Source organism: Vulpes lagopus, chromosome 4 (assembly GCF_018345385.1).
Source record: "Vulpes lagopus strain Blue_001 chromosome 4, ASM1834538v1, whole genome shotgun sequence".
Taxonomy (NCBI): domain Eukaryota; kingdom Metazoa; phylum Chordata; class Mammalia; order Carnivora; family Canidae; genus Vulpes; species Vulpes lagopus.
This window is the reverse complement of record NC_054827.1, coordinates 1,192,244-1,262,909: the sequence shown is the minus strand read 5'-3', so window position 1 is coordinate 1,262,909 and position 70,666 is coordinate 1,192,244. Positions and strand designations below refer to the sequence as shown.

Here is a 70,666-nt window from a genome sequence, read left to right as displayed (position 1 = left end):
AATTCACGTTTTTCATAGGAAAAGGAATAACATCTTTGTTGGAGTTAACCAAATTCATCATTAATGCTCACCTGATAAGGTAGAAATAAGACTGAACATTAATTTGATCATAAAGACATCCCTGAGTGCTGCAGACCATCTTTTTCAGTAAGTTGGGAAATCTGTATTTCTAACACCATTTTATAGCCCTCAATCTATTCTATTTTGTTTTTTTAAAATAAAAATTATATATATTTAAGGTATACAAAATGATTCGATATGTATCCATAGTGACATGGTTACTACAGCCAAGCTAATTAACAAATCTCCTCACATAGTTACCGTCTCTTGGTTGTATGGCGAGAGCACCTGAAATCTATATTCTTAGCAAATTTCTGGGGTTCAACACTGTATTACTAACCCCGGTCATATGCTATACACAGGATCACTAGACTTTCTCATCTTACATAACTACTACTCTGTACCCTTTGGCCAATATCTCCGTTTCTCTCAGGACCCCCCCCCCCCCCCCCAGTAACCACCATCTGACTCTCTGCTTCTAGTATCCAGCTCTTAGATTCCATGTGTCCGTAACAACAGGCAATAATTTTTCCTTTCTGTGTCTGTCTTATTCCACTTAGCATAATGCCCCCAATGCTGTCCACATGGTTGCAAATGACAGGATTTCCTTCCTTCTGTGTGTGGCTGAATAATATTCCATTGTATGTATAGCACACTTCTTCACCCATCCATCCACTGATGGATGCGTAGGCTGTTCTCATATCTTAGCTATTGTAAATACTGCTGCAATGAGCATGGGAGCACAGATAGCTCTTCAAGATTCTGGTTTTGTTTCCTTGAGTCTATACTCAGAAGTGGGATCGCTAAATCACCTGGTACATCTTTTTCTTGAGGAATCTGCTTACTGTTTTCCACTATGGCCATATCATTGTGGTCATATCAATTGACATTCCTATCAATAGTGTACCACAGAGGCCCATGGTGGCTCAGTTGGTTGGGCATCTGCCTTCAGCATGGGGTCATCATCCTGAGGTCCTAGGATCGAGCCTCGCATTGGCTCCCAGGGAGCCTGCTTCTCCCTCTGCCGCTCTCCTTCTTGTGCCCTCTCAAATAAATAAATAAATAAAAATCTTAAAAAAAATAGCATACCAAAGTTCCTTTTTTTTTTCTACACCCTTACCAACATCTGTTTTATTTTTATTTTATATTTTATGCTGGCCATCCCAGCAGATGTGAGGTGATAGGTGGTTTTGATTTGCATTTCCCTGATGATTAGTGATGTTGAGCATCTTTTTATGTGTTTGTTGACCACTCAGAGCAAAGGAAACAACAAAATGAAAAGACAACATACAGATTGGCAGAAAATGTTTGTGAATCATATATCTGATAAGGGCTTAATACCCAAAATATGTAAGGAAAACATACAACTCATTAGTAAAACAACATACAAGCTGATTTTAAAATGGACTGAGGACCTGAATAGACATTTTCCAAAGAAGAAATACAAAGGGAGTTTGTATTGGAGTTTTGATATTGATTCCATTGAATGTGTAGTTGCTTTGGAAGCACGTCTTAAACTTAAGAGAAAAAAGGGGGACGTGACATGCCCTTGCAGGAGGTAATGGTGAGGGTGTGAATTACCATCACCTGGTGGCAACTCTTTGTCTAACTCACCCCAAGATGCATACATGTTTTCGTTTTCCTGCCTGCTTAAAGGGAGTGTGTATATCCAAGGCATCTTATGAGTTCCCCCCCTTTTTTTTTCTTTTTCCCTCTTAATAAACTAACAATGTCATGGCCCTCTCAAAGATTACCAGGTGTCCATTTTCTTTTTATTCACTTTTATCCTCTTTACTTTGGGTTACTTCCCTTTGTCCTAGCTCTTTAGGGTAGACATTTATGTGGTTGATTTGTGAGATTTACTCCCGTTTACCTTAAAAGCATTTGGTATTATAAATTTTTCTCTAAGCACCACTTAAGCTGCATTCCCACAAATTTTGGCATACTGTTTTCATTTTTAATGAGTTTAAAATATTTTCTGACTTCCTGTGTGATTTCTTCTTGTACCCATTAGAAGTATGTTGATTAATTTCCATATATTTGGGGATTTTTCAAGATATCTTTATAAATTCCACTGTGGACACACACAGTGTATATCTGTGTAACACTGAATAATGTTAAATTGTTTTCATTTTTGAGACTTGTTTTACAGCCCAGTATGAGCTGTATTGCATAACATTTTAATGGATTCTGTGATTATTGAGTAGAGTGTCCTATAAATTTCAATTAGGTCACACTGAATGGTAACGTTGTTCATGTCTTCTGTATTATTGCTTATGTTTTGTCTGCTTTTTCTTTTCATTACAAGTGAAATAGTGGCAATATCTAATTGTATTTATGTATTGGCTTTTCCTCTCATTTCTATCAATTTTCCCTTAAGACTTTTGGGACCTTGTTATTCAGAGCGTTCTAATTTAGTATTAATATATGTTCTTGGGGAATTAACCACCTTATCACTGGGGAAAGTATCTCTTTTTATCTCTGGTAATGCTCCTTCTAAAATGAACTCTGATTTATAGGCAATTCGCCAACATGGCCAATTCCATTTTCTTTAGATAAATAGTTTCCTTAGCATACCTGTTTCCTGTCTTTTATTTTTAATCTTTGTCTTTCCATTTGATATCTCAAGTGGGTTTCTTATAGACAGTACGTATCTTTTTTTTAAGGTTTTATTTATTGATTTGAGAAAGGGAGAACGAGTGATGGGAAGGGGCAGAGGGAGAGAGAGAAGCTGACTCCCCACTGATCGGGGCACCCCAACGCGGAGCTCAATCCCAGGACCCTGAGATCACAACCTGAGCTGAAGGCAGACATGTAACCAATTGAGCCACCCCGGCACCTCTGTATCTTATTTTTTAAGAAGTTGGCAATCTCTTCCTTTGAGATAGAATTTTAGCCACACTCTCTTGTGCAACCTATAGAGCCAAGTTTCCAACTGTCGTTATTTTTCTTCTGCCTGAAGAATTATTATTATTTTTGATAGTTGAGGTTGTCTGGTGAGGAATTTTCTTAGCTTTTTGTTATTGTTTAAAAAGTTTTACCTTGGGCAGCCTGGGTGGCTCAGCAGTTTAAGCACCACCTTCAGCCCAGGGCGTGATCCTGGAGACCCAGAATTGAGTCCCATGTTGGGGCTCCCTGTATGGAGTCTGCTTCTTGCTCTGCCTGTGTCTTTGCCTCTCTCTCTCTTTCTCTCTCTCTCTCTCTGTGTGTGTGTGTGTGTGTGTGTGTGTCTCGTGAATAAATAAATAAAATCTTAAGAAAAAAAAAGTTTTACCTTTGGGCACCTGAGTGGCTCAGTCAGTTAAGCCATTGCCTTCAGCTCAACTCTTGATCCTGGGGTCCCCATATCGAGCCCCACATCAGGCTCCCTGCTCAGCAGAGAGTTGGCTTCTCCGTCTTTTTCAGCTCATACTCCCTCTCTTGCTCACTGCCTTTCTCAAAAAGATAAATAAAATCTTTAAAAAATAAAAGTTTTACCTTATTTTTTTTAACAGATTTTATTTTTCAGGGCAGCCCGGGTGGCTCAGCAATTTAGCGCCGCCTTCAGCCCAGGGCATGATCCTGGAGACCCGGGATCGAGTCTCACATCAGGTTCTCTGCATGGAGCCTGCTTCTCCTTCTGCCTGCGTCTCTGCCTCTCTCTCTCTCTCTCTCTCTCTCTCTGTGTGTGTGTGTGTGTGTGTGTCTCATGAATAAATAAATAAAATCTTGAAAAAAAATAACTCTCAGATTTTATTTTTCAGAGCAGTTTTAGGTGCACCACAAAACTGAGCAGAAAGTACAGCTATTTCCTGTCTACCCCCTGTCTGGACACATGTACCGCCTCCCTCAAGATCCATATCCTCCCAGAGAATCTATTACTTAGAACTGATAAACCTATATTGCCACATCATTATTCCTGGGAGTAGTTCCAGACTGGTTCCCTTTAGAGCTCAACAGCGCTACTACAAAGGCAATCCCTTTCTGAGGACTCTCATCATGTTGCTGTGGGAACGCACAAGTTCCAGCCTGGTATGTGTTCCTTGAACTGTCCATCCAATCCCTTTCAGGTGTTTTTGTTTCCCTGTGGGTTTGCCAAGTTTTACCCCAGACGTGCTCAGACCAGCACTCAGGCCAAGATTCAAAGGAGCCCTTTGCTGCACTTGGGAGCTCCACCCCCATCTAGATGCCCCCTTCTGCTTTTCTGCCCCGGGAGTGGGGGTATTATGCTGCCTGAACTTTGATTGCATCTCTTGGACTCAGAAGGATTGCTGGTCTGCTTGGGTTTTCCTTCCCTGTGCTTTGCCCTGGAGTCTGCTTCCTGCAGGAGACTGGAGACAATGGATCTCACTCTTGTGGCCCCCCTTCCCGCAGCCACAGTCCCATGCTGCTGGTCGGCCAGTGTCTAGAAGGCTTGTCTCACATCTCTACTTCCCTAGTTGCATCCTGTTGGAGGGCAGTTTCCACAGAAGTGCCTGCTTTTTTGATAAAAAGTGGTATCTAAGTTCTTTTTGGGAATCTGCTCACTCCCCTCTTCCTGAGAGCTTGGTTCTCTTGTCTTTCCATAGGGCTGATGTGGGGCAAGTTGGGCCTTCCATGGCATCTCCTGTAGTCCTTCCATATCCACATGGAGAGGACACGGAAGAGTTAAATTGCAGAGCCTCAAACCACTGGAATGTACTTCATTAAACACTTTCTGGACAGCTTTTATGCTCAAGACACTTTCCTAGGCAGTCCAGCAATGATTAAGACAAGGTCCTTGCCCTTAAAAAATGATGCAACTGAATATAGAGATTGGAAATATGCAAATATATACACCGCAGAGGTCAAACAGAGTCATAGAAGGAACACTCAGTCAGAACCCTGCAGTGAATCAGGGGAAAGCGGCTCTCTTTGTAAGGAGGAGGTAGATTTGTGGTGGTCCCCGGGGGATGGGTGAGAGTTGGAAGGGCTACTATATGCCAGGTATGAGGTCAGCAGGAGCAGAGGCATGGGTGGTAGGAAAGCAAGGGGAATATTTCGGGAGGAATAGGGAGTCCAAACTCACTGGGGCACATAATTTGCAAAAGAGGAGTCAAATCTGATAACGCTTGTAAAATGAGTTTAGGCCCCTTTGGAGATTCCTCCAGAGATTATCCTGTGTTTGAATGAAAGATGAGTCAGTGAACACTTTCTAAATTATCACGTGGTAACAACTGCCACAATAACCAGACTTTAAAAAGAGCGATCAAGCTTCCAACAACTGCCACAGTAACCAGACTTTAAAAAGAACCATCAAGCTTCTAATTCTTTTGAAAAAAAATATTTAATTCAGTTTTTCTTCTATAAACTTCCAGGAGACATTTTCACACTTTACAACGCTCCCATCCCATTTCTGTTTTTTTTTATTTCTTTCTTCGGCAGCATTTTCGGCCAGTGGAAGAACAGCGGCCTATCTGCTCCTCCTTTGGCAGGCAGCTCAGCAAGGCGCACCGACCGCTCCTTATTCTGCAATAATACCTCTGCAGGGTATTTATAATTCCCCCATTTCCTGCAAAGAAAAAAAAAAAAACAATGTATTGGAAAGCTTTAGGAAGGCTTTGGTCTGAGTACAAGGCTTTTGGAATTCCCCAGATAACTGATGTCTTCCCTTTCTCTTACTCTTCCCCTGAGCCCCAGTACACACTTCTCCTTAGGGTCAGGTAGGGAGTTCAGTTATAATCCTCATTGTATACCTCACAGGGATGAAGACATACATCCATTTCTTTAAATTAAGAAATGAGGAAACACATGGTATAAAGATACTGGTTAGGATTTGGTAGATACCAGTTTGTAATTTCCTTTACACATAAAATATTATTCTGATCACTATTAATCCTTCAAGGGAATTGTTTGTTTTTCTTTTATCTTAGGGTTTTCTTTCTTTTTTAAAAAAATTACTTTTTCTTTTTTCTGTAAAATGAGAAAGTAGAGAAAGGACTATGCAACCAAGTGTGCTTCTATAGGCTTTTATAGGCCACAGCTCAGCCCCAAAGGGGCAGTGGGGGAGGGGCATGGCCACCCCGGGGCCCAAGCCTTGGAGCCTACAGGTGCAGGGGCTGGTCACAGTGGTCCCCTAGGGGCTTGCCAAAGACTCTACTTGCAGTCACTAAGCTAGTAAGTGGAAGTCTGTGCTTCTGATCTCAGATTAAATCCATCTCTCCTGTTTGGTGTTAAAGTTTTTGTATCACTTTCTTTATGTCTCATGAATAGGTAAAATGGTCTTTCCATAAAGGGGTGGTCATTGTGAGCTATTTAGTCTCTGGGAAGATTGGAAAAACAGCTTCAAGATCCTTGATGAGTCTCACCAGGAAAAAAGAAGATGGTGATATCTGTTCCCATACAACAGATATACCTGGTCTACAGTTCCCTGAAGAATGGAGAAAGGCAGACTCTGAATGACATATTTGCGATTCCTTCACCCCTCTGGCCTCCCCACCCCATCTTACCTGGAACAGGCATCAAGAACAGCAAGGGCAACAGGAGGAGAAGGTAATAGATCCTCATGACCAACAGGCTTCGTGACAGGCTGAGACTGGATGGCAAGGTGCGTGCACTAGTCCACTTTATAAGGTTGCAGGACACACAGCCATAGGTACAAGTAAGCAGCGGCTGCAATTCCTGTAATAGTACAATGATGACAATATGACGTGTTTCCTGATGCTTCATGCCAGTGTCTCTTACCCCACAGACCACACCCACTCACCTCGAGTTAATTGCAAACCAAAAGGGTGAAGCAAACCTGATGTGAGCTCACAGCTATCCTGATGCCCTCTAGGCTCCAGGAGTGCATCCAGGTCTGGCTCAGAGCTCGCTATAGGTGTAGGTGGGAAAACCCCCTTCCTCTTGGGAGCAATCCTAGGGCATGTAGTTGAGAGCTCCTTGCCCCCACTGTGGCACTTCTAAGCTATCTTCTGAAAGTCCTGGGACCATAGCAGTCCAGCTTTGGACATATTCAGAATCCAGCTGTAAACTCAGGCTAGGTCACACCTCAGGTGTGCCTGAAATGGAAATTAGATGGGATCAGCTTCTAGGTAGTAGGAAAGGGAGGAAAAATGGGCTACTTTCCAGAGTCCCTGACCCTATGCTCCTTGGCGTGTGATGTGGGCTATAACATGGGTGAAACATGGCTTACATTTCATCATTATCTGAAAACTGTCAGATTCATGAGTCAAGGTGTCTCATTTTCCTTCATCAGAGGAGGAGAATGCTAGGATGATGTATTTGGTGGACTGGTACCTCCTCCTTGTTGATGACACTCCTTATACAAATAAGGGGCTTAGGAAGGTACGTTCAATACTTCTGGTTACTTACTCATGGCTTGGGAGCATTCAAGGAAGTCCAGAAATCAGGTGATTTCCACTGGATATAGATTCAGTGTTTAAAGTTTCAATGTTGAAAAAAAATTATTGGATTTAAATGTTAAGGAATCCATTAGTGGTTTGTATTTGTTGAAAGACAATTTAATTGGGAGCTGAAGTCACCATGACGTTGCCTGGCTGTGAATGCAGTTATAGCGGATCCACTGAGGTTCCAGGTATATTAGTTCTAGGAGTGTGTATCCAGGACTACGGTACCCATGGAGTTCTGTAAGCAATCTGAGCACACCTCCTACAGATAGACAAGTGCCGTGTGCTTGGGGTCAGTGGGATGCAAGAGGGTGAGATGCAAAGAGGGACCAGATTGGTTTCTTTCTCTCAGAAAGCACCTGTGATATGCATGCAATAAAATAAGCTATAGAAGGGGCATTTTGACAAGTGTCATAGTAAGGGTTCTAGCACAGGGCTATGGAAACGTAGAAGAAAGGTAATTCACAGTGAATGGCAGGTTTAGATGATTTAAGAAAAGTCTGGAGTTGTAAACACTTCATCTTTTCAAAAGCAAAACTTCCTCAGAAGTTCAGAATTTAAGACAAAGCAGATATTTTTAATCATTATTAGAGAGAGGCGGGAGGAAGGGCAGAGGGAGAGAAAGAATCTTAAGCTCATGCGGGGCTCCGTCTAATGACCCAGAGATCATGACCTGAGCCGAAATCAAGAGTTGAATGCTTAACTAATGAGCCGCCCAGGTGCCCCCAAAGTAGGTATTTTTAAATGAGGGAGGAAGCGAGTGTGGGGCAGGATGGGTGTTGGCTGTGCAGACAGCCTTGCTCAGTCTTACTTCCATAGGATAAAAGAGAGGGCGGGGTGGGTGTTGTAGAGAAAGACAACCTGGTCTCAGCCCGGGTGCTCGGAGTCATCTGAGCATCAGCTCACTGGAGATGATTTACTTTTCCACATGGAAAACAGATCTCCACGGTGAACTCTTGGTCTAACTGGTTCTTTCAAAGACTGGAAGGCATTTTAAAGGCAATGCCACTATTTTATGAAGTTCTTTAGAAGCCCTTTACCTCATCAGCTAATTTGGAAGCTGGCGCTTGGGGATGGGGCTCTGGCAGTGGCTCCCCACACCTCCCCAGCCACACAATGAAAAATTCATTGAGGAGCATTTTGAGAATGTTTACAAAAGTCATGAATGTTTGTGGTAAAAATTCAAATAGAAGAGTTAGACAATGTTCTTCACTTTTCCTCTACTGGGGGAGCCACTGGTAACTATGGTGTGCCTTCTTTTTGGCTTATCATACCATTTTTTTTTTTTTTTTAATGTTAAACATAACTTCTAGCTTCTCCAGTCCTGGCAGTTACAGATCTCCCAGCTGATAATGAATTCGGGCCTGTGGTGTCTGACACATGAGAGAGAGTTGGTGCCACTGCCTGGCCCTGGAACCTCGAGTCACAGAGCTTAGAACTGCAGGCCGCACACACTGAGGTGCCGGGCGTGCTCGATTTTTTCTCAGCTCTGACGGCAGTTTCCCGATGTTGATAAGGTTGACGAGGAGAGATGTCAGTTATTTAACATTTTTTTTTTTTTAATTTTTTTTTTTTTTAATTTTTTTTTTTTTTTTTTTTTTTTTATTTATGATAGTCACAGAGAGAGAGAGAGAGAGGCAGAGACACAGGCGGAGGGAGAAGCAGGCTCCATGCACCGGGAGCCTGATGTGGGATTCGATCCCGGGTCTCCAGGATCGCGCCCTGGGCCAAAGGCAGGCGCCAAACCGCTGCGCCACCCAGGGATCCCTATTTAACATTTTTTGTGTTAGACTTTGTGCTAGCCTTTTTTTTTTTTTAATTGTGTTTTGAAAGTATGAAGCAGAGATTTGGTTGATGCAAGTTTGGGGTCCAGGAGCAGCACGAGGTGGAGGGCAGAGTGCTGGAACAGGGTTTGGAGAGAGGAGTTAGCAATTGAACTGTCAGCCCGGTACACTTCTTATTTGGGTTTCCCCGAGTAAGTGCCTTAGTCCTCTGAGCATCTGCACCTCAGCAGTAAGCCCGGAGAGGAGCGGTGGCGCTGGCCGACGGTGGAAGCCCTGGGAGTGAAGGCTGTGGAATTGACTAGAAACTGCAAATTACCAGGTGACCCAAGGATCACCCTTGTGGCCCTCAGGAAGCGTAACCAATGAGGGGATGGTGAGTGATGTTCGGGCAGCTTAAAGATGATGGCCTGGGCTCCCAGCAGGGGAATCCAGATATCCACTTCTTTCTTTATCTTATCATAGTTGAAGGGTGGCCCAGCCACTGTCCTTTATGGCCATTTTAGTCTTGTCATGACCACTGCTGGGGGAGTCACCCAGGCAAAGAGACACATTATCCCAGTCTTACAGTTGAGGAACCTGAGGCATTGGTTGAGTGACTTGCCCTAGGCCACCCAGCTAGTCAAGGCCATGCTGTGAACTACAGGGAACTGTGTACATTCTCCAGTAACCCCTGCTCTCAAGGTACCATATACATTGGCCAAAGAGATGCCTCGGCATAATAAGGGAAGGCAGGAGGTGGTGAGAAGCTAGGATATTCCTCTACCTCTATGTTAGGAGGCATCTCCTCTGTGCCTCCAAAACCTACCAGAAAGCTGCTTCATCCATGGTCCTAACTTCCACCAAACAGGTCTGCCATGACCTGTTGGGTGCTCCATATCCTAAGGTTTGGAGACATTATCTCCATCCTCCTTCAGCCCCTCTGGTCCTAGGGAAGAGTAAGGAGCAGGTGGGGCTAGTTAGGGAGAGATAAGTAGGTGGCTATGGGATCAGGCTTACAAAAGTCCCAAAAATATGGAGGTGAAAGTAAACCAGAGATAAATAAACCAGATCATCTTGTCCCAGGTGTCAGAGGTGGGATCTTTTTAGAACAGCTACTTGTGACCGACAGAAAATCACCAGACCCTAAAAGGGAAACGGGCCATTAAAGATGTTATCACCAGTCCTTACTCAGTGGTGATATCAATAGAGACATTAAAAGGTTTTAGGTTCCCTGGTTGGCTTTCAATAAAAGACCAGTCCTACAAGACCCCATTGGCAACCCTGTTCGGACCCCTCTCCCTCCTGAGAGCTCTCTCTGTACCCTTGGTTACTAAATTTCTATCACTTCACCCACTCTCCTTTGTCCAGGAGATTCGTTCTTCGACTCCGTGAGACAAGAACCTTGCTCATCCTGCTTCAGGGACAGTAGTGCCTTTCTGCTGTTGCAAATTCTAAGGTGACTCACCATACATTTGGCTTCTTAGCTCTCTTAAATAACTGTCTATATTAAGTTCTCCCCATTTGAGGTTCTTAAATTTATTACAGTTTCTCTGGTTGGACCTTGATTATACTCAAAGTCCATGCTCTACATTCACAATATTCAAGTCCTGTTAATTCTTCTGCTTATGATATTACGGTATTGTCACCAGCTAGAACAATGCTTTGCTCTACAGTGTCCTCCTGTATACCTCATCAACATCCCAAAATGTAGCATAAAGTAGGATCCTTGAGACAGTAGTGGGGGGTTGCATGTCGATGCCAGCTTGTCATGGTCTCTTGTTGACCTGTTCTCATAACCCTGTATGTTTCCACTGTAGGTGTATGGTTTTTTTTTTGTTCCTTATACTTTTTATTTAAAATATCTTTACAATTGACATATGTATTATTTGTAAAGGGGAGAATCCAGTGTTTTCAAGGGAGAGAGAAAATAATCTGGATTAGTAAAATAGAAACTTCTCACTCAAACTCTATTTCAGGCTGAGATGGACCAACATCATGAAAATTATTCTGTTATGTTTAATTGTGAGCCAGTTTGCTTTAAACTCAGGAAAACCTGTAACTTCATCCACAGGGGAGAACGGACGACAGCAGTTAACTACTTTACAGGTTGGACTTTGTGCTTACATACACCTACAGTGTATCTCGCAGTCCGATTTATCACCGCTATTTTAGATTAATTTTTCTACAAAATAATGTAAGCAAGAAAACAGGAAAAAGAAAACCTGTCTCCAGCTATGTAACCATAGATTATCTTTACTTCCAGAAAGGCAGCAAACTGGAGGCCTCTAGTTGGGGACCATCCATGGGGGTACTTTGTTTTGCAGGTGAATTAGGCCTCCAGGGAGGTATTAAAGCACAGCTGAGCATGTAGTCCCACCTGCCCTGCTTTGTGCCTTGATAACGTTTGCAGGGTTCCTATGGGCATCTGAGCTATGCCTTCCTGCTTTAGGAGATACTGTCTTCCCTCCAAACCCAAATCAGAGAGCTACTTCTCTCTGGGCTAGGAGAAGCAGAAGCTTAATTTCACACAGGCTAACTGGGTTGTCTATTTTCACCAAATCATCCAGTGTGGACAAATATCACCTTTGCTAGCCAACTCTTGTATCATCTTTGCTAGCCAACTCTTGTCCCTTCTTTGCACGCTTCCCCTTGCCTTTCTGTTGATATTTTCCCCCTCTTTTTTTGGTACAGCAGATAGAGCACAACAGAAAAGTGCTCACAATACAGTGAGAGGGGTCCCAATAGGGTTGCCAATGGGGATTTGTAGGGCTGGTCTCTTATTGATACAGTAATACCATAAGCAGAAGAATTAACAGGACTTACATATTTTGAGTGTAGAGCATGGCTTTGCTAGCCAAAGATGACACAAAGTATTTGTCCTTCTTGGCATTTTTATATCTAGCAGACATGAACAAAGATCGTCCTTCCTTCAGCTTCTGGTAAATGTATTGTGAACACTTTATTTTCTGTTGTGCTCTATCCACTGTACCAAAAAAAGGGAGGGGGGGATATCAACAGAAAGGCAAGGGGAGGTGTGCAAAGAAGGGACAGGAGTTGGGCCTGAGTGTCTCACCAGGAGTCACAGGATGAGGTTGGGTTGATGGGGTGGGACAGAGAGTCAGAGCCACCACCTAGATGGTGAAGCATAGAGCCAGTTAGGGAGCAGTGAATAGTCTAGTTTGGCCAAAGTCAAGCAGACGAGCCTGTGGACAGGTTTGCATTTGATTGGAGAGATATGCCATGGATTATGAGAAACTAGATCTAGGATTTAATTTCTCAAGCATGCTGACCACCCACTGACAGCTCCTTCAAGAAAGGCTGAGGGGAAGGGTTGAGAATGCTGTGCACATACAATCCGGCCAATGAGCCTGGTGGTAACTCTTTCCCAAATTCTTGTGTCGTAAAGGGATTTACATCATCTTTCTGCAAATAGTGTCAATAATGGCTCTGGGAGCTCAGCCACTGTGAGGTGGATACTGATGCCCAGGCACCTTCACTGGGTCCCCTGCTCCTCTACACCACAGCAGGACTGTGGTTCTCCAGCAGCGAGACACAGTCTGGAGGAAGAAGGTCTCGGAGAGGCACTGCCAATTTTCTCTGCCCAGAGGCTGTGATGTGGGGAACAAAGGCAGGAGGGAATGTGGTAAAATTAACTTTCCTGACTACCTGCAGCCCATCGACAACTCCCTGAGACAGGCAAAGTGTGACATTCCTCCAGGAATACCAACTGTCTTCAAATGAATGCCTTGCTGGAGGGAAAGACAACCTTAGCTTGAGGATAGCCAGACCTCAGGATCCTGTGAGTCTTCTTTAACAAATGGAAGTCCTTTTGGAAACTTCCACTTGTCTTTACCTTCCCTGATTCCAAAGAGCCACTGCTCACAACCCCAGGGCAGCTCTTTCTGCCCAGGGGTCCTGTTCTTTTTTGCACTAAAGACTATCTCAGGAATTCTTTCTTGGCCGAGTCTCCAAATCCCAACATTTCCACATCAGCTGTGCCAAAATTCTGACTCAGAGCCTGTTGTGGAGGCCAACTGAGCATACCACCTCTGCCGTGGTCTCACACTGAGACTCACTGAGGCTCTGGATATCACCCACAAATTAAAATTGAAGCAGGAGAGTGAGGTTCTTGTCTCATGGAGTCAAAGAATGAATCTCACAGACAAAGGAGAGCGAGTAAAATGATAGAAGCTCAGGAAGCAAGGATCCAGAGAGAGCTCTCAGGAGTGAGAGGGGACCCACAGGGCTGCCCACGGGGGCCTCCAAGGACAGTCTTGTATTTAGGACTGACCAGGGAGCTTGTGGCCTTATCATTCTTGTGATGTCTTGGTTTGCATAAGGACTGGTGATAACATGTTTAATGGTTTCCTGCTTTTTAGGGCCTGGTTATTCTTTCTTGGTCACAGGAGATTGTCATAATAGAAGACCCCCCCTCCCCCGTTTAAAAAAGAAAGACCCCCCTCAACCCCCTTCCCCACCTAGGGCAGGGTGGTCTGGAGTGTTTCCTTATCTCTGGTTTCCTTACACTCTGCATTTTAGAGATTTCTGTGAGCCTGATCCCGTAGCCCCCACCTTTCTCTCCCTCCCTAGCCCTGCCTGTCCCTTACTCAAAATCGTCCTGCACTGCCATTTCTAATTGTCATTTCTTTAGATGCAGAATAAATTGCTTTGAAGAGACGGTGCTGCTTTTCTACTTTCCCCACACCCAAGGTTTTACCTTCACACAGCCATGGCCATATACTTATTCTTCCCAAACTGGACCACTCTAGTCCAGCCAGGATCCCAGGCTCCCCATCATTGCCCATGCTGAGGGACCATCCCTCAGGATGTTACTCATGGGTCTAGCAGACCCAGGGAGATGCTTAGCTCTGGGGAAGGGAGAATAAAATAAAGTGAGTCCATATCCACATTCTGCACCAACTCTCCTCTGAGAGACCCTGTCATTGCTTCCTAGGGTCGTAAGTCCAAATCCCCCCAAATTACCCTCCTTGACTGTCCTTTGAGTGGGTGCCAGGTTCACCTGATGCCATCTGAGAGTGTTCTGAGAACAAGAAGAAATGAGAGACCTTGTGTGGTAAAATGGAACCTCTCAGGAGACTAGAGTTAGAAGATTGTGTTTTGTCCAAAGGGAAGCCCTTAACCAGTGCCTGCTGTGTGCTGTGCTGGAAGCGCCTTGTGGCCAAGTTCCTGGGCCCACCGCCTTCACGTTATATTCAGGGAGGGACTTGAAGGGTGGGCTTTTCCACTTGTGCACACCACACCCAGGTCAACTCCTGCAGAAAAGAGAAGAAAATGTCTTCTTAATGAATACAGCTTTTTTTTGGGGGGGGGTGGGAGGAGGGTTGGGATGGCTCTTCCTAGCTTACATAACTTGATGATACCCTTTCAGAGAAAGAAAACGCCCAGATGGTCCAGAAGGCACAATTTTAGTCAAAGATATAAAAGATTGTACAGGGCTTTAAAAATTAATTCTTCCCAGCTAAAGGGGATAGAAGGAAAGAGGAACAAATCCTCTCCCTAGTGGGTCACCATGTTCCAGACTCTCCCTTGAATTTTTCTTTTTTTCACTTATTCTTATTTCTCCCTCTTGGTTAAGAGGAAGTTTTTCTCCTTTCTTGGCTCTTCTCTCCATGCTCTTTGAACCCACTGCTTTTAACCACACACCATTACGTAAACCCTTCTTTCGCCACTCTCTTACTCTTGGCTCCTTCACTGTAGTCCACACTCACACTCAATTCTCTATTTAAAAATAACCTGTAATTGACCCTTCTTCTCTCCTTAAACCATTATGTCACCCTCTTCTTTCATTTGTTACCAAATTTCTCAAGAGTGGTCTGTGCTCATGTGGCCTCCTGTGCCCTCCACCCAGTGCTCTCCAGTTGATTGCTTCCTGGTATCTGTCTCAAGAAATTCATTCCAAATAGAATGAAATGGGATTGGTACTAGCATTTACCCAAATAATGAGTGGAAAGAATTAAGGTGGTGATACCCCCAGGCACTGAAGGGAGACGTGCTCTGGAGAGAGAGCCAAGCTGAAGAGAGGACACCTTTTAGCAGGCTCAAACTAGTTCAGGAATTTGAAGCCTTAGCAGTGATGTGGTGCTGTGTGCCTTTCCCAGAGCCTAAAATCACACCTAACAAGGTGGGGGATGAATCTCCTGACTCCTGAGGGCAAAATCAAGAAGGGATTAAGTACATAAAGATTCATATAAAAGGCTACCCAACCATCCTCCTACCTGTCAGCAATTTTTTATTTCCAAATGGAATGATGTGTGTATGATGCATTACTTTGTTTATATTTTTTACACTCTAATCAGATTCTTTGACTGCATTTCATGCTCAGCCCCAGTGAAAACTCATCACATAGCAACTCTTGTGACAAGCTTACACGGTCTGCTGGCTGCTTCTTTGGGAAGGACTTTTAGGGTATAGGTGGCTCTTAGAACTCATCAGTGGGCTGCGGGCTGGGATGGAGGAAGAGCTGTACCCAAAGGCAAGAGGTGGTACCGCAGGGGAAAAAAAAATTAAAAACTTAGGACTCCTGCCACTATTAGGTAATCAGAACCAATGTTTTGAAATAAATCTATCAGCTACAGTTGCCATAGGTAATGGGAAACCATCAGACGTTTCATATATAACGAGCGGCATCTACGGAACTGTCATTATGTCCCTAGTGGATGTACATGTTTGTAATTGGCACTTTAGTGCATTTTTGTGACAAAAAGGTGTGTGGTCATTATTATAATTTATATTTTTATATTATAATCTATAAATCTATTTTTATATAATCTACATTATAATCTATAAGGAAATTGAGGCTAAGAGGAATGAAGTAACTTAGTACAGTTCAAGTTTGGAGTCTTGATCCGTCAGGTTCACAGATTATGTTGAATTACGGTCATGCCACTCTACCACTTGAGGTCATTATAACTATGGGCTTTTGGTTTGTTTGTTTGCTTGTTTGTTTTTTAGTTTTTATTTAAGTTCCAGTTAGTTAACATACGGTGTAATACTAGTTTCAGGAGTACAATTTAGTGAACCACCACTTACATATAACTCTCCGTTTTTGTTTTTTTTTCCCAAAGGTTTCATGAGTGGGGTTTCCAGTAGAAAAGTGTATGATGCTATGAGGTAGAAAAGAATGCAACAGGACTGAGGGAAGTGAAGCCATGCCTCACCTACTTGACCCAGACTACAGATCCGCTTCTGCTTTGATAATTCCCAGATAAGTGTCTATGGAAGTGTTCATCATGGCATTTATGATGCCAGAGCATCGAGTGAAATGCAAGCAAATGATGAATTTGGCATCTCTATTTCAATTTCCTCTTTCGTATTAAAAAAGAGGGGGGGGGTTGGTTGCATAGATAAGGAAGCAACAAACTGTTTTCTGTAAAGGGCTATGCAGTAGAAAAATATGAGGTTTTGCTGATCATAGTTTCTGTTGTAACTACTCAGGTCTGCAGGTGTGGTGCAAAAGCAGTCACAAGCAATATGCAAACAGATGGGAGCATGGCTTTGTTTTAATAAAACTTTATTTCTAAGAACAGGTAGTAGCTGGCTTCAGCCAGTGCACCATGGCTGGTGGACCCCTGGCTTGCATTTGTGAGACCATGAGAGCTGAGATGGCCTCTGGTGATTCCTAGCTTCTAGTATTCATGTTCTTGTGTCATCCCCTCTTTTTCCTTGTGGACCAGCCTTATTGACTCATTTCTAACACATGGAGTAAGGCAGTAGTGATGGATGCCACTTCTGGGCTTAGGTTATAAAGAGACAATAGATTCAATTTTGGGTGCCCTCTTCTCTCTGACTTGCTGACTTTGAGGGAAGCTAGATGCCATATGTACGGCTGTCCTATGGAGAGGCCCATCTTGCAAGGAACAAAAGGAAACTTTTGGCCAACCCAGCAAGGAACTTAAGAGACCCTTAATCTAACAGCTTTCAAGGAATCTACTTCTGCCAACGACTGCTTGAGTGAGCGTCACAAAACGGATCCTTCTCTGCTGAGCTTTCAGATGAACTATAGCTGTGGCTAACAGCTTGACCAGAACTTCATGAGTCCCTGGATCCAGAAACGCCAGGCCAAGCTGTGCACAGTTCCCACAACCCACAGAAACCCAAATACTCAACATTTGCTGTTGTGCAATGGGTAACTACTACAGTGAAGTCGAGGAGAAACATTACAAGACATTCAGAGGCCTGTGTTCTGGGGCCAGGGTTTGTGTGAATCGAATTTAGCTGCTTACCCATCTGGGCAACATTTAAAGGAGTAAAGATGGGGCACCTGGGTGGCTCAGTCGGTGAAGCATCTGCCTTTGGCTCAGGTCATGATCCCAGGGTCCTGGGATCCAGCCTCACATCAGGCTCCCTGCTCAGTGGGGAGTCTGCTTCTCCCTCTGCCTCTGCCTGCAGCTCCCCCTCCTTGTGCTCTCTTTTTCTGTCAAATACATAAATAAAATCTTTTAAAATATAAAAAGAATAAAGGAGTATTCTATATAAAAATCCATATCTCTGGCTTCGTTAGAAAAACTTAGTGATTTTCACCACTAGGGCCCACATTCCTACATGGGAACATCAAGGTGTATCCAAAGATCTCTTGCCCCTTCCCGTAGAACAAAAGCCCAAGTCAGAGCCCCCACTTGTTATCTTTCACTGGTTTGTCGCACTTCTTCGAAATGCCTGGCTCTGATGAGTCTGATCTTGCTTTGAGATCTTTCCTATAATAGAACAAAGGTGTTCTCTTACCTCCCGGTCATGTCTTGAGTCTGGGACATTGGCCCTTTGTGCGATGCTGGCTGTGTCACACTGCCCACGCCCACAAGTTCTGCTGCACGGGCCTCAGGGAAGGCCCAGCTCAGAGCCTGGGCATGAGGTACGAGTGGTTTGCCTCTGAGCCTGTCCTTCGCTCTCCCTTCCCTTCCACATCTGGAAGACCTCTCTCCCTCCCACAGCCTTTAAGGAAAAACACTCTTCGGCACTCAGGTGTGTGCACACACGCGCCTACACACAATTGTAGAATTCACTGCCACTCAGAAGCTACGTTTCCCTATATTCCCTGTTCTTGACATAGAAGAGCTAGAACAACTTTTCCTTCTTCCACCTCATGCAGAACCTCGCCGCCCCTCTTACCTGATGTCATTTATCTCTGACACAATCTCTGTGAACCCTTGAGACTCTTCCCTTTTCTCCACCTGCCTCCTCCCCTTCACCTTCTTACAATCGCATGGTTTCTATTTTTCCGTGTTGCCTGTGTTTGGATTCTCACTCTTTTGAGTGCCAGGTACTATCAGCTCATTAAAAGCACAGTCTGCCTCAGAAATGGATATATGTACCTACTGATTTACTACCATGACTCAAAATTTATCTTGTGTGGAGGACATATTTGTGTTTGTGTTATAAGAATTTCACAAGATGCATGTTTTAGGAAACACTCTGGCCTTGGGCCAGATCTTGGCTTTAGCACGCTACTTAGGTACACATAGCTCAGGACACCTGCTCAGACCTGCCTACCCAGCTACGGAACTTGTCCACCCAACGACAATGTATCAAAACTGGGGGGTGAGGAGGGGAGGACTAACAAAAATATCTAGCTGTTGTCACACGTAGTACATATTTGAGAAAAATAACTTAGATAATGGCCTGGATTTTATTTCTCCTGGAGACTGACATTTGGCGACCACCCACCCTTGTGTTCATAGCGCTGTGAACATCATGGCTCACTGGACAAGGGAGACTGGGTGGCCAGGACGGGGTGCGCAGCTTTCCAAAGGGCTAGCGTTGCTTCCGTCAGTTCCCTGTAGCTTCTTGGGAACTAGATTTTCTTCTAGAGAATTGGTGCCGAGAGTCACAGTTTGCCTTGTTCAGTTCCCCGACATTTTTTTTGCTTTTTTAAGATTTTATTTTGTTTGGGAGAGATAGAGAGAGAGCGTGAGAAGTAGAAGGAGCAGAGGGAGAGGGAGAAGCAGGATCTCCCTGAGCAGGGAGCCCAAGGAGAGGCTCCATCCCAGGACCCTGGGATCATGACCTGAGCAGAAGGCAGACGTTTAACCAATGGAGTCACCCAGGTGCCCCCTCTACTGACTTAATATTTGCCTCTTCCTTGGACAGATATGGAAGCTCCAAGTATGAGCCTGCAGACCCACAACAAAGCTGTACCCACTTTTTCAACAAACAAAAACGATGTATTTCTTCATCCTTTGGAGATAGTTTCTTACAAGGAGGAAAGCCCTTTCCTCTAGTGGGAGAGATCTATTTCTATTTTTCTTTCTACCTGGGCAAGTAAACAAGACGGCTATTCATTCTCCTCCCCCCTTATTTTATTTGCTCTTCTTTGAAGTTCCCAATGTTCCCAACGTGCCCCCCTCACCTTCTCCAGGAGGACAGACCCGCTGAGTTGGATCCTGATTGGAAGAATCCAGCTTCACTTCCTGGGACAGGAAGGGAGGGGAGGTGCTCTTCCCCCATCCCGGGGAGCCTCGAGGTGGAGCAGGGCAGAAATCAAATGCTGCTTTGTTGAACAATGAGCTCCTGACTCGCCGGAAGTGAGAAACATCTTAGCAATTAGGGAACTGTGTCCTTCCTCCCTCTGAGTTAAGCCTGTGTCGTCCTGAAACGCTGATGTCTGGCCTGGGGAGCCGCGTGTCTAACAGGGTCAGGAGCTGGACACTAGCTGTGTGCACTTCCCCTACAGGCACCCACGAGCCAAGCCTGAGGTGTGCGGCCACCCACACCCTCCTCGGGAAGCCCAGCCCCTCCCAGCTTAATGTTCTCTGGAGCACGAGTGTCCCCAGTCTCCCTGGTTGTCCTGTTGCCGCCCAAGGGGCCCGTCCAGCATGTTCCGGGGAATGGGAAGAGGTGATGGGTGGAAAGAGTGACACCCTTCACTGTAGGACTGGGGGAGAGCTTGAGGGTGGGCGGGAGGACGACTGGCTGGGTGCGGGAGACTGAGGCTGGAGTGGGAAGAGCACAGTGGAGTAAGACTCCCTTTTTAGTTGTTTATTTTTTTATTATTTTTTAAGATTTTATTTACTTATTCATGAGAGACACAGAGAGAAGGAGAGACACAGGCAGAGGGAGAAGACTGGATCCCCGGGACACTGGGGTCATGACTTGAGCCACCCAGCCCCAAGACCTGCTTTTTAAAGGATCTAAGTGAAGGGACTTTCCTTCTGGAATGTGGAGAAAACATTAATTTGCCAGATTTTAATTTTTTGCCTTTCTCTGGTAAGAATTCTAGAAACATGAGTAAAATATTCTATTGGTACCTGAAAGGTCCATTGCAAGAGCCTAAGGGGGTCAGCAGGAACGTCGGTGAAGGGGAGGGCCTGGAGGCCCACGACCCCCCCAGCTGTGTGCTTGTGCTTGTGTGCATCCCCCGGGGCGTGGAGGGAACGGCACCAGGGACCATGGCCAAGGGGCGCTGCGTGCCCCTCACACGGACACCCTGGGTCTCAGCCCTGAATGCACAGCAACGTCACCCAGGACCTTCACAGAAGCAGCGAAGGACCAGCCGGATCCCTGCGGGTGGTGCCTGGGGCGTGATGAGTAACTCGGAAACGCTGCCCACACGGCACCAGGAACCACTGCTCTAGAGGAAGACGGTTCCCAAGGGGAGGCCACTCCCCTGGCTTAGGGACACACCTCACCTGTGGCTGCTCACCACCTGCACGCCTCCACGTCCCTCCCTGTGGCGCCACAGGGACAACGATCAAGTGAAATGTGCAGCTTTTCCAGTTCCTTCGGTCATGTTCACCTGTGACGGGCACCGCACCCAGCAGGGAGCATCACCCAACACCCAGCTCTGTGAGTCACTGCGACTCTGGCTCCTCCGGGAGGCAGGTGTGAACCAGGGCGCTCCTGGCTGCTGCCCGCATGGCCCGTCCACTGGGCCTCTGCTCCCTCCCTCCGGGGTGTGAAGCTGCATCCCTGGTGCCTCAGGTGGACGCCCTCCTGCCCTTCCTCCCGGTCATCCTGCCATCTGCAGGCTTTGTGCACATGGAGGGAGCTGTGTAGACAGCCAGCTCCTCCTCCAGAGGCAGAGTCAGTCTGGAAGGCTGGTCTGATCACCCTTCCAGATGTCATCGAGTGGGTTCATCCTTAACTTCCTTCATTTCTTCCTCTACCCTTCCTCCCCCTGCTCCTCAGACACACTCACTCTATCACTGGTCATTTCCCATCACTGTGTTCCATCTTCTGTGGGATCCAGTTCCGCTGTAGAGGGCCCCATTCCTTCCGGGGACCCAGAGCCGTCACCCCCAGCTCCACCAACTTCGAGTCTGTCCTCTTCCCCATCTGTGCACCTGCTGTGCAGCGCGCCCCCCCCCCCCATGCCCTGAGAGCTGCTTCCCTGCCTTGGCTGCCCTGGCAGGTGGCTCTGGTGCTTGCACCCCCCCGCCCCCTCCCACCCACTGTCGGAGCTGCAGAAGGAACACCTGCTCCTGAGGACTCCCAGGATAACAGGGCCGCACTCAATCCCTGTGGTTGGCTCAAGCCAGAGTGTCTGCGTCTCTAGTTCCTTTCAGGTTCCCAAGAAGAGAAATGCAAACAAGATTCAAGTGTGTCCTTGGATGCTCAGGGGGAAGCATGAAGCATGCTCATGCTGAGATGGGACAGGGAGATGGAGATGGTTCAGCGTAAAGCCTATAACTCACTTCCTACCTTGCCCACATTTAGGGATACGGGAGCCTTGGCAGTACCCCAGGCTCCTTTCACATAGTCACCCAACGGGCAGGAGAAGAAAGTGTGGCCAAAAGCCCCTTCCTGCCCCTTCGTTAGCTCTGTGGTCTGGGAACTGTCTCTTCACTAGGTAAGTTTTAGTTTCTTCCTCTCTAAAATCTGAGTAATGACACACACCTCAGTGCAGATCGAGGGTGTAATATAAAAGGCCATTCATAACAGGTGGTCTTCTACTATCACTGCTATGACCACACTGATCCTCACATCATTATTTATTAAGTTAGGGAGACATTGGGCTAGAAGGGACATTGTGGTGGATACTGCTTCCTCTGTATTTTCTAGGATGAGGGAATGGGGGTTAAGGGAAAGGCCCATCATCAATCTTTCATCAACTCGCTACGTGACCTCAGGCAAGCATTTGAAACCTCAAAATAATATACCCTAGTCTGCTGGCTCCCTGGCAGATCCCAACAGAACTTCCTCCCTTAGAGCTGTGTGGCTCTGGGTAAGCAGCTTCACAACTCTGAGTCTTGGGCATCCCCTCTGTTTTATGAGCACACTCACATCTGCTCCCTAGATGAACCAAGAGAGGTGCATGTGGAGCCCCTAGCATGGGAGGTGGCACCAAGGAAGCAATTAGTAAGCACCAAGTAGCTGCTGAGAGGTGTGCTGCCGAGCCAGAGAGCAAGGTTCTTGTCTCATGGAGTCAAAGAATGAATCTTGTGGACAAGGAAAGTGAGCAAAGTGATAGAAGTTCAGCAAGCAAGGGTACAGAGAGAGCTCTCTGGAGTGAGAGGGGTCCCCACAGGGCCACTGGGGGCTTGTAGGGCTGGTCTTTTACTGAAAGCCAAGCAGGGAACTTAATCCTTTTAACACCTCTATTGATATCACCATTGACGAAGGACTAGTGATGACATCTTCAATGGCTTACTTCATTTTAGGGTCTGGTTATGTTCTGTGGGCCGCAGAGACCATTATAAATAAGACCCCCCTCCCATCACCTAGGGCAGGGTGGTCTGGAGTGCTCCCTTATCTCTGGTTCCCTTACACCTTTGCATTTGGGGGATTTCTGTGGGCCTGATCCCATAGCCCTACTTTCTCCCTACCTAGCTTTGTCTGTCCCTTACTCATTCCTCCCCCTGGAATAGTAACCCTAACTCCTGTTAGGGAATGGGACGATGACCGCTCTGGCTGTTTCCTGCTGAAATGGGGCTGTGGGCTGTGCAATAATTAGAATCTATCCAGGGACTAGTCCAGGGCTTGTGGTATGGCTCCAGGGGCTCATGATGGACAGCAAATGGTGCATGCATTAGCATTAACACATGCAAAAAGATAAACATATGTAAGTATGAGGCCCAAAATTATGATTACATCCCTTAGATAAGATCCCCAATTACCAATTCTGTCAAAGAGATTAGTGGATATCTTGATCTTATTTAATTGATCATGAATGTCCCCTCTTAATTGGGACACATTGTGGGAATTAACTGTAATGTCAAAACAACACATGCGAGGAAACTCCTCACACCCCAAATGGTGTAGCAATAGTAGACAGTCAATAGTGGCGCGGTTCCTGAGAAGTCCTTCTCTGACTTCACTAAATTCTTGGCTGAGTGTATCTAGTACCTGGGAAGTATCATTCAGAGTCCTACTCAGCAAGCATACTGTTCTGTTTATTTTATGTTGCAGTCCTATCATAAGTTCTGGAAGTCCCATAGCAAGCATTGAGTCTCTGCTTACCAGGAGGGTTGTTAGATGCTTGGCTAAAGCCTTTATAGAGGTAGCTTCTAGAATAAATATGACTAAGGGATAAAGCCATCAAGAAGCCCTCTTTGTTTGATGTCTAGCCTTAACAATATCTTTTTTTTTTAAGATTTTATTTATTTATTCATGAGAGACAGAGAGAGAGAGAGAGAGAGAGAGAGAGAGAGAGAGAGAGAGAGGCAGAGACACAGGCAGAGGGAAAACCAGGCTCAAGCAGGGAGCCTGATGTGGGACTCAATCCTGGGTCTCCAGGATCACTCTCTGGGCAGAAGACAGGCACTAAAGCACTGAGCCACAAGGCATCCCTAGCCTTAACAATATTTTAATTATGAGGAATCACTATCAAGTAGAAGAAAACTTGTCTCAAGACATAAGGGCACCCATCCCCAAGTTCATCATCCAATCCAATAATAAAGAAAGCGGGGCCATCCATTATCTGCATATGTCCATAGTGAACTACATGCAGTGGGGTACACTCTGGCTTTAAAGGAATGGTTTTGTCATCCCAGCCACACAGAATTGATCAAGGCTAGTTGAGTCATACAATTATTGAGTAATTAATCCGATTTTCTAGTTGTTTAAATAATCACATGCCCATGGGGATCTGTTACAATCCCCACAGAATAAGAAGCAAGAAGACTGCCTGTATATGAGCTATTGTGGCCTTTTCTCTGCAGTTTACCTCAAGCTGTCGAGCTTAGGCAAACAACAAACATTTGAAGACAATCAGAACTAGAATTTAACATCTGCCAAGATATTTTATTGAAACATATTTTTTCTCTCTAAAATCATCCTCATTGGGCAGCCCATGTGGCTCAGCGGTTTAGCGCTGCCTTCAGCCCAGGTTGTGATCCTGAAGACCCAGGATCGAGTCTCACATCGGGCTCCTTGCATGGAGCCTGCTTCTCCCTCTGCCTGTCTCTCTCTCTCTCTCTCTCTCTCTCAGTCTGTGTCTCTCATGAATAAATAAATAAAATCTTTAAAAAAAAAGTCTAAAAAAATAAATCATCCTCATTTTTAATCAGAGATAGCCAAATAAACACTATTTCATTTGTAAAACAAGTCCAATTTTAACAAACTTGGCCTATTTACATAAGCTGAGCAAGAATAATTGTTGACCATATAGATCTTTTAGAATCTCCTTTGCTGGAACTTTTTATAAGGGATCTCTAGGTTGAACTTTCAGTAGTCTCCTTAGGCCAGAAGCCAAGCCAAGTACTTACCGTCAGACATGCCTGCAATACCTATAGATGTGGGCGGATTCCTCTTTTCGAGGTTCCCAATATATCTTGAGGTTCCCACACCTGCCAGGAAGTGACATTCTTTACCCACCTGGTGAGGCTGCTGGGAACTCTATAAGCAAGGTATCAGGCCAACATTTTCAAGGGGCTTTATGGCTCCATGTTTCATAAGGTCAACCTTAGTTCCTTAAAGCTGTCTGGTCATATCTGAGCCTACACGTGTCTCTCAAATACGACATTTCAGTCAAAGTCTTGGTAAAAGGACCAATGTTTCCAATGGTGTCCTGCTATGAGGACAGATTCTTACTGAACTTAAGCAAATGACTATGCTTGCCATGGAAGAAAGAATACTTACTGAGACCTTCAGAATTTCAGAGGGTTCAGGTAGAGAGAAAAGTTAAATGACATAATTTGTTCACAAATGAATACTTTATCACATTTCTGTGAGTCATAGATATCTCAAGAGAAAGTTTCCTTAGTCTGGGAGAGCAAACATTAGAGAATTAGCAGTGTTGCAAACAAGAGTCACCATTCAATTAATCCCATGGAACTATTCTTCTTTAATTTGAATGCAACTTTAGTTAATTTTGGACATTCTTACCCATTTCAGTTTTTATCTTAATGATCTCAAAAGCCTGTATTTGTCCTAAAGTCCTTTTTATGAACCCCCTTGAAGACGAAACTCATTTGGCAAGACAGTAAGAACAATTATACATGGCAAAGACTCAGAAATGGACATTGTTCATGACTTGATGAGAATTTACAATACAGTTGGCAAATAACCTGATTAGGTTATTTCTGTGACACATAACACTTCAATAATCAAAATACCAAGTGATGGCTTTATATTGAAATATATTAAAACTTTAGGAATTGCATATCATCTCTAGAGTAGTTGTAGCATTGACCCAAAGGTAAGGCTTACTATTTGTTTAATAGTGCTTCCGGAGTAACTTAACACATCAAATAAAAAGGCCTAATGAGCCAAAGAGATTTCACTTACAATTTAAATCTTGGGAAGTTTGTTAAAATCTTAGGTTTAAAGCACATGCCTAAATAAAATTATAAGCCATTTACAAAACAATTTATTTAACCAAGGTGACAGGGAGAGATTCCAAAGGCAAATATGGAGGCTTATAAAGTTGTTAGCAAAACTCATTTGCTTTAACATTGAGAAGTTTTAACTCAGTGACCAAACAGCTGATAAAACATAGAAACTAGTTTTCTGGGCAGACAATGAGAAAATGTAAACAATTTTCTTATCAAGAGCAGACTAACAATCCAAAAAGAACTTGTCTTTTGAACAGAGAGAAAAGCATAATTTCAATCTTCCAACTGTGTACTTTTAAAATCCCTTCATTTTAACCTTAGTCTGTCCTGACCACACGTAAAATTCCAAAGATTTCCCTACAACAAACCTTCTACAGTTTTCCTTTACATTAAGATTTTGTCCTAAGCCATTCTCTCCAAGCAATCAGTCTTATTTAGGGTAAAATTACCTTCTTTTACCTTCAACAAAAATGTATTTCCATTCCTTGAATCTTTCTTGCATATAGCGTTGTTTCCCTTATTTCCAGCAGTTTTCATTACATTTAGCAGAATTTTAACTCTTAGAAGCCTTAGTCTCCAGTGAAGACTACGCAGTTGTGAACTGTCACACCAGAGTCCTTTAGATGGACTTTATGAATCAATTAAGCACAAAACATGTTTACAAACAGATTTAAATATCCTTAGTTTCTCTGCAATAAGAAGTCAAAAGCACAAACCTACATCCAGTAATCAATACTTTAGCACTTTATCCTATTTGGGAAAGACCTAGATGTCCAATGAATTTAATCCCATTTATCATCCAAGCAACATTTTTAAAGTTTCAGGTTAGTAAAGATGGTCACGACTTATTTTACCTTGCCTTGAAGAACCTGCCATTTTTAACCCGTGGAAAACACTAGAGGAGTTTTACAAGGGAAGATTACCCCATTTTGCAGTCCCCGATCCAGAGGAATCCCCTCACAGGATGGTCTGTTTCCCATCTCTCGATTCTGCTGGGAGTCTGTTACCCCACACCTGTTACAGAGAGGTGACTAGGAAGGCATCTTGCTGCTCAGCTCTCCCCTGTGAACCCAGGCATCCCTGGTTTGCCTATCCAAGGTCAAAGAGTGGTCTGACATCTTGGGTTGGGAGGTATCAGGCCAAGGGGAGTAGCCACTCTTACCCATCCGTCATCTGATCCTCCTGGTCTCCTCTGGGTTTTCCAAAAAAAAAAAAAAAAAAAAAAAAAAAAAGTCTGGCCTAATTATAGGATTTAGCAGAGGTTAACAGTTTAACTTTGATATTCTCTTTAGAAAGCTAAGAATGGGAGCAAAACAGCCAGAGTCCCTCAATGGGAGGTGTGTGCTGCCTATGGATAAGGCTTCCCGGGGTGTGAACCCCAGGGCCAGCCTCCATCTTTTACGTGTTTCAGAGACTAATGGTAACCAAAGGGCAGGTTCAGAGCTCTGGATTGTCTGTCCTTCTGTGCACTCCCAGATGAACCTTAAACAAAGCAGGGAACCCTTTCAAAGACCTCATTCTTGGGAGCTCCCCTGAAAGAGTTCTCAGTGTTTGGTCATGTAAATTCACTCGCATTCCTGGCCCCCAAGGGGCCGGATTAGACAGGCCAATTACAAATCAACTTCAGTTGTGCTTCCTTGCCTTCCCCCTGGGCACTTCTTCTGTCCACATACCTGAGGTCCTATTTGCAAGCATAGCTCCATTGAGGGATGTGGACCCCAAGATTTAGCATCACCATATTTTCATATTTTTGTTGTTGGAACAAGAAAGCCTCAACTAATGACCCATGGAAGTCTTGGCCGCTAATGCAACCAGTCAAAGACTTGGCTGGGGGTTTGTAATTCCCTCCTTGATGCCCGAAGTATTCCAAGGGGGAGAAAATGCCCAGGAAACATTGGGCTTCCTCCAACGTCATTAAAGAGATAGCTCTAATCCTTCTTGCCGATTAATTGGGTTTTAATTCCTGTCTGTGATTAAACCTAAATTATATCTAACAGAAAAAAAAAAGTATGTCTTAATCGGTTAATACATTAATCTGCAAAATGAAGAGAAGACTTTCCTCCTGAACTAAATTCTCACGAAAAACACTTTTAAATGAAAAAAGCCTTATATCTACATAGGCAACAATCAACATTCCTGAAATGAATCCCTGACTAAAAGGGCACACGGATCATCCGGGATTGCAAGGTCCCTACTACAGGCAAAGTCCCCGAGGTGGGAGAAAGTCGTTCAAGAAAAGCCAGAAGAGGGTGACGGGCACTGAGGCAGACACTTGACGGGATGAGCACTGGGTGTTTTTCTGTATGTTGGTAAATTGAACACCAATAAAAATTAATTAAAAAAAAAAAAAAAGAAAGAAAAGCCAGAGGACAGAAAGCAGAACCAGGTAGGGTTAGGCCAACATTCTCTTCTTTTGAGGAAGGAGGACTGACCAAATCTTTCTCCGGAAGCCTGTCACCTGAGACTCAAGACCAGCGACTGCTCTAGTCACCAGTGACTGGCCTCACCCTTCTGGGGGAGTGATCACGGGTTTTGGCACCAAAAGGAAGCTGGAGAGCGAGGTTCTTGTCTCACAGAGTCAAAGAATGAATCTTGCGGGACAAAGGAGAGTGAGCAAAGCCATAGAAGTTCAGTAAGCACGGATACAGAGAGAGCTCTCTGGGGCGAGAGGGGTCCCCACAGGCCTGCCCCTGAGGGCTTGTAGGGCTGGTCTTTTACTGAAAAGCCAACCAGGGAACTTAATCCTTTAACATCTCTATTGATACCACCATTGACAAGGACTAGTGATGACATCTTCAATGGCTTACTTCTTTTCAGGGTCTGGTTATTTTCTGTGGACCACCGGAGACCCTCATCACCTAGGGCAGGGTGGTCTGGAGTGTTCCCTTATCTCTGGCTCCCTTACACCTTTGCATTTGCGGGATTTCTGCGAGCCTGATCCCATAGCCCCCTCTCTATCTCTCCCTCCCTAGCCCCATCTGTCCCTCACTCACAACCAGGGATACCTTGGGAACAAAGCTGGGTCTCCGAGCATTTAGCACAATAATTCTTCTGGACCTGGATGCCAAGCAGACCCAGCCTGAGTCGTGCATCCCCCCGGGGCCCCAAGCTGATGCTGTCTGTACCCTCCCAGGGGCCTCCCTCTGGGTGACCCTGGTGATCACCACTTCACCGACAGGCCCCTCCCCTGCGTGAATTCTCAGACTTAGCCAGGGCAGGCACATGTTTCCCTGCAGATGAGACATGTGACAGTCTCCTGTGGAGTCATCTGGGAATACCCAGCAGGCAGGTGAGATTCCACCTACCTGGCCTCCAGCAAGGAGGAAGCCTGCAGAGCACAGGATCTCCTGGCATCCAGCCACGCTGAGGACACTCAGGACGGCAGATGCGCCTGCCCTTCAGGGTTTCTGAGTCTGGTCGATGCTTCCTTCTCCCTCGAGTGGGGGGAGGTAGCCCAGGACCATGGGTGGATTTCTGAACCTCCAGGTGCCCCAGGGGTAGGGGTTTAGTTTCCTTGGCTGCTGGAGTTGCTAATTGTGTTGAACTAGATTCTTTCTGAGCTTTATGGAGGAGGATTGCAAAGGCAGTTCCAAAAGAGGAATTTTAATATGTTGAGCGATTGCAACATTATTGTTTAAGTGTATGGCTTGTGGCTTTTCCAAAGGACTCTTTTAAAGGGTGTTCTTGTTTGTTTTGTTAAAAAACCCATTCCATCCCTGGACTGTTTCATTCCTCCACAGAGAGGTGATGTGTAGACGGTAGGCGGTCCCTCTGTGGGTGCTGTGCTGCCCGACTCTGCCCAGTGCGAGGATGCAGGGGGCCCGAGAGACTTCTAATCATATCAGCCTGCTTGTCTCCCTTGCTTAGGGTTGTCATGGCACAGGGTCTGGTGGCAATACCACACCTTCAGAGGTGGCCATAGGGCAGGCTTCCCACCTTTCTCTGCAGCTTATCTGCACTGTTTGGTAGAGTTCTAGGTTTTTTTTTTTTTTTTTTTTTTTTACTTTTTTTATTTTTTTAAAATGCCAGTTCTTTGAATTGTGGCTTTTCTCCTGTGCCCATGACAGAAGGATCTGTTCCGGGTCTCAGCGTTAATTTGGTGTGTGGCATGGAGGAGGTGCATTCAGAGTCTTCCTACATTGCCATCTTGAACTGGAACCCAAACCAAGCGCAGCTGTTTTGGTTCCTCCTCCTAGAGTCTCCCCACAACACCATGCTGCCTTGCAGAGGACACGGTCTTTATTAGGTGATCACTCGGGTCCTTTTATTGTCTAAGGCTCTCTGGTCAACAGACAGGGGACAGCAGACGAATGTTCCTTGTGGAGACTCCTGAGGCTTCTCCAACCCTTGCTCTCTCCCTCCTGCTGCCCTGAGAAGGAGTGGGCTTGGAGTTCAGTTGGGAGGCAGTGTCACAGAGCAGGGCTAGCAAGGGCTCCGTCCCGCTCCCTGGCTGGCTGTGATGGGAAAGACAGGGCTGCAGGCTTCAGGGGGCATCCGGGTTCCCCGGTGGCCCCACGTTCTGCCCTTGGGCCAGGAAGGATGGTAGCAATGGACTGAAGATCGGTGTTTGATAGTTGTATTAATTTATTCATTTTTTCCCCACCCATTTCACATTGTGCTTGGCTGGTTTAAATAGGAGTAAGGCCCAGACCTGTGTGCAGGATTTCAAAATCTAGAGGGAGACTCAGACATGTGGCAGATGGGGGCAGAGCCTATAAGAGGAAGGCACCAACGGCCAGAGGGCACACACAGGGGCAGCCATGGGATGCAGGGCAGGGGCCAGGGAAGCTTCCTTGGGTTGGGGGGAGGGTTGGCATTTGAGCCTATTTGATTGTAGGGAAGGCATGCTTTTGTGATTCCTAGTCATCTCCTAAGTAGGGGGGCTGAGTCTTGGAGAGCTACCCTGAGGAAGATTATACTTGTCTCAGGAAAGGAGCTCTGGGGAGGGTATAAAGAGTTGCCAAAACCCTGGATTCTTGGACCCGGTCTGACCCCCCCCCGCCTCCCGCTGGCCGCCTGGGATCCCCAACCATCAGGAAACTCGGTCCCTCCTTGGCTCAAGAAAGGGTTCTTGCTCTGAACACCATTCCACCAAGAGAGGAGGCTTGCACTCTCCTGAGGCCGCTGCACCTCCTCCCCGCGGCCCCTGACTGGGTGAAGCAAGTGTCTCAGAGCAGAATCCCGGGGTTGGAACAGATCTGGGGCCCACCGTGCAGGATGCAGTGCATCCAACTGTTGGTACGGGTGCTTACAATCCTACCGCAGTGTCTCCTATAAATCCCTGGGGGAGGCCGTCAAGGAGCACAGCTCCGTGGCAGACTCAGGTCAGGACTCAGGGACCCTCTTCTGAGCGCCCTGCTTTTCTGCTGCTTCCCCAGAGCAGAGGGTGCTCAGCGCACAGCCACTGTTGGCGTCAAGACTCCAGGCGACAAGCGGCAGCAGGAGGCAGGCGGGCTCTGCTTTCATTATTCACAGTTCTTACGACCACCTGCCCCCTCCCTTAAGGAAGAGCTGCCAGGTGGCGCTTGAGTACCTGTCCTGATCCATTCAGCTAATCCCCACAAGCCTGTGGTTGGTACTACAGGGCAGGAGTGAGTGAGGCCCTGTAAGAAATGCCAAGAAATGCAGGCTAGAAGGGTTGGCCCTCAGGCTCCCTTTGTTCTCAGCCCAGATTTGACTCCCACCTGCTGCTTTGTGTAGCCAGGGGAGCAGCTCCACACCTGGTTAGGGAGTCGGCAGGTTTGCACCCACCGAAGGCAGGAGCGCCCCACCTCGTGGTAGGTTCTGGTATCGATGGGCTGCCTGCCCTGCCAAGGTGGCTTCTGGCTTCCGGAAAGGAAATGGCATTTGGGGGAGCTCACATCATCTCAGAACCGTACCACGGCTCTTAGGGACCATGCACAACTGGGTAACTTCAAAAATGACCACGCAGATGAGGTAATTGACTCAATATTTCGGAGAGGCAGAGCAAGAACCTGAATGCAGGTCCTTGGAAACATCCAGGCACCTGTGCATCCAGGAACCCCGGGCTGGTTCCTTCTCAAGGCCTCCCAGAGGCGATCTTCACAGAATAAAGTGAAGGGAGGCCACCGAGGACATCCTGGACCCCTCACCCTCTTCTCCGGGTCCTCCTTACCTTTCTTTCATATGTGCCCCTCTGAGCCTTGGCAAACGCTCAAGGAGTCGGCTCTGTGACAGGCAATGCTGTAGGTTCCGCTCCCATATCTCACACATCCTCCTTTCACATAAATTTCCCATCCAAGAGAGAGAACATTTTCCACGTTGAAAGCCAGACCAGGCCCAATTTCCCTTTTTAAAATATTTTATTTATTTATTTATTTATTTATTTATTTATTTATTTATTTATTTATTTTAGAGAGAGAGAGAGAGAGGGTACAGAAGGGGGAGGGAGAGGGACAAGCAGACTCCCCATTGAGCATGAAACCCCACATGGTGCTTGGTCTCAGGACCCCGAGATCACAACCTGAGCTGAAATCAAGAGTCAGACTGAGCCACCCAGGCACCCCACACCAGGCCCCGTTTCCACTAGAAAATGTTTCCATCAGGAAAATGTGAAGAGCAGAGTTTAGGGCTTTAGGCAAAACCGCTGCTGACCAGTCCTGGACTCCGCTGCGGGTTCCCAGTGGCTGTCACCCACCAACACCACGGAGGAAGGAGGCAAGGCTGGTTCTCTCTTCTTGCTTCACTTGGTGGAGCAGAACCCCCATCTAGGATAATGGGTGGAGTATCAATTCGACCCCCACAGACTGGTGAGATGTGATGGGGTCTCAGGGGTCTGGAGCAGCTCCCACATTTTATTTTTGAGGAAAATCAGATCAAGAGAAGAGATTGTCTGGCTCAGGGCACATGGTCAGTGCAAGAGGTAGCAGCCGACTCCAGCTCCTCAGCCTTCTGGGCACTGGCCCATTCCTTCGTATATTTATGGAATATTTTGGTACTGTCTGGTGGACAGATGTTTTGAGCATGGAGTGCTGGTGCTCCTGGCAGAGCGTCTGCCTGTCTGAAGCATGAAGCTTTGTTGTGTTTCACTGAAAAGCTAACTGTGGAGTCCACCTCACTTCCAGACAGGCATTCACACCAGGTCTGGAACAGGACCTCAACCCTTTGAGGAGGGGCTCCACAGAGAGGCCTGCGGTCAAGAAAGGCTCCAGTCCATGCCACCCACAAGCCTGTCTGGTTATATTTAGAAAATAAAAAAACAAAGAGTGAGTTAAAAGGAGTGTGAGGAGAGGACCAAGGCAATACTCCAAATGTTAGTTGAAACTTGACCTGGGAATCAAGACAGGAACCCAAGAGTCTATTTTCCAGGTGATCCTTCACGTTCAGCTTATTGAGGAACAGACTGGATTTAGGCAGTGAGCAGGAATACTGAAACGAGGCCACTTCTTAAGCTATTAGTCTAGAAAAACCTTTGTGCAGGGTTTCACACACCCAACAGCACATTTGCTTCTTTTATTTTCTGACATTTCTTTTTGTAAAAAAATATTGGTATTTATTTATTTGAAAGACAGAGAAAGCACAAACAGCGACGGGGGCAGAAGGAGAAGAAGAAGCAGACTCCCTGCTGAGCAGGGAGCCTGACATGGGACTCAATCCCAGGACCTTGAGATCATGGCCTGAGCTGACAGCAGATGCTTAACTGACTGAGTCACCCAGGCACCCCTATTTTCTGACATTTCTTACCTGTGATTACTCTTCACTGCTCTTTGGGTGCCTGGCTCAAAGATGTGATGTAGACAGCATGTGTGAGTGGGATCCAGAGAAAAGCAAAGGGCAGCGAGTTGTATGCGCTCAAGAAATCTTCATGAACAGAAGCTCTACCTCGCTGCAGGTGCTCAGAAGTATGTTGTTTAGAAATCACACAGTGCCGTGAGTGCATCGAAATCCCTCAAACGAACTGCTGACCTGGGCAGTCCGCTTAACCTTTTGGTTTTCATTTTCCTTCCATCCCCCAAATGGAGCTGCTTATCCATCCTCCATGAGATTGGGTTGTGTTCATCAGGTGGGATAACCTAAGAGTAAAGGTTGGGTTCAGTTTTTGCAAACTAAACTCCTATGTCACCCATCGTGATGATTACCTGAGGAGGCCAGGAGAAGGGGACAAGGCTCGTCAGGGCTGGAGCATCCATAGGTGGAGGCTGGTTTGGGTTTGATGAGAAGGCAGATGGCATTTGGTGGGAAAGGGGCCATCAGACTGACTGCATTTCTGTCCATCTATGGATGAGATCAGCCTGGAGCTTGATCTCTAGTCTACTCCCATCTATGGGTCAGCGAGAGACTCTCAGGAACAAAGAAAGGAGGTAGGCTATTTTATCAAATTCTGAGACTGTTTAGGAAAAACAAAACAAAACAGAAAAAGGTAAAGTAAGCAAGCTTTTAGGAAACTTCTTTCATCAGACCATAACCCTTGCTTCTGGATTTATTCAACAAATATTTATTGAGCACCTGCCATAAACCAACATTCTTCTAAGTCATTGGGATGCTTCAAGAGCCCTCCTGCCTTCCAGAAGCTTACATGTTAGGTCTTAGCTTTATTGTTTCTGTTATTTGTCTCTGGTTTATTTTTAATTTCTGCTTCTGTACTTGGTAGGCAGCACCTGTTCCAGGGATCGGAGCAGATTTCAGCCTTTCTCTCACCAAAATGGCAAAAGAAAAGTCTGCATGTCCCATGTTGTGTAAGGCAGATAACATCTCTAATTCCAGGTGGCATATCTCCTGTTGATACAATAGAATAGAGTTGATGTTGAATTCATATTGTACAGAGAATAAAAGATGACCCCGGCCCACAGCCCAACTCTGAATACTTATTATATTTTTCCAAAGTTCGGGGTCTTTGGACAAGTTCTAGTTTAACCAACCTTTGGTTTCTTAGCTTTAAAACAGGAACAATCATCTATACCTCAAAATGTTTCCAGAAGGGTGTATATTTTATCCTATATTATTATATCAGGATTCTCAAGCCTCCTGGTGACAGGAGTTAGCGAATTAGGGGAAAGCAAAGGGAATTTCAGAGAACAGAGTGGAATAAAGGAGGGTGGATGTCAGTCTCTAGGAAAATTGGGAATAGCTCTGATTCCTAGCTTGTGGCTTCATTTTTAGTTTTATGTCTTATGATGAAAAGAAGAAAAGAAAACCTGTTTCTTCACCATGACTTGTGAAATTATAAGTCAAGCACAACTACCCATTTATGGAAAGTGTTTTCTATTTGTCCCAAGAAAAAGACAAGTGTAATTATGTGTGGTGATGGACATTTACTGGGCTTCCTGTGGTGGTCATTTCACCATGCATACAAATATGGAATCATTATGTTCTATGCCTGAAACTAGTATAATGTCCTATGTCAATTCTGTCTCAATTAAAAAAAAAAAAGCACTTCCTATATTTGGGAATGAGATGGTTGAATGAAAGCTCTTGTGTCAGGTCTGCAAACATCACCTATGATGAGTAAAAAAAAACAACGAAAACCACAAAATGCCCATAGTCTTGGTTTTGCATGATTTAAAAGACAACCTTGTGCAAGATCTCAGCAACACCTGGGGCCTAGCCTGTGACCCCGTATCACCTGGGCTATGGCATGGCTTGGGGAGGGCAGCCAGGTGAAGACATGGGCCCCACAGCAATGAAGGTACCACAAGCCTGGGAACCTGGAGATCTGCATTCTAGTCTCACCTCCTCCAGTAGCTAATCCGCTCTCCTTAGATAATTTGTTTAACCAGCCGTGCCTCAGTGTGCTCCTGTAGAACTGACCACCCGAGACAGCTGGAGGAACACTAGCCTAGGTCTGAGTCACGGCTCAGGCTGTAATGGTAAGTGCACAACCATACACTGTCACTCTGTTGTGAGCTGGGTTTCCTCTCCCTGGAGAGCACAGGGCTGCCATGAAGACTATGGGCTCCTATGATGGGACCCATAGTCTCTTCCAGCTCTGATATTGGTCTGACTGTCATTACCTTCTGGAAACTTTTATCAGACTGCAGTGAGTGTTTCCTATGTGTCTCAGAACTAAGGTGCTCCTCTGTCTTGTATTCTATGACCCTGGTAACCCATATTTCATTTCTTAAAAAAACTCTTCAGAGGGAAGATCCACATGGTCCAGAGCTGAGCCCCAGAGGTGTCCACTTGCACCCATTAACAACACAAGACACCCCAGCCCTTCACATGGGCAGTCATCCACGGGGTTCCTGCCCTACCTTCCCTGGTCACCACAAGCAGCAATCCGCACTGGCCAGGAGACATTTACCTGAGTTCCCTTGGACCAGACAGAAGAGGACAGCAAAAAGAAAGAGGGCCTTCATGTTTCAAGGTTCTCTGAGGTCTCCCAGCCCTCCTGTGCAGAAAAGCCAAGCCAAAGAGACAGTGGCGTAGTATGGAGAGGACACAAAAATGGGACATTTATAGGTTTTTGGGAACACTGAACAGGAATGAGCATATTTATCTGGTCTACTGAGTAAGGCTGTGGGCAGAAGGTGTTGAGGAGAAATTATTTGGGAACTAAATGTTGCTTTTCTCTCTTTGCCAACAAAAGGTCACCCTATCAGTAACTATGACTAAGCAATCATAAAATAGATACCAAGGTGTGTCATATGTGGGGGTCAAACAGTAAAGAGGAAATCTGCTAAAATTTAGAATTCTTTTTCTCTGGAGCATTTGTTCTGAACACATCTATGGATTTTGCCATTGTGAAAAAGGCATAAGCATCTTGATTCAATCCTTGAGAAAACCAACTTCCACACCAAGAACACATCATGAGTCCATGATTCTCAATGAATGACTGTAATTCTGAATCCACCTCCATGGATGGAGAAAGGACAGCTCTATGGTACAAGAATTACTTTCAATACAAACTCTAGCATGTATGTATCCAAATGTATGGGTCATTTTTAAAAAGTCACCTTGGTAGGTGAAACCATGTTTTGTACTTTGCGTTCTTTCCTGCTACTTAGACTTACTTGATTTAGAGAAGATTTAAGGTAAATGTGGATGATATATTTTTTCTAGCAGTCTAGCCAGCACTCACATAGCTGTGAGATTATAGCTTAGAAATTGTTTTCTATATAGTTTGGAAATTTCATGAGCTATGTTGGAAAAGTAGCTCACCTGGGAGAGAAACACATGAACAGTATTAGAATTTATCACCCACTTTTTTCTTTACATGCAGATCTATTATTTCCAGGTCACAGATTCAGATACAACCACTAAGGAAGAATTCCATAAATAGTGTTGGAGACTCAGGCATGTCATTCCAACAGCATACAAACTAGGAAATCCAGCTTATTGAACAATCTCATTAATATGGTCATAGGGTCATTGGTTCTTATAATTACAGGGTTGAAAGGAACTGAAGGTCAGTTTGTCCCAGCACAGAAGGTAATTATTCTGGTGTGCATTATACTTACAGAAGAAGATGGCATTAGGAAAGATAAAAGATACCCTTGGGTTTGAAAACATTTGAGTGTGGCAAAACATTTTTATATATTAAAAAAAATACCTTGATACACAGTTCAACAATAATTAGGTAAACAACTCCACTTAAAAGTGAGCAGAGGACTTGAATAAACATTTCTCCAGAGAAGAAATACAAATGGCCAAAAAACCACATGGAAGGTGCTCAAAAATCATTAATCATTAAGGAAATGGAATTCGAACCAAGAGATGCCACTTCCCAGGCAGGCACTAGGATGTCTATTGGAATAATAATGATGATGACAACAATAGCAAAGTGATGTTGTTACCTAACGACTCGGAGGAATTTATTTCCAAATTCAGTCTAACTATTTCACTAAACGAGTACTAGATGGCTAGAATTTGGCTGGGAATCCCATCCACCTGCCATCCTGTGACTCTGAGATAGGGTTCCACTGCTCTCAAATAAATGGTGAGTGAAATCATTTACTCTTTCCACTTATTTACCCCATGAGAATGTAAGCTCCATTCAGGCAGAGGTTTTGTGTGGTTGGTTCTTTATCTTTAGGACCTAAAACAGTGCTTGTCATACAATAGAAGCTCAATGGATAGTTGTTGAATGAACTCACACATTTCCCACTAGAGATAGAATCAAATCAACACAAAGCATAAGAAAAAAAAAAAGTACAAAATAGAGGTCCGGGAATATTACTGGAAAGACTAAGCAAACCAGCTGTCTTGAGGAAAAGATTCAATTGTGGAAATCAGAGGACAATTCTGTCTCATGTATTAAAAAAAAAAAAAAGAAAGAAAGAAAGAAAGAGAAAGAAAAAAAGAAAGGAATAAAATAGCCATTGCATCTACTAGTTAGAAGCAATTGTCTATAAGGACCAAATAAGATGAAATAGAATAGAAGGCTACGACAAAAACAATGAATTGGAAGAGTAAAAAAAAGTATGGTGGCAAGGCAAAATTGATACTTTAGAAGTTGAATTACATGGCATGACGGTCAAATTTGAGTTGGTATTCCAGGTGGAGGGGAAAAAGACACCATAGGAAAGTTATTAGAGAAGATGAGACACCATAGAAAAGCAGGTGATCCCTGAGGTGAGAACAAAGTTTTCAAAGAAGAAATGAAGTGGAAGGGTGGTTATGAGGGGCTAGAGGAAGGGGGAAATGGGGATAAATGATCAATAGGTATAAAGTTTCAGGTATGCAAGATGTATAAGCTCTAGAGATCTGTTGTAACACTGTACCTAAAGCCAACAATAATGTACCCTTAAAATCAAAGAGGATAGATGTCGAACAAAGTGTTCTTATGACAATACAATCACAAATTTTTAAAATGCAAAATAATTTTTAATGAGAAATGTATAGGGGAAACCAGAAGAAAGGAAGCGACTTCTACTGAATTATTACTGCATGTTTGCTTAGCACTGGGCTCAATGTTTATATCTCAAAAACTGTTAGTGTCTCAATTGTCAAATACTTTCTAGCCTTAGTACTTTTGCAACTGATTTTGACCATATGATTCACCACTTCTCATATTTTTATTGTTTTTTAAAGATTTTATTTATTTATTCATGATAGATACAGAGAGAGAGAGAGCGAGGCAGAGACACAGGCAGAGGGAGAAGCAGGTTCCCTGCGGGGAGCCTGACATGGGACTCGACCCCGTGACTCCAGGATCACGCCTTGAGCCAAAGGCAGATGCTTAACCACTGAGCCACCCAGATGTCCCACATAGTTTTATTTCTAAAATTTTAAAAATTGGCATTTTTCTTTTAAAAAATTAATTCTGGTATAATTCACATATAGTATTACATTAGTTTCAGGTGTCCAATATAGTGTTTCAATAATTCCATACATCACCCTGTGCTCATCATGACGAGCACATCTTAATTCAATTTGCCTACTTCACCCATCCCCCCAGCTCATCTCCCCCCCTTTTTAAGAAAATAATGTTAAAATACACTTTTTATATTGTTTATAAATTAGAATGTTATCAGAGTAAGCCAATTAGAGGGTTTACTAATTTTTCAGATGAAACTAATAAAACGAGAAGTTAACCGAGAAGAAGACAAGGAGTCATGGTTAAACATGACTAAATGAAAAAAAAATAAACATGACTAAATGAAATGTTAGAAGAATAAACAAAAAGAAAAGAAACCCACAAAAATCAGGTATCCTGCAACAGAACAAAAGCAGACCTGCCTCGTGTGTGTTTTATGCCACACGAAATACCAGATGAGGAATGGCGCTTCTGACAGTTTAAGATGAAAAGCGTGTTCCAAGAATTGGTTTCATGACTGATTATTTTTCACGAGTAAAGGAGAAAATTGTCCTGAAATATTCAAGGAGTCAGAAAATGTTTCATCCAAATGCGTTCTTGAAAAGATGATAACATTTACATTTGTTTCTATTCTACGTTGTCTTTTTTTTTTTGCTTTTTTTTTTTAAGAAAAGGAATGCCAGATGCCAGTTTCTTCCTTTAAATTTGCCATGTTCAAAGCCATGTCCATGTGTCCCAAGGACCAAAAGCATGGCTGTGCTCTTTAAAGGTTAAGACTCTGTGGCTTTGCCATCCTGTGGATTCCGAAAGTTACATCCCTTAGTGAAAAGCAGACAGCAGGTTGGCTGGATTTTACCTTTCCCTTCTCAAAGTCATATTTAACATTCATACTTACATTTCCTCAAGCCAGATTGGCTCCTCAACTTTACAGAACCATTTCTTCCTCCCCATGTGTCTGTTTCACTACATACTGTGATCCATGTCTTCCTTTTTATTCCTGGAACAATAAACAGAATTTTCAGCCTCTGCTCTCCCAGTGGGACCATCTCCTGCTTCCCTAAAAACCACAGGGGAGTGTCTTGATTGTCTAATGTAAGACCACTGCCCCCATTTATTAGAGGCTTCACCAAGGGCATGGTTCCCAGCCACTTGAATTAGGTCAATACAGCCCTTGGGTTTAGACCAAAAGAAATAATAAACTGGATCTCCATCACCCAACTTGGGCTGCAGGTAATTGTTCTTACTCTTTGGCTAATGATTCTGACCACAATATCCCCTTGAAATGATCTTCCCACCAACTTCCTCTTATCCAAGAATCTATGTAGGACCTTGTTCACGTGTCTTCCTCTTGTCTTTATTCCTGCAGCTTCAAATAAAGACAAAAGTGACTGATCAGCATAACCAACCTTCTTTCCTCCTAGATCTGGAAACTCCTTTGGGACTTTCTTCTGTTGTTGGGCCTCTATATGACAGCCCCCTGTGTGGCTAACAATCTCACCAGAACCTTGGCTAAGCCAACGGAGAACGTTTGCCATTTTCCCAGAATCCTACACCAGATTCTCGTCTCATTTACTTCACAGGACTGACTCTTCTAGGCCCAACATAATTCATCACAGGAGAGAGAGCATCAGGCTCCTGCAGTCACACTCCTTTTTCTACTGTACTTGGGTCACGTACAGAAATAGCTCTCAGTTTCCCTTCATCTAGACACACTGGTTTTAATTTTTGTTCTTATAAATACAACCTGTTGATTGTCATGAAGAGCTTGGGTCTAGAAGGGCATGTTTGTCCACTGTGCTCATCAGGAGTTATGCAAACCAGAGACACAATGATTGCTAGAGTTGGGGCTAGGATCCAAGCATCAGCGTTCCTGGAGAGCGCTATTTCCTCTGCTCACCCACCCACATCTAGTGGCATCTGGGCCTCACAGAGTCGCATGCCCACCTACAGGGACAGTGCCTTCCCTCAGAGTTGGAGCCCCGTCCTGACCAGCATCCATCTCTCTGAGGTTGTGGCCAGGAAACATTCTGAAAAACAGATGTATGTTCTCTTAAAAATGTCAATGTTGTGTAAGACAAAAAAAAGCCCACACTTGGACTTTTCTTGCCTGAAGTGAGCTGTGTTAGTGTCCTGGATGTGTTGTGTGATCACCACCTGATTTGGGTTGGATCACTTAGCTCTCTGCCATTAATTTGTCCAACAATGAAATAGGAACAATGACTGGCTCATTACAGGTGCCTTGGAGAGATAGGTAGGAAGTAGTAATGGATTCTCTAAGGGTGTTCTCATAGCCCCCAGCGAAGAAGAGCAGAATGAAGGCAAATCACAGAGGGGACCCATAGGAAGCAAACGGAAGAGAGAAAACAGACCCTGATGCTTTCCAGCTCTTCTGAAAGCCACATATTTAACCACAACATCCACTGATGCACGTAGACCCAACAGTGACATTTAATCAGACTTCTCTGCCTCCTAACTTGGCTGGACGTCCTTTCCCTGCAGCCAGGGTTGATCCCTATCCTTGCTGTCCTTACAGGCAATGCTAATACTGGTCATCCGACTCCCGGGAATCCTTTTGGTCTATCAAGAAAGAGGCAGACACCGTGTTTATGATCTCAGTTTCCCTGAGAACTGGACATACTAATTTTTGGACATACTAATTTTAATTTTTGTTCTTATGATGAGGGGCCTCCCCAGGTCTAGTAAGGCAATTTGCTATGACCCGAGAGATAAGTGGAGTCAGTCCAAGCCTGCACGCTGTGGTGACTGCCACATGTGTGGACAGGTCGAAAACACTTGGGGTGGCTGTTATTAAAGTCATGAGAAGTCAAGTCATAGGATTCAACTGACTGAGCCTGCCCCCGCAGCGCCCACCCCAGCAGAGCCGGAGTGTCAAGGAGAGACTAGATCCCCTGAAGTAGGGGCGCTCTGTGGGATGGATAGGTCTCAGAGATCAAAGCTCACAGAAGGTCCAGGGATGTGGTGGGATGCAGGACACTCTGTGTGCAAGGTGGGTGTACAGAGCAGAAATGGAGGCAGCCAGGCATGGTATGACTGGCCCTGTAGTGACCTAAAGCAATCTCTGGCTCAAGGGTGTCTTCCCACCAGGGGTACAACTGGTGTCCATAAAGTCTCACCCTCCTCGGGGTGCTGCACGAAGAAGGCTTCTGTGAAAAGAACAACACAAGTGTAACCAAAAGAGCTGATGACTCAGAACTTGCCTGGAGAGCCCAGGGTGCTCATTCCCTTGTCTCCAAGCAGGACTGCAAAAATTACTGTAGGGGGTAGAAAAATATCAGTTGTTACCTGATGCTTATGAATTCCAACGTTGGTTCCAAAATCTCTCTGGGGAATGAGCTTGAATGTTTTATAGTCTTAATACCCAGAAGTTCTAAGTTCTGTCTTATTGTAGATTTAGGACTTTCTTGGTGCAACGTCTTTGTCTACAATCAAAGTACACCTTTGTTTATACGTACATGCATACTTATCCTCAGGCACATTCATTTAAAATTTAAGAGTCACGCAGTACCTTGACAGGGTATTTTCAAAGATAAAATAAAATCACCAATAATTTTAGTATTGGAATCTGGCATCCTTTTTTTTGCTTTTGGACATACTTTTCACAATTAATTTTACATCAGACATATGAAATTTTTACCTTGTATTTTCTAAGAAAAATTGTCTTAAAAATCTTTATCTTATGAATTTTCATGGTTTTTATTTGCTTTTCTCTTTATTATACCTAAGGGATATATAATAGCCCTTTAAGAAGATATACCATAGTTTGCTAAGATAACTGTTCTAGTCTGAACATTTAAATTTATTTTTAAAAGTTTCTCAAAATATTTTCATTGTTTCCTTAGGACATTTACCTTTTTTTTTTTTAACCTGAGGTAAGAACACATAAATAGAGACTCAATCTGTTAATAAAAGTTTAAGTGCTCGACATAGTAGTTCAACCACAGACACAGTGTTGTACAGCAGCTCACTAGAACTTACTCATTTTGCATAACCGTAACTTTGCACCCACTGAAGATGGGTCATTTCTGAGAATCAGAACAACTGAGCCAACAAGCACAAGTATCTTGCATACATAATTAAAAAAAATACTTCTAAAGAAGTTACGTAAATCGACAATGCTTCTGGCTTTACATGTAAGTAGTGGTTTTCAACATGCCCTCACTACCCCTTAAGTATCAGCCTAGACTGAGTGTGTGTGTGTGTGTGTGTGTGTGTGTGTATGTGTGTATTAAGTATGGAGCACATTCATCTGGAAAGAAGCCCAGAAATGCAGCATTTTGGAAAAATGTCTATCTATGCACCTAGTTTTATCTGTATGAGCTGTGGACGCTGGACTGTAACTCAGATAGATACCCACATGCAACAACAGTACAAAATATTTATTCATTTTTTTATACACAGCATCTCCTTTATTTTCCTGCTTTATTGAGATATAACTGAAATCAGAAATGATGATCTTTTTTCTCTTTTTTCCAGTTTTATTGAGATATAATTGACATATACGTATAATTGACATATAATTTATAGTACAATATAAATTTAAGGTGTACAATATAATGATCTGACTTGCATATCATAAAATAATTACCACAGATTTAGTTAACATTCATCATCTTATATAGAAACCAAAAATTGAGAAAGAAAAGAAAAAAATTAGTTTTTCCTTGTGACGAGCATAGAGGATTTGTAACTCATGAAAGCCAAAAAAAGATGCAGAGAGAAGTAAGGGCTCAAAAGTTTGTAACATGAGAAACAGTTTGTAGCATTAGTAGGCAGCTTACTAATAATTACTTTGAACCTAAAAATAATCACTGCATCTACATATTTTATAGCAAATTCCTTGATTTCTTCACTATGCATCTATTTTTAAAATATTTTATTTATTTATTCATGATAGATACAGAGAAAGAGAGAGAGAGGCAGAGACACAGGCAGAGGGAGAAGCAGGCTCCATGCAGGGACCCGACGTGGGACTCGATCCCGGGGTCTCCAGGATTGTGCCCTGGGCCGAAGGCAGACGGTTAACCACTGAGCCACCCAGGCGTCCCAATTTTGGATCTATTAAGATGTCCCTGAAACTGCTTTTGAGTGGGGATGCTCCACATAAAACTCTAGGACAAACAGCAGAGGGGGTGCATCCATGGAGCACATCCTGCGCTTCCTACTTAGCCGCCAAGAAGACCTCTATGGCTTGTGGGTTGGGAGAGTAGAGTTAGTTGGCTTGTATGAAACTACTACAAGTTTAAGGAGAACCAGTGCTTCAACAAAGTAGGAGAGACTGAACTGAGCTGGAATAGGTGCCATTTCAACTGAGAAAATGCAGAGAATTTTTTTTTTTTAGAGTTAATAGGTATTTATTCTTGATAAGATTTGAGAAGACATAGTTTGATCAATAGAATGAGAACGAGATGCCATGAGAGAGACATACTTCGAGAAAGAGGAGGACTACTTGCACACATAGTAATATTTCAAAATAAATGAAAATCTCATATCAGAACCTGAAAAATCCCCAAATAGTGAAATACAGAAAGGCACTACCAAAGAGAGATTGGTGATCTTAAAAAATAAAAAAGAAATTAATGGAAAGTTTTGAGCGAAAATGGAAAGACATGGAATATGGGTGAGAGATGACACATGGGGAAGATGGTTCCAGGACGGCTAGGGGGTTAAGCTCCTACCTGGCCTTGTGCGGATGTGACATCCTGTCACCTCCATGGCCCGGCCGCTCTTGGCTCTCACCTGGGTCACTGCAAGAACCTCCAGATGAGTTTTCTGCTTCTGCCTCCCCTCCTCTCTCCTCAACACGGAAGCCAACAGTTCCTCCCTGGCGACCCTGCGGTGGGACCCTGACCATGGAGGTGGCCAATGGGAGGTGATGGGGAGGAGGGGGGGGCCGGGAGGAGGGCTCTGCAGTGGCCCCTGAGCCAGGCAAGAATGTCTGAACTGGAAGAAGCCCTGACTAGAATCAGGAACCTTAGCAAGAAGGGTGAGATGAGGTGGTGACCTCGAAGTCCCGTTGTCATCTGAACCCCCGTGAAACACTTCAGGGACTGGTTAGACTCCCCCAGAGCGAATCCCAGTGAGGATCTCTCCCAGCGTCCTGCCTGTTGTCCCAGCCCCACTCCCTTTCCTGGACTGCCCACCTTCCGTTCCACCAAACACCCTCCCCCCATGCTCATCTGCCCTGAGGCTGCGTCGTGGCATTCACGTCCCCTCGCAGAGCCCCACTGTGTGCCCCAGTGGCTCCCCCTGTTCTGTGCCTCCCTGCACCATTAGCATCACTCAGTGTGCTCCCTCTGGGCCCCGAAAGCTGCCCCTGCACCATAAACGGCGAGTCTTCCACCCTGATTGCTTCTCTCCATGTCTCTCCTGGAATCCGCGTCGGCCTCTTCAAGTCCCCATGGACCTGGGGAACATCTCAGGTCTCGTCCATGTCCCTCCTGCTTGTCTTCCTCCCCAGTGTGCTGCCTTAGTTACCATTATTCTTGCCTGTGCCACGTCCTGCCTTCTTCTCCCTCACCAAACCTGTGACCTCCACATCCTTGGGGGCCCCCGTCCCCAGTTCTTCCGTCTTTCTAGAGAGGACCTCCACCTTGATCACTGAATGGCTGTCCCTGAGCTTGTCCTGTTCCCTTCAGCTCTTACCTGGTATTCCTGCCTCTGGCCTCACCCATTTCCCATCCATCCCCAGTTCTTTCATTAGAAGGAACTTTTTAAAATTGAAAATATGATACTGTCACTCCCCTGGAGCACCTGATAGCCTCTTCTTGCTTAGCAGACCAAGATCTTTAGCATACTTGTCGTCTTTGACAACTTCACACCATTTTCCTACACCATAGGAACCAGTGATCCTTATAACAAATCCCTCTCTTTCGCAGTGACATTGAACTTCTCACCATCTGCTTAGCAAACCACGTTCACGTCTCCATGCCTTTCTTCAGACCATGCCCATTGCCTGCGAATCTCTGCCAGTCTCTTTCAATTAACACACTCTTAGTCACCCTCCAAAACCCTGTTCACTTTTCCCCAGGAATCCTTTTCCTAAATCTCTTATATTTATCTGCTCCACCTATTGCCTTGGATATATGCATATTATACAATGTGTAGCATTTTATTGTTTTTATTCATTTGGGTGTTTATCTCCCCACCTATTTGTGTTTCCAATTTGTTACATTTCTCTCTGCCTAGGGGGAAAAATGGGTAGTCAACAAATATTTGTTGAACAAAAGAGGGAATTACTTGAATGTTTTCCTGTGAAAGTTTATTGCATTAAAAGCTGTGTGACTTTTGGATATTTTGTCCAGCTCCTGCTAAGCCACTTTCTCTACAGTCAGGCAGAGCTGGCTTTTGTCCTTTCTTTTGCTACAACAAAATGTCCAGACTGTTTGGATCAAATGATAGCGCTGCAGCATGCTTGCTTAACCTCTTCTCCAAAAACACCTGTGTCTGGGTCAGTGCTATGGCCCCAGAGAGGAGCCATAGGGACCGAGCTTTGGCTTCTATACCAACACGTTCTGATGCAAACAGCAGGCATATTTTTTTTTTAAGCAGTAGCCTACTTGTGTTTCCATGTAATTACAATATTCTTGACAGTAGCCTTCACTTTTCTTGCAGTTGACAATTTTGAAATCCGGTTCAGGTTCTGCATAAAGAAATTTCCAACGTTAGCATCTTAAGACCATCTCAAGAATGGAAAGGGGGTCCTTTTAGCTCAAAGGTATGTGATGGAGACCAGCAACAAGTAGGACACAGGTTTCTTTCGTAAATGAGCATTTGTATCTCCGTGTAGCCATCCTGACCATGCAAAAATCAGATTTTTGATTCTGGCTTAAAAGTTACCTTTACTCTCCCTGAAAAAAAAAATGAACTGCCCGTTCAGAGGTGGTTGGGAAGACAAAGAGTAATAGATGCGTCACAGTACAAATGTTCTACTTAAACCAATTTAGGATTCGGTCCCTTAAGGGGACCACTGGGGACTCTGTGAGGCAGACTTGGGATGACACGGCCTGTCCAAACACGTACATAGGGGAGATGGCCATCTGGCCAAGGTGGCTTGGGGCTGAGCTGTCTCTGTAAGGGAGGTGACAGGTAGCTGAGGGTAGGTTGTAAAGAGTGAAAAAAGATTTCTTTCCCCCCTCATCCTGAGGGAGCTTGTGGGAGGCTATTTGGGGCCTCATAGATGTGCCGGTTACCTCACTCTCCAATTCAAGTACTGAGATTATTAAACATGAATTCTTGTCTTAAATTATATATTATGAAGACAATTGATAGAAAAGGCAAGGGGCAATGGTTAAAACAAAGAAAAAAATGGATGGACACCGTGAAAGCAGAGATAAAAATTAGACAACGTGCAGTACGTGGCTGGCTGGGGACCCTGCTGATGGACCCCACGCTGAGGCTGCTCTGCTCATCATGAGCTCCGCCACCGATCTGAGCTGGGACCTTCAGACGGATTAAATGCCTAGATTGATGAGTCAATTGATCAATTAAAATTATTTCTTGTCACTTCATTTTGACCAGTAGCCATCCTTCCCTATAGATGCACATAAATGTACAAAACCTGCACAGGTTGAATGTGAACAATCGGATGCGTTTGGACATCTGCACAGCCCCATGGTACCATCACCACCACCAGGGCAGCAAACCTACCTATCACCTACAAAGGTCTCCTTGTATCTCTTCATTTCCATATTTTGGTTTATTTTGGTTTTTCTTGTCATAAGAGCACTTAACACAAGATCTAGCCTCTCCATGTAGTTTCAAACACACGATGCGGCATTGTTAACCACAGGCACTTGTACGTACGGTGGGTTTCTAGAATTATTCATCCAGCATAACTGAGACCCTGTACCAAGCAACTGACAGGCCTATTCCAAAGTAGCACCAGCTGCTGGTGAAGCTCACCTGAGCAACAACTACTTGTGGGTTTTGGAGGCAGAAGCAATGCATTCCTCCTGTAGCCTCATCCTACAGCAGGAGACACATGTTAAGTTCTCCAGGAAGCCTTTTTAAAAAATATTTTATTTATTTATTCATGAGAGACACACACATAGAGAGGGGCAGAGACACAGGCAGAGGGAGAAGCAGGCTCCATGCAGGGAGCCCGATGTGGGACTCGATCCCGGGTCTCCAGGATCACACCCTGGGCTGAAGATGGCACTAAACCACTGAGCCACCGGGGCTGCCCTCCAGGAAGCCTTTTGAAACCCATCTCCCTAAGAGCAGGGGCTCCAGGCCTTTGCCCTCAGGAGAAAGAGGGGCCTCTCCATGAGCGAGTGGCCCTAGGATTTAAGGCTTGTTTCGCTGGATTTTGGTTACGTCCTCGCTGGGGGGTGGTCTGCCTCCCTACTGACCAGTGTTCTGACTCTCATCTAAAAATTCTGTTTCCATACTTTGTTAAACATGTTGTTACATACGGAAAGTTAAAAACTCTTGAAAGAGAGAGGAGGTCATAGAGAGAAAGACAAGAATACAGATGGACGGGGCCCTACAGATGTCTATTCTCTTGGTAAATTAATTCACTTGCTCATTCCTTCAAGTTAGAATGATGCAGGACATTGTAGCCTGCTATGACAGTTAGGGGACATCCTCTGGATCAGGAACTCTTGGTCTGGCAGGGGAACAGACACATAATCATATATTTAAATTCAATGTAATCAATGCATAGTTGAGTGTGCACAGTGATCTGGGAACATAGAGAACAGAAAAAAGGTCACAGAGATGATTAAATTTAAATGGATGTTAAATGTGGCATCTAAATGGGTCTTGAACTAAGGCTAGACATGCTCCACAGAGCTGTGCAAGGACGTGAAAGACTGGAGGGACGCCTGGGTGGCTCAGTGTTTGAGCATCTGTCTTCAGCTTAGGGCATGATCCTGGGGTCCTGGGATCGGGCTCCCCACAGGGAGCCTGCTTCTCCCTCTGCCTGCATCTCTGCCTCTCTCTGTGTGTCTCTCATGAATAAATACATACATAAATAAATAAGATCTCGAAAAAAGACATGAAAGAGTGGAGTGTTTTCTAGGAATCATAGGCACGGCTTGAGGACTATGGCGATGATGGATAATGGTGGGAAATGTGGCTAAGATAGCTTGATGCCAGTCTAACAGAGACTTTTACAGCTCACTAAGCATTTTAGGATGTATTCTCTTACTTTACTTATCAATATTTAAGATACTCTTGGGGACGTCTGGGTGGCTCAGCAGTTGGGAGGCTGCTTTGGGCTCAGGTCGTGATCCCGGGATCCGGGATCGAGTCCCGCATCGGGCTTCTGCGAAGAGCCTACTTCTCCCTCTGCCTATGCCTCTGCCTCTCTCTTCTCTCTCTCTCTCTCTCTCTGTCTCTAATGAATAAATAAATAAATATTTTAAAAAAGGATCCTTTGGGGATACTGTGTTTTCTAGACACAGATCGAGGTATGATGCCAATATAGGAAGTAATGAGACTCTTTTTCCCAATTCAGAGAAGGAGCAATTAAGAGAATTTTCTTCATAATTAATATTTTCCCAACACTTTCAAATAAAGTGGGAAATAGAAAACCAGTAGGGAAATAAAAATGTTTAGGAAAATTGTACTGCAAAAATACTTGTTGTGGAGGACATTCTCTCTCTTAATTGCCTCTTTTCTGAGTCGGGGAAAGAGGCAGAGGTGGTTAGTGTTTCATTCCGTGTGTGTGGCACTGGGCTGGAAGGGACAGATTCAGAGCCAGCATGAACGTGACGAGTCTCCACACACAGGATGGAAATTACAAGTAAGAAGAGCAAGTAAAAATGCACCGTGAGAGACCAAGGCAGGAAGTGAGCACGGAATATCCAAGGGAAGAGAGAAATGGGTATGTGTTCGAAGGAGTGCATGGGGACAGCTTCCTAGAGGAAAGCACTGGGAAGCCTGGCTTAAATTCTTGAAGGTTCTACCCTTGACTACCATTCACCATTGACCTCGGACAATTTATTTTACATCTCCTCAATTCTCACATAAATCAAGTGGGAATAATAACCCTGTCTCACTTGCTATTAGATAGATTTGCTATTAGAATAAAGGACCATTGCCTCGTACTGTTCACATATATGTTGTGCAATCATAGTATTTTCTCGTTCCCTTCCCTCGGGAGGAGAACCAGACTAGGGAGTCCCTGGAAACCCAGGGCCACCTCCAAAGGGATCAAAGTGAGGAGAAGACAACGCAGGGAATGAGGTTGCAGGATTTGAATCACTGGCTTCCCTTTGCCAACTCCCTCATGTGGGTTCCCTGCTCTTGCCCACTGTGTGTCCAGCTTCTTATTCCCTGGTTCAGGGTCAGGAATGAATTTGGGATTAAGGAAGCATCTTGGAAATGATGCCTCCTCTAGGTCCCTATGGATTGGAAGCTGGTTCCACACGGGGAGTCAGGACTGACCAGAAAAGTGGCTGAGGGCTCTTTGGATTTGTCACTTCCTGTACTCCTCATCCCAGCAGCCCATCCTCTGCACCTGTCCTGGGGCAATCCCTATGTGGTCATTGTTCACCTGGCACTTAGCAAGTATTCAGCAAATTCTTGAGGGCCAAAGGAGTGGGGTTCCCACCTAGCAGGAGGAGGGTGTCTTGCTTGGTATCATCTCCTCTGGCTATCTGGTGTGGGTGAAGTCAGAGATTATTGAATACTTTTACCTCTTTGGCCCTCATGCTCCGAAGTCTCATGGGACCCTCAGTCATCCTTCAGAGGAGGCTGTCAGACTCCTAGACCTTTCTAACAGATGAGGCAGCCCGAGCCATCTATCCCCTATTTTCATAAACACAGTCCATCCTTATCTCAACCACTGCATGGCCCTCCCCACCTGCCCAGACACCTTCCTATCTATCCATTCATCAAACATTCCCAGAGTGGAGGGACTTATCACACCCCTTTTTTTTACTTACCCAGGTAAGGGGGGGTGCGTGGTAAGAGGCGACGTTTTTCTCGGTGGTGTAGCAAGTAAGACTCGTTTTTTCCTTGTCCAGGAGACTCTTCCCAAGGTTCTCTGGGACCCTCCATACCTTGGTGGTTAATATTTCTGGTCCTGTATGGTCCTGTTTCGCAGTAAATACACAGCAGAGCATTTTCAGAGCTCTCTCTTGAGCAGACCCAGGAAGATGTGGTGCATCAGTCTAGGGGGTGAGGGAACGTGGAGGGTGGAGGGGAGACATGCGGTTGCTGCTCGATGGGTGTAAAGTTTGGATCCTGCAACATGGCTGTGTGTCAGAGATCTGTATAGCATGGTACCTGCATGTAATGATACAGTATTGTGCACTTTAAAGTTTAAGAGTATAGATCTTTTGTTAAGTGTTCTTATCACACACACACACACACACACACACACACAGAAACACACACATGCGAAGGGACACAAGGAAACTGTGGGAGGTGTTGCATGTGGCTATTTCCTTGGCTGTAGTGATGGTACCATGGGTGTTTGCAAACAAACTGACCGAACTGTACACATGAACTATGAGCCCATTTTTGTACACTAATTATATCTCTATAAAGCTGTAAAGAAAAAGAGCAAGTGGACAATGAGATGAAAGAGGCAAATGTTCTTTGTGTGTGTGTGTGCATGAGACAGAGGAGAGGTGAGTGACGATCAAAGAGGGTGGGCAATGGAGCCTGAGTACCTGATGGAAGCCAAGCGAAGCCTTCCCCTAGGTTATCACCAAATAGTCATTGAGACTCCCTAAAATTTAAGGTTCCTTGTGATGCAGCCTGTCCTTCCTTATAAGGAGCAGGTGAATATTAAAAGGATAAGAAAGTGTAGTCAGGGTTGGAAACTGGTCTCCTGGGAAGCCGGTGCCAACAGCATATTGAAATTGTCACTTACAAACTACAAACCCAGCCAAGAGACTCCTAAACCCCCAAACCCTGCCAGGAAGCTCACTTGCAGGGCTTAGCACCTCACTGCCCAGCCTGGACACCCAGCCTGGACATGGTCATTGAAGAGAGACCCTGGCCCCAGGACCGGGTCACAATTCCCATTTACCTGGAAACATTAGGGCCACAAGGAGAAAGCTGATGAGGGGAGAGAGAGGTGACTTCATGTCGCCAAGGGGACTGCCGGCTGAGAAGGTGCTGGTGGATGGGCAGCAGGGCTCCCTTTATAGCCCTGGGCTGTGTGGAGGGGGCCTGAAGCAGGGGAAGAGCTGCATTCTGGAATAGTCGCTGGGTCACAGAGGACACATGGGGATGCATTATTCTCCCACTGCTAGCGGAACAAACAGTGGAGCCACTTCCCTCAGGAAGTACATAACACGCCTGAGTGCCCTGGGTGGGTTTGGTGCATGAGAACTACAGGGCAAGAGAAGAGGAGCAGAAAGAGGGAAGAGGTCAAAACAGGTGCCCTTAACCAAAAAAGCACCACTTCCCTCAAGTGCTTATTGGAGGGTTATTAGGTGTCGAGATGGAGACGTGAATATGGCTGCCAGGGTGCTTCTATCCAGTCTTCTGGACATTTATTTCAGTGTAAAATATCAGGCAAGAAACCATAAAACACGTTGGGTTATTTCCTGAAGGTGTACAGGTGGTTCCAAAGTGATTCCAGATTTCATTTCTGCTTTCTCCCCCTGAATCTCTCCCCCTATGTCTTTTTTAATTTAAATTCAATTTGCCAACATATAGTGTGACACCCAGAGCTCATCCCATCACAGTCCTCCTTAATGCCCATCACTCAGTTACCCCATCCCCCACCCACCTCCCCTCCAGTGATCCTCTTTATTTCCCAGAGTTAAGAGTCTCTCATGGCTTATCTCCGTCTCTGATTTTTTTCCCGACTCAGTTTCCCTCCTTTCCCTTATGGTCCCTTTCACTATTTTTTATATTCCACATATGAGTGACACCATATGATAACTGTCTTTCTCCGACGGACTTATTTCATTCAGCATAATGCCCTCCAGTTCCATCCGTGTTGTAAATTGTAGGTACCATCCTTTCTGATGGCTGAGAACTATTCCACTGTGTACACAGACCACATCTTCCTTATCCATTCATCTGTAGATGGACATGTCTGCTCCTTCCACAGTTTGGCTATAGAGGACATTGCAGCTATGAACACTGGGGTGCAGGTGCCCCTTAGGTTCACTGCATCTGTATCTTTGGGGTAAACTCCAACAGTGCAATTGCTGGGTCGTAGGGCAGGTCTATTTTTAACTCTTTGAGGAACCTCCACACAGTTTTCCAGAGTGGCTGCGCCAGTTCACATTCCCACCAACAGTGCAGGAGGGTTCCCTTTTCTCCGCATCCTCTCCAACATTTGTGGTTTCCTGTCTTGTTAATTTTCCCCATTCTCACTGGTGTGAGGTGGTATTGTGTTGTGGTTTTGATTTGTATTTCCCTGGTGACTAGTGATGTGGAGCATTTCTTCACGTGCCCGTTGGCCATCTGTAGGTCTTCTCTGGAGAAATCTCTGCTCATGTCTTCTGCCCACTTCTAGACTGGATTCTTTGTTTTTTTGTCTCCCCCTGTTTCTTGGTCTCCTCTGCCTCTCCTTCATCTCTTTTTATCCTCCTCATTTTTGCTTTTAATCCTTTCCATTCTTTTATTTTCAGACACTTGGCTATTACTGCCATGGGGTCCAATTCAATTCTGCTTAAAACTAAAAATGCTGTAATTGATGCTGAGTTTTCTCTTCTGGTAATAACTACGCCAAAGGCTCTTCTTCCTCTTCTCTTCCATCTTCTTCTTTCTAGCAGTCATGAGTTTTATGTTGCTGCATTATCTCAGGGGCACACACCCCAGGAAGTGTGTCCTGGATGAGACCAGAGAAACACGGACTTTGGTTTGACCCGTGTTATAACCATCAAACTTTGGATACAGCTCCAGAGATGTTGGAAAGGGTAATGCTTGTCACATGTGTCTTATTTTCAGGCACATTTTGGTCCAAAGAAAATACCTGAGATCATTAGTATAAATGAAAATTATTATCTTCTCCCTGAAGAGAGGTGGAAGCAGATGAAGAAGGCAACAGTGGCCCCAGTAGGAGCTTGAGCATCCAGGAAAGCAAGAGGGAAGTAGAGAAGGTTTGGAGCTACCAATAAATATGCACAGGGCCCCAGGGTCATCATGCTGTGGCCTTTCCTCCGGGGCTTGGGGCAAATTCAATATTATAGAACACAGAGGTGCTAGCGTAAGATCATTCACATTGTTGATTTTTAGGCATTAGAAAATGTTCAATTCACAGAGGATGTTGAAGACACTAGTAGAGACAGGAGGCAATGGGTCCCTGATAAGAGTCGCTAGTCACCAAGGCCACCAGGTGCTCACAATTAGATGCTGGGAGAAAGTAGATGATCAAGCAGCAGATAAGAAGTTTCTCTGATCCTAACTCCAAATACAGATGCTCTTATCCCCTCACCAGTACCACGTTACTTTTATATTCTAGCCCAAAAGCTATGTTTACAGTTGTATTTATATTTATTTCTAGGAATTGGAATCTTTTATCAAAGACGCAAATTTTAGTGTATATACACAACTTATTTCTACAGATGTTTGCCTTCCCTGTAAGAAGAAAAAAGAAATCCCAGTCAAATATCCAGACATAAATAGTGATGAATCATGAATCATATAACAATATTTTGATTACCATTACTCTGCTAAAGGAATGCTCTAATTCATTAAAATCATTACATCTAATTGGATGAGGAAATTGAGCCAAAGATAGTCACATCTCACTTCCTGTGTCCAGATCTGAAGATAAAAGAAGTCCTGCCCGATACTTGATAAAAGAACAACCTTAAAAAGCAGGGGCTGGTGAAAAGCTGGTTCTGTTCTTTGATCAACAAAGCTGGGCGAAATCATTAGAAAGGCAGTTGGTGTTACATTTGTGCCGACAGGGCCATGTTCTGGGCTCTAGTCCCCTTCTGCTAGCATTCTGTGTTCTAGGAAAACCATAAAACAGTTTACCTACTGAAAACCACATCTATCCCGAGGAGAAGGATAGTGGAGCCCCAAATACTCTAATTATTAATTATTATTATTATTTATTTTTGTCCATGCAACTAATGAAGAGTATCGTTTTAAACTGCTTAGTATGGGAAATCTTGATTCATTTGAATGAAGTAAATGGGCCAAATGAAGTGGAGGCTACATCACCAGAGATATTCTGCGGGCACATCCCTCAACACCTCATATCTGTGTCTTACAGGATTTTATGGAATACCACGTGAGTGAGAGGCGAAAAAGGGATAGGCCAGGGCTGATTGTTTGCATGCTTCTTTTTTCTGGTAAGGACCCAGTGGCAGATCTGCTTATCCAGATGTTTGCCCCACTCTTTGTCTCAACTTCAAATCATACATAATATATAAATTAGAATTACAAAATGCCCCTCGAACTCCTTTATTCTTTCTGTTGATCTTCATTAGGCTAATTTCACATGATTATTGGTCTTCCATTTTAAACCTCAGCCTTCAACTCTGTATCCACCCTTCAGAAAAGTAGTCATGTTTTTGAGTTTCTGGATGTGTATATATTACCTCAAATATTTCTTGCTAATTCTGTGGACAGCAGAATAAAAAAAAAATCTGACTTTGTTCTTCGGCTATTACTCCATGAAATTAAAATAGTGTGACTTTGTAATTTCCATCAGTGCTTAGAGCAGCAATTCATCAATGTGACTATATGGATTATACATGAGTGTAGGTTGGGGGCTATTTCAGAATCCAATCCCTTTCCAGAGTGAAAGGTTGGGACACCAGGACAGCAAGTGAAACCTGAGGCTCCTCAGGACAAACCAGGTTGTAAGGTAACTCTAATTTTCTCTCCTGATGGTGAGATAGTTTTTCCCTCTGTTTGCTATCATCACCCTGACCATTACTATTTGTGGAGTTAATAAAAGTCTGCGTCTCTCTATTGTCATAGGGAAGCACAGCATGGCCTCTCTCTTGAAAAAAATGTTCAATTGAAAATTAAAGAGACCAAAGGAAATTGTAGGAAGGGGCCAGAAGGTGACTCTATGCTTGTACATGTTGAGTGGCCGTATCACCCATGGAGGAATCAAGGTAGACACTGTCCTGAGGTGATCTGCTAAGTGGGAGCTGGAATTCCAGCTCAGCATGCTGTGCTGCTGCAGTTTTGAGCCTGGGGTGTGGGAGTGATCCTGCCTGGTCCTGCCTAATATCCTGACCGACTGGGAAAGGCACTCGCCTCTCTGTGCCTTTGTTTCCACATCTAAAGAAGGTCGGGGTGATGTCTCTTGTCTCACTAACTTATCATGAGGATCAAAGGAGATTATGCACACGAAAGTACCTCAGAAAATACAGTGTGTGAAATTCATGAAGGGCGACACCAACGCAGGACAAGAAACAACTTAAAATTGATGTTAGATTGTCCTAAAGCACATTCCGCAACCTGGCATCTAGGGTGTTGCCTCCCCAGGAGCTGCTTTACAGGCTCTCCTGCCCCCGTAACTGCCCTGGTGAGATCAGAGGCTCATCTCTGCACGGGATGTTCAACACAGAATTTTACAGGTGGAACAGCAATGGTACGACGCCCACAAAGGAGGCCTCGGAGGCCGACAACCAAACACAGTGTGTGGACGGACCTTTTAGTGCCCCAAGTCTAAGAAATCAGTTCTGACAAAAGCACTTAGGAAACAACCAGGACCATTTGAACACTGATCGACTATTCGGTTGTAATAAGGGATTTGTTTTGATTTTTTCCAGGTATAGTCATAGTACTGTTGTTTTGTACATGTATTGAAAATTATATATATTAATATATAATTATAAATATATAATATCATATTGTATATTATATAATATATAATATTAATATATATTAATAGTATATATATTGCTAATTTTGGGGACAGCAGAATAAAAAAATCTGACTTTGTTCTTTGGCTATTACTCCATGAAATTAAAATAATTAATATTATTAATTGGCATTCATGGGCTAGATGATTATTTCTCTAGGTGTTTGAAAATAATGATGTTCGCCTTATGTTATCATTCCTGGTCATTTATGGGGAGGGCTACTTTTATGGAGAGAAGCTTCTCCCCACAGACCATTTGCTCATCCTGAAAGAAGGTTTGGAAAGGAAAGTCAAATATTTTATGACTCCTTTTTGTTTATCAGATCTCAAGACAATGAGTCTACATGGTGGCAATTAAGCAGGATGAGGGAGGGAAGTTCTTGTCTCAGCGAGGAGTCAAAGAATGAATCTGGAAGACAAAGGAGAGTGAATAAAGCCAGGGAAATTTAGTAAGCAAGGATACAGGGAGGTCTCAGGAGTGAAAGGGATCCTGACAGTGCTGCTCCTGAGGGCTTGTAGGGCCGGTCTGGTCTTTTATTGAAAGCCAACCAGGGAACCTAAATCCTTTTCACACCTCTATTGATCTCACCATTGAGTAAGGACTAGGGTTAACACTTTCAATGGCTTACTTCCTTTTTAGGGTCTGGTGATTCTTTGTTGGTCACAGTAGCTGTTCTAACAAGACCCCACCTATGACACCTAGGGCAGGATGGTCTGGTTTGTTTCTTTATCTCTGGTTCCCTTTCACCTCCACATTTCTGGGATCTTTGTGAGCCTGATCCGATAGTCCCCTACACATCTTTCCCTCCCTAGCCCTGCATGTCCCTTAGCAGAGCTGCTCTGTGCTGCTGTCTGCAGGAGGTGACCCTCTAGGGACATCCAGGGGGGGTTAGCCTTTGGTTATCACATAGCATCTCTTCTGTTTCGCTCCCTGGAAGTCTGTGCTTTGAATTACAGTGTATGCCAAATGAATTGCAACTTAATATTGATTTATTTCCCCATTTTAATTAACAAAAGACATACATAACTGCTGAGCAAAACTTCTGATCAGAAAAGAAAACTAATGCTATCAAGGTAAGTTGATACAATTCAGGTTTTTTTAAAAAAAAGATGTTCACTTAGGCTTGTGGTCAATGAAATGTATTTTTTCTGGTTTGACTGTTAAGGTGTTGAAACTCTCACTTAACCCACGTTGCTTTTCTCCCTTATCCCACTGCAGAAGGCCATCTTGGGGCTCCTACATTGGCTCTGCACTGGGTGAAGGTACAGCAAATTCTCAATTATCAAATTAGTGGCTGCTGCTGGGAATATTCTAGCTGTGAGGTCTCAGGACGGGAAGGCTCACAGATCCAGCTGTCAGCTGCTCTGAAGACCAGGCACCACCGGGTTTCAGTGTGTCACAGGATTCAGTGGGTTGGTGTTCATCTTTTTCAAACAGCATGCATAGACATTGGGGCATATTCCAATGCTGGATTCCTCTGTTTTACAAGTCCTCCGGCAGCGGGCAGTCCCATAACCACATATCTTGTCTGTGTCAAATTCACTTCTCACTGAATAACAGAATAAGTCAGAGTGATTAATTGTGTCTGAGGACCGGGAGGTGCGACTTAGGCAGTTTGGCAGGAGCACCTGAACCAACTGTAGAGAATGCCCTAGAGCACTCGAAAAACAGGCCCACGGTGGTGGTTTTCCTAACCATCTCCTCCCGCCGCTGTCCTAGCTCATGGACTCCACCATCTGATTCTCTTCCAGCATGATTAAAAAAAAAATGTTAGTTGGCACTCAAAATCTTCTCAAAATCCCTAAAACCATTTGCTATTACTTTTGGTTAAATCCAAGTCTGCCCCTTACCAAGGACTTCAAAGCTGAGGTGCCCTGACTCTGGGCCCCCTTCTACCTCATGTGGAACCCTGGGTCTTAGCCGCCCCGAGTGGTAGGGTTGGCCTCCCTTCAGGGCCCAATGCTCTTGGCTCTTGATGCCTTCACTTGCCCTGCTCCGTCTGCCTGGAATACTCCTCTCCTCCACCCAGGAATGACCTCCCTGACCTCAGTGTCATGACGCTGGGGAATCTCCCTAGAAGTGCCCTGGAACTGTTGTCTTCCTTATGCAATCTTTAAAATTCTCTCATCACATCTTTCCCAAGTTATTACATATGTTTTTAGTGACTTGGTCTTCCCAATGGAATTCTAAGTTCCCCAAGTGGGAGACAATGTTTATGTTCCACTCACTATTATATGCCTGCCCAGTACCTGGTACCTGACATGTGCTTCATAACCAACTGCCTGTTGAGTGCATGGTGCAATAGAGTGGACGAGTATAAAGCAGAAGCAACGTGAGCAGGGGAGAGTAGAACAGAATGAAGGAGAGGATACACCCCCGCTCACCTTGCCCCTGGCCTAGAGCGGTAAGCAGGAGATGTGGTTTAGCTACTCACAGTCCCAGGGAGTGCTCTCTGCAGCTCAAAGTAGCATTTAAACCTGCAGCTCCCTCACCAGCTGGGAGCATCTCCCAGCAGTGCCAGGAGAGGTGAGAAGCACGGTCATATGGAGGGGAGACGTGGATGGCAGATCCAAAGAGTCCCCTTGTAGAGAACAGTGTTTGAGATGGTTCTGCAGACAGGTGCCTCCTGCACTCAGCAGGCACCAGATCTCAAGAGAACTCTGGGGACAGGAGGGTCTAGGCTGCATCAGGCCCCCTTTGCAGAGCTCTGGGACTTTGGTTTCAGCTTCTACAGGTAAAATACCTGGAAGTCACCACTCTTGCCCTTAAAATTAGAAAAACTCTGAACAAACTGTGACTTTTCTTGAACCCCATAGAGAACTGAGGTCACAGGGGCTAACCACTGCTCCTAAATTTGGAGAGTCACAGCCAAGATATGCCAAACTGGGGCAGAAGTCTCTGGAGCCATAAACTAGTAGGAACATTTGTGGTGATTTTGACAAATTGCCAGAGGCTGAACGAGGACAAGCCTAAGCCAAACTACCGAGGACCACGGGCTAGGGGACCCACTCCTTCCTGGGTTTTAATTCCAGGAAACCCATGAGGTTCTCCTGGTGAAGAGCCAAGAAGTAACTCCCAGTGGCTCTGGCAAGGAAAAGAGGAAGTAATTATGTGAAATATGTCCAGAGATTTCCACAACAAGAACTTACTCTCCTGGGAAAATGATTTTACTAGAGCTTTATTTGGGGAAAGGGCATGTCCCCCACCAGCTCATGCAGCTTCCTCACTCAACTGTTGGGGAGAACCTAGGGAATGTTTGTGAAGGTCACATTGCAGGGACACCCTGGCCAGGACAAGACTGGGGTTTCTGTCAGTAGGATGGAGTGATGATCATGGATATTTATTTTATATTCTGGGTTATGATCCAAGGCTACATTTTTTTTTTGCTCAAATTAATTCAGTTTTTGCGTTCCTTTGGCATACCCTTGTCATTGTGTGTTTGTTTGAAGTTCTTCAATATGCCCTGCCACTACTGGTTGCTCTGGGATTATTTTGTACATTTTCTGCTCCAGTCTTAGAATCAGCCACTTCTCCAAGGATCCCTGGCTCCTTTCACTAGTGAATGGAATTAAAAACCAGTATGTGAGTGCCGGGTGTGCTCAAAGTTGCTGGAATGTCCTGTTTCTGGGACCTCTCAGCTGACAGAGCAAGGAAATACGTATTTGTTTAATAACCCACATACACACATAGCAATAAATATCTGTATATGTTACCATCTTTATCTAAGCCATGTTTCCACCTCTCATCCATCCCCATGTGAGTCATTCTATTTTTTTCTTGCTTATCTATAAACTCCCTCTCCAACCCTGGCTCCTGCATCTGCCAGCCATGCACTTAATTGTTTAATTCCAGCTCTATGTGTAATAGGATCTGAATCACTAAGTTTGTGTTACCTAAGAAATACATCATCGACTAGAGTACTGTGCTTTTGTACAGTTTCTTTAGTCTGTAGACTGAGAGATGGCACTCATTTCCAAAATCACCTAAGCCAGCATCACTGCCTCCCCCACATTCAGTGAAATTGCTTTATATGTTTATGATACAGTTAGATAGCTTTGTCACATTCCATCCTGTGGTAGCCCTGACTTCCTAAATTAACTCTTTTAATTTGCACAGTGAAATGTAATTCGCTCTTTATGGTACAAAGTTCTCAGGGTTTAACAAAGGGATAGAATAGTTTTATATTCCACCCTAACACTTTCTCTGTTTTTACATCTGTCCAACTATGGCAAAAGATCACTTCTTTCTAGGATTTCTAGGTTTTCCCTTTCCAGGATGCCTTAAACCTGGAATCTTGCAGTATATAACCTTTTCAGACTGGCATCTTTCACACAGCATTATGCATTTAAGGTTCCTCTGTGCCTGTTTGTGACTTGATAGTTTATCTCTTTTTATTCCTGAATAATATTCCATTAATTGGATGAATGACAATTTGTTACTAGTTCATCTATTGATGGACATCTTGGTTGATTCCAGTTTGTGGTGATTATGACAAAAAGCTGCTAAAAACATTTCAGGCAGGAGTTTGGACATAATTTTCAAACAGGTTGAATACAAATCCTACAAACCAGTGTTTGACAAAGGAGCAACCGGAATCCAATGGAGAAATCAAAGCCTTTTGAACAAACACTGCTGGAGGAACACCCACAGATAGAGAAATTGAAACAATAAAACTTTGACCCGCTGTCAGCTTTTAAAAAATTAACTCAAGATGGTTCATTGATGTAAGTGTAAATGTAAAACTATTAAACTTTTAGGAAAGAATATGGGAGAAAATCGTCTAGGGCTACATAAAAAGTTCTTATACCTGACCTCCCCAAAGCCCCCACAATCCATAGACATAAGTTGGACTTCACAAAATCTAAAGAGAAATTTGCTCTGCAAAAGATCTATTAAGGGGTTAACAATTCAAGCTGTAGATTGTGGGGGAAAATATTTGGAAATTGCATCTCTAACAGATGGCCCATATTAAGAATATATCAAGAACTTTCCAAACTCAACAGACTTGATTTTTGACTTAGTATGTGATCTATTCTGGAGAAAGTTCTGTGTGCACTAGAGAAAAATGTACATTCTGCTGCTTTAGGATGGACTGTTCTGTATATATCTGTTTCCAATTACAAAATAAGTGTGAGACACACATTTCATTGAAAATGGCAAACAGGACAAGGTGATTAGATTTTAGAGAAATCCAAATTAAAAGCCCATACGAGCTGTCAACACACACTTACCAAAATGGCAAAAAATAAAATAAAATAAAATAAAAAATCACGACAATTCTTTGCAGCAGATGTCAACTAGAGTGTGGATAAGCCAGGCTACACTTAATGCCAGGTAAGAGTGTAAAATGCAGCAGCCCTGGAAGACAGTTTGGCATTATCTCATAAAAACCTAAACTCATAACCATAGGATTTGGAAATTGCATGTCAAGACACTTACCTCACAGTAATGAAAACTTTTGTTTGCTCCAAAACCTATTAACATAAGTGTTGACAGCAGCTTGACTTATAATAGTACCAAACTGGAAAGAACCCAGCTGTCTTCCAGTACCCATTGGAATGGTTAAGCTGTGGTACATCCATACTGTGGACTATCACAGAGCAGCAAAAAGGAAAGACATATTAAGGCATCCAACAACCTTGAAGAATCTCCAGAGAACTATAGTGAGCCAAAAGCCAATCCCCAGATAGTACCTCTGTATGATCCCATTTATTTGACATTCATGAAGGGACAATTTGTAGGAGTGGGGTACAGGTTAGTAGTACCAAAAGGAGGTGGAGGTGGAGGCAGGAGGGAAAAGTGTATGGCTCTGAATGGACAACATGCTCTCTGTGGTGATGGACTCATTTTGTATCCATGTCATTACCTAGTGGTCATATTGCACTCTGGTTGTGCTATTCGGAAAAAATGGATTAAAAAGTAGAGATGTATCTGTGTGGGTTTTTTTGAACAACTGTACATGATTCTATAATTGTCTCAAAACAGAAAAATATCATTAGAAAAAGTTGTTGATTCCAACAGAATTAAATACGTTGACCTTGAGGAATCAAGAGGGAAATAAGGCTAGATATCTGATCCAACAGAGAACCAAGGCTGGACCTTAGGCCCTGGGGAACATGACCAGGAATCCTTATTTGAAGGAGGTAATATGAAAGCTTAGAGTCAGGGAATAATTTGACAAGTGGTAGAAAGTCAATCTGGGATCAGGATCCAGGTCACTGGAGCTACAGTCGATTATAGATATTTACAATCCCTCTGCCCATCAGCAAATTTGCTTCTAGACTTATGGATAGGGGACAAATCCATAGGGAGTATTTAACTGTTTCTAATTAAAGCCATGGGGTCAAAATGATTAATTTATATGTGTGTATGACACAGGAGAGTCCTTGATAACTAAATGTATCTAGCTATCTATTTGTCATTAATGTAACTATCTGTATAATACGTTCATTTCTCTACCCATCCATTTACCTATCATCTATCTCAACAGGTGGTTGGGGCTGACTGTCTGAGGGCAAGCTAGAGGTTTGTTAACTTAGAGTTTCTACCAGTCTCCTTTAGGAAGAAACATCACATGGTTTTGAGAAAATTCTCTTACCACAAAATTACAGAAAAATAAGCCAGTAGGCAGGGAGTTTAGCTATTCACATTTCCCTTCTAAGTGAAACACTTGACAAGTTGATAAAAGATAGTCATTTATTTTTATTGAAGTATATTCTCACTGAAGAAGCCAGAGTAAAACAAAACAAAACAAAACAAAACAAAACAACAACAACAAAAAAACTAGGTCATTTATATCCCTCCAGAAAGCCAGAGTCTTCAGATTTATCATCTTTACTCATCCAACATGGCTGGAGTGTCAGGCAGCATTTCAGAAAATTCTGGCAGAGAGCCACCAGTTCTTCATTTTTCTGGCAAGAATTCATGCACTTCCCGTTAAGCTTGAAGCATTTCCCATCAAAAAATGCATTCCTGGCTATATAAGGGAAGGAGCCACCTGGATTAATTCTCTCCCCAGATAGATCAAGTTACCAGGTACAGTCATGTAACTAGTTAGTAAAGATTTCTTTACGAGCTGCCGTAGTGTCTCATCTTGCTAGTAGACGAGATGGCAGGAAACTATTTTCTCTCTGATTTTTCTGTCTTTTTGTCACAGGAACTTAAAAACCAGGAAGAACAGATTTGTCTTCCAGCATATGGCGTTAGGCCGTGTGGGGCCTTAGGGAAGCAGAAGCTAAGACATAATGATCACCTTGTTTCTGTAAACCCCTCCAGGGTGGGTAACTCACCAGCTCACTGTCAAAGTGCTACTTGGTGAGAGCAGAGCAGGTCTGAGGCTGGGCAGATGGCCCAAGATCGGAGTGAACAAGGATAAATCTAGAGCGGGGAAAGTTTGCCGTGGTGGGTGAAAAGAAACGGGTTGCTTAGAAAGGCTCGATCAAATTCCTTTTCCACATTTCATCAAATGTGTTCAAGAGGTAGAGATGTATATTGGGAGTGGATCTCCAAGACTCCTCCGTCTACTCTGCACAGAATACCAGCTCTGGCCTTAGAACTTTATCGTAGCAATCATAAGAGCAGCCCACTTTAAGTTAAGGACAGACACATCTTATCAGACACACAACATGTTAGGGTTTTACTTAATCCAGGGATATGTAAGGATAGTGTCGGATGTACACAAATTGAAATTGATGTCAACATATAAAGGTGGCTAATTCACATATATGTAAAATTAAAACTAGGTGGTTCGGTACCAGCATGTGCGCTAATTATTTCTAGCATCAGCATATAAGTTCATAAGGACTGATACTCCAATATTTCAAAGCTCAGTGAGCTATGGTTCCCATTGCAGGAGACAATACTCTGTCCGCCCTCCTCGTGTTATTAGGTAAGCCCGGGCTGCAGGTACAGGACCTCACTGTTGACAAGAGTCTTTGTATTACATCCAATTGATAGGGATGGTCGAGAAACAGAAAGCCTCCACAGAGGGTGAGAGCATCTGTGTGTACAAGGCTTTGAATGGATCATCACACACACCCATTTAGAGGTTCATATAACTCTGTGTATGTGTGTGTGTGTGTGTGTGTGCATGTGGCACATTAATAGGCCAGCTCCATTTGCTTTTATTAGACATTTTTATCTTACATTATCACATATTGTGTTGACTAATTATATAATAAGTCTGACTGGTCTGAAAAGGAGTCCTTGGTCACTTTCCAATGTGTACATCGAGGACAGTGGGGTGAGTAGCTTGCCATAGGTCCTGGACCCCTGTATACCCGGCACAGAATCTACTCATACAGGCTTATTGCAAAATAGACCAGTGATACTTGTATCTGGTGTGAAGATTCTGAGCCACTTATGGGGACACCAATAGCATTTGGCACCAATTTGGACTCATTGTCGGTTCTCAAAAATAACCTTTCTCCCTTTCTTCAGCTCTCTGGAACCTGGGATGAATCTAATCTTGGACTTTAATTTTGAGGAGGATCTGACTGGAGCCATTGGAGGCTTCAGCCAGCAGGAGAGTGTGACGAAGAGTCATGATAGGAACTCTCAGGTCCTGGCTTTATTCCCACTCATCTGCATGACTTTGAGAAGCTAACTAACCCAGCTGAGGCTTCCTATCTGTGTCTGGAAAAATATGTGTAAAACAGGCCTTCCAAGCTGAAAGCGTTGCTCTGAATCTCACTAAATTAGAAGGACACAGTTGGGCACCTCAATTTCTCAGTCAGTTAAGTGACTGACTCTAGATCTCAGCTCAGGTCTTGATTTCAAGGTCATGAGTTCAATCTCAAGTTGGGCTCCACACTGGAACCTACTTAAAAAGAAGAAAAAGCAAGAAGTGCCCTTAAAGGCCCACTGGAGAACTACTTGCATTTTACAGTGTGATGTGTTTGTCAAGTACTCAGCCTCAGGGTGAAGGAGTGGCAATTACAGGGTACCGTTTGATCTATGCCATGACTAACACAAAACGGTGTCTGACTTCTATCTCTTTTCTTTTTTTTCTTCTTCTTTTTTCTCTTTTCTTGTCCAGCATTCCTTTCTCTGACTCTTTTCCTTACCTGTCTCATCTCTATCACAGCTATTTTTTTTAAAAAAGATTCATAGATGTCTACCCTTGCTTTTACATCTTCCCCAATTTTTGTTTTTGTTAGTGAGCATGGAGCTGGGGACCAAAGGACATCTTTCCTGGCATAGCTTGCTTTCTTCAACCCTGTGATACCCAATCCTAGACAATAATGAAAAATGCAAGGGATTTCCAGAAGAGGCATCAAAGGAAAGTCACCTCCTATAGCAAATATTGCCTTGCAGGGCCACAGGGCTGAATGCACCCAGGAGCTCACTGCAGCAGACCCTTTCTCTGGGCCACCTCTATAAAATTCCCTGAAAAGATGTTCCTTTTACCTGGGGCCAGAAGGAAGAAAACAGCAAAAAGAAAGAGGAACGTCCTCATGACTCACAGGGTCCTGAGAGGTCAGCACAGTGTCCATGATAAAAGAGCAGCAAACACCACATTTATACATTTCACTAGACCAAAGAACATCTTGATCAGTGAGGCATCTCCGCAATGAGGACATGTCCATGCTCTGCCAAGTAGAGCCCACATATATCAGTGGGTGTCAGTCTGTAGCTCATTGTTTTTCTGACTCTGGAAAGTTCCCAAGAATGACAGTGGGGAAGGAGGTAGGATAGAGTAGAGGGTGCATTGATGACCAGGGGTAGAAACATGCACCAGCAGGAATGAAAGATCTGGAATCTGGAAGTTTGGATTTCTAATCCTGACTATGCTCCTTAATAGCTTCTGTTCACTCATATGCAAATGAGAGTAACTATATAATATCACAATGGAGTCAACGGGGTCTGATCTCCAGCTCCAATATTTATGAGTTGTGGCAAGTTGCTCAGCTGAAGCATATGTTTTATTTTTCAAAAAGTGCTTCACAGGTGCGCCTGGGTTACTCAGTCAGTTGAGCATCTTGGCTCTTGGTTTTGGCTCAGGTCATCATCTCAGGATTCTAGGATAGAGCTCTGCATCAGGTTCCTCTCCTGGAGGGGAGTCTGATTGTGAGTCTCTCTCTCTCCCTTTTCCTTTGCCCCTCCCCTTGCTCTCAGATAAATAAATAAATCTTTAAAAAAGTGCTACACACTTTAAGTGCTACATATATTATCTTATTTAATCCGTAAACAGCTCCCTAGAGTTGTGAGCTTATGGGATATTTGACTATGACTATACACATATATATCAAATATCTGTATATTCTGAAAGTCATGGGATTGCACTAATTTGATTACCTCTTTTTCCTAATCTGGAGTAAATCAGCTAAGTAGTAGAAAGACCTGAATTATTCACTTTAATTCTTCTCTCTTGCGGAATACCTCTCTTTAATGTGATAACAAGCAGATGAACCTCCTTCATCATCACCCCCCTATTATGATTGCTACTAAATGCAGAAATACCTTTGAAGCATTTGATAAAATAATCATAAACTCCCCAAAAGCAACAAATGCTTGCTGTGTTATTGAAAACACGGTTTTTGTGTGCAATCTGGGCAAGACCATCTGTTTAATTCCTCATACCATAGTGATATCAGTAAACGGTTAAATACATAAATCACTCTGAAAAAAGGGACACATTTTTACAGAAAAATTGCAGATGGTCCAAGTAGACATCCCCCTGTAGGAGGTGGAGCATAATTCCAAAGAATAGCATGTAGGAGAGCTACAGCATCAGGAGAGGGTGGAGAAATCTGGTATCGTAGCTGAGTGAGTTGGGTGACCATCAGGAGTGACCAGACATGTCCTCATCACATACCCCTGATAAAAGGACAGGTTGAAAAAGACCCTTAGCTCTTCTCCCAAACCCAGAACCCCACTCTGGTTGTGAGAACATATCAGATAAGCTAGAAATCTGTAGTTTGGCTAGAAGGAATATGATATACCTGTGGCAATTTCTCAGTTTTGACAAATACATCATGGTTATAATATTAATAATTATTAGCTTGAATGTTAACATTGGGGATACTAGGGGAAGGGAGCGTGAGAACTCTGAACTGTCTGTGCTGCTTTTTGGCAAATCTAAAATTGTTCCAAACTACACATTTGATATTTTAAAAAACTATTAGGGAATATGCCATGCATCCTCCAGTCACCATGAGGTTTTTGTTGGCTGTGTGTGCGTGTGTGCATGAGCGTGTGTCTATGTGCTGATTATATTTCACGAATAATCCAGTTAAGAATGATAGATTGAAAATACACATTTCCTCTATTCCCTTCCAATCCTCAATTAAAATGATTTCAATCCATAAGAAAAGACAACCTTCCAAAACTTTTCAATTACCCATGGTCTCATTGGGCTTATTTATTGTCTCATGTAATTTATGTCTGCTTCTTAAGGTAGGTCTGATTAGTCAGGAAGTGAAGGTTGCAAACATGAGAGAAGTTGAACCCTTTAACACAAAGAAATGTTGGTAAGGTGAAAGGAAGTCCACTTCATGGAATTTCAGAATTTCACATGGCTTCTCATCTAAACTCAGATCATGTCTCAGTCCCTTCAAGCTACTGTCACAAAAATACAGACTCGGTGGCTTGTAAACAACAAATACTCATTTCTCACAGTTCCAAAGGCTGGAGGTACAAGACCAGGCACCAGCATGACCGGGTGCTGGTGAGGACCCTCTTCTGGGCTGCAGACGGCTGACTGTTCGCTGTGTTCTCCCTTGGAGGATGGGGCAGGGAACTCTCTGGAGCTCCTTTTATAAGGGTGTTAGCCTCATTCATGAGGACTCCACTCTATTAACCTAATCACATTCCAAAGCCTCACCTCCAAATACCATCACTATGGGGATTAGGTTTCAACATGAATGTTGGGGGGTCACAAACATTCAGACCATGGCATACGTGATCTTGTCTGGTTACAGTCCAAATGCTAACCAACTCTCTTAAGGCCATGTAGTGCTGTAATGGCCAGGAGCCACCTTGTTCACACCTCACTGTGGAGAGTGCAGACGCCTTTGAGTGGGTGAATTCTAGGGGCAGGAGGGTGATAAGTTCCAGGGTTGGGTGGCTGCTCAAGGAAGAGGCAGGATCATGAGAGGTGTCATCAGGGGGCACCTGGACAGGGCTCCATGGAGAGAAGGGCTTCCCAGAGATGGTAGCATGAGGCATCCACCCTAAGGGGGAAGGGAACTCTCAGGGGAGTGGTGCATAAGAGAGGGGCTCATATGTCTACATGATACCTCTCAGCAGCAAGGTGAGGAGTCCAGGGATCACAGCCCTCAGGAAGGCAGCGACAATTTGCAGTGTTACAGCTATGGGATTTGTCATATCTATGTTGCCAGATGTTGGGGGAACTTTTGTGTCATGTGCAAAGCAGACAGGCTTAAATGGCTAAGAAGATACTTATTTGCATCATACTCGAAGCAATCATGTATGGAAGAATCTGAGTTTGGAGCAGGGGGCTTTGAGCTACAGCAGTGAGCACCATAGGGATCACTACACAGAGGCATCTTTGGCCCATTGATGTGGCCCCATGACAAGGACCAACACTTTAATTTGAGAGTTTCAGAGTCCTCTTATTTTTCTAAGGCCAGAAGTTCACTGCAGGTCAGGATCAGCTCCACAATGTGCAGGACCTAGTTCATCATAAAAATGGAAAGACCCATGTTGAAAAAGCAGGAAAAAGGTGCCATTAAAGGCACCTAGTTCTTCAATCTGACATAGAAAATTTTCTTAGCTATTTAATATCACAATTCTTCAGGCACAAGGATACATGCAGGACACTTGCAGACTTACCCAGGTGCCTGCGGATCCCCACACTGCCACTGCACATCTGTGTGTGGTTCACCACGTCTGCTGGGTTGCCCCCTCCTGCCAGATGCTGAGGGACTGGCAGCCCATGCTGCAGAGAGAGTCAAGCCGGGTGTGTTTCCTCCAAGAGCCTGCCACTCTCACCCATGGTGACCGGGAAGCTCTTCAAGGATATCTCAACACCTGTGCTGGGATGCAGTCAGTATTGAGTTGGGGCTTGGGGAAAGGTCTGTTCCTGCCAAGTTGCCCACCTACACCATGGCACGCTTATCCCAGGGAGGGGTGAATGGTATGCTAGGCCCTGAGACACCCCAACCCCAGATCTAGGTACATCTGCACCGAGTCCAAGCGAACACTCTGGTAGCCACTTTATATTCATTTCAGTGAGTTTTTTTAAATATCCTATAAAGTCCATACTTTATTACAACCCCATTTAAAGATTTAGAAACAAGTTCAACAAACTAAACAACCGAGGTCACACACTTGCTAAACCAATCTGACTTTAGTCTACGTGGTTCAGTGCCCCCATCTTGCCTTCCCAAAATGAAGAGCAGAGCCTTGAATAAGCAGAGGCAATAGGATGGGACTCATTTGAGGGTATCGGGATATAAATGTTAATTTTGATTCCCAGGTTCTTGATGAATGAAAAGGATGTGGTAAAAAAAAAAAAAAAAAAAAGGGTGTGGTAATTATGCCTTCGTGCTGCCAGGTGACATTGGTACAGGCTCAGGGATTCAGAGCTCCTTTGGTGAAATGACTGCCACCCCTTTCCCTTTGCTCCTGGGGACATTCACAGGTAGCACAAAGGAAAGCCAGAGATGGAACAGAGCCTGCTTCTGGGCACGTCTTACAGGGCAATCCCCGTGTCCCAAGCATGTCCCAATCATCATCACTCGAACTGGACACAAACCCTGAGGCTGGCAGAAGGAACTGTGTTGTCTCTCAGTAACCATAGTTGCTCCTTATTCTTTGG

General features: G+C 44.3%; 5 protein-coding genes across 5 annotated transcripts; all 5 read right to left on the bottom strand.

Moving 5' to 3' along the window:
* Positions 1–5,388: 5,388 nt before the first annotated feature.
* LOC121489065 (beta-defensin 103A-like) lies at positions 5,389–6,605 on the bottom strand. Its single transcript, XM_041751532.1, has 2 exons — positions 6,507–6,605; positions 5,389–5,569 (listed from the first exon to the last, which is right to left on the bottom strand). Exons 1-2 carry the CDS (start codon positions 6,562–6,564, stop codon positions 5,424–5,426), a joined length of 204 nt encoding a protein of 67 aa, XP_041607466.1. The 5' UTR covers positions 6,565–6,605; the 3' UTR covers positions 5,389–5,423.
* A 27,830-nt stretch (positions 6,606–34,435) lies between these two features.
* On the bottom strand, positions 34,436–36,212 carry LOC121488894 (sperm-associated antigen 11-like). Its single transcript, XM_041751162.1, has 2 exons — positions 36,158–36,212; positions 34,436–34,632 (listed from the first exon to the last, which is right to left on the bottom strand). Exons 1-2 carry the CDS (start codon positions 36,210–36,212, stop codon positions 34,436–34,438), a joined length of 252 nt encoding a protein of 83 aa, XP_041607096.1.
* Positions 36,213–46,629: 10,417 nt separating this feature from the next.
* Positions 46,630–52,176, bottom strand: LOC121488893 (sperm-associated antigen 11B-like). Its single transcript, XM_041751161.1, has 3 exons — positions 52,119–52,176; positions 51,025–51,174; positions 46,630–46,772 (listed from the first exon to the last, which is right to left on the bottom strand). Exons 1-3 carry the CDS (start codon positions 52,174–52,176, stop codon positions 46,630–46,632), a joined length of 351 nt encoding a protein of 116 aa, XP_041607095.1.
* Positions 52,177–58,271: 6,095 nt separating this feature from the next.
* LOC121489463 (beta-defensin 104A-like) lies at positions 58,272–59,155 on the bottom strand. The gene is made up of 2 exons (XM_041752504.1): positions 59,140–59,155; positions 58,272–58,432 (listed from the first exon to the last, which is right to left on the bottom strand). The coding sequence occupies exons 1-2, from the start codon at positions 59,153–59,155 to the stop codon at positions 58,272–58,274; spliced, it is 177 nt and encodes a 58-aa protein (XP_041608438.1).
* Positions 59,156–63,671: 4,516 nt separating this feature from the next.
* Positions 63,672–66,377, bottom strand: LOC121489462 (beta-defensin 106A-like). The gene is made up of 2 exons (XM_041752503.1): positions 66,292–66,377; positions 63,672–63,859 (listed from the first exon to the last, which is right to left on the bottom strand). Exons 1-2 carry the CDS (start codon positions 66,338–66,340, stop codon positions 63,672–63,674), a joined length of 237 nt encoding a protein of 78 aa, XP_041608437.1. The 5' UTR covers positions 66,341–66,377.
* Positions 66,378–70,666: the final 4,289 nt, after the last annotated feature.

Excerpts from the sequence above, each read along its gene's own strand:
- LOC121489462 (XM_041752503.1), bottom strand. The coding sequence starts at position 66,340 with ATGAGGACGTTCCTCTTTCTTTTTGCTGTTTTCTTCCTTCTGGCCCCA. Across the intron at positions 63,860-66,291 it reads TTTCTTCCTTCTGGCCCCAG|CCAGGAATGCATTTTTTGAT; the intron begins GTAAAAGGAACA and ends TCCCTTATATAG.
- LOC121489065 (XM_041751532.1), bottom strand. The coding sequence starts at position 6,564 with ATGAGGATCTATTACCTTCTCCTCCTGTTGCCCTTGCTGTTCTTGATG. Across the intron at positions 5,570-6,506 it reads GTTCTTGATGCCTGTTCCAG|GAAATGGGGGAATTATAAAT; the intron begins GTAAGATGGGGT and ends TTTTCTTTGCAG.
- LOC121488893 (XM_041751161.1), bottom strand. The coding sequence starts at position 52,176 with ATGAAGTCACCTCTCTCTCCCCTCATCAGCTTTCTCCTTGTGGCCCTA. Across the intron at positions 51,175-52,118 it reads TGTGGCCCTAATGTTTCCAG|GACCATACAGGACCAGAAAT; the intron begins GTAAATGGGAAT and ends ACTGCGAAACAG. Across the intron at positions 46,773-51,024 it reads ACGCACCCCCCCTTACCTGG|AACCTGAACCGGATTTCAAA; the intron begins GTAAGTAAAAAA and ends TTCTTTATGCAG.
- LOC121488894 (XM_041751162.1), bottom strand. The coding sequence starts at position 36,212 with ATGAAGGCCCTCTTTCTTTTTGCTGTCCTCTTCTGTCTGGTCCAAGGG. Across the intron at positions 34,633-36,157 it reads TCTGGTCCAAGGGAACTCAG|GAGATATGCCACCTGGAATT; the intron begins GTAAATGTCTCC and ends TTGTATCAACAG.